Raw genomic sequence first — 72,089 nt, forward strand, 5'->3', positions numbered from 1 at the left:
ATCCTTTATTAATGTGAATCCTGTATTTATGAAAAAATGTCAAGAAAATTTTTTCCAAAAAAAAAAATGATTAGAGTATCTAAATTATTGGAGATAATTCGCACTGATATATGTGGACCTTTCAGTGTTCAAACCCATAGAGGCATGCTTTACTTCATCACCTTTATTGATGGTTTTTCTAGATATAGATACATTTACCTAATATCACATAAGTCTGAGGCATTTGAGAAATTTAAAAAATATCATCGAGAAGTTGAAAATCAATTTGGACACAAGATCAAAATGTTAGGATCTGATCGAGGTGGTGAATATACTTTTAATGAATTTTATGAGTATTGTCAAGAGCATGAAATTGATCGAGAAATATCAAAACCTAGAACACCACAACAAAATGGTGTATTTAAGAGATACAATAAAACTCACTTAAATATAGTTCGCTCCATGTCATCACATGCATCCTTACCTAGGGTGTTTTGAGGAGAAGCTATTTGCACAATTATGTATGTCCTAAATCGAGTTCCCCGCAAAGCAGCCACTTTTATCCCTATGAGTTATGGACTGGTACAAAACCATATCTGAGTCATCTTCGAAGATAGGGTTCTATAGCCCATGTAAAGATTGTGGATCCATCAAGAGATAAATTGGATTGTAGATCCAAAAGATGCACTGTTATTGAATATCCAAAAGGGTCCAAATGATACATATTTTATAATCCTAATAAGGGCTTCATTGAAAACAAGAATGCTAAATTTTTAGAAGGTCAAAATCTCAACATTGATGCTCTTGAAGATGATCATGATCCATATGATCTCATTTAAGATGATTCAACTAAACCAATCGATGTTCAGTTAGGTAATGAACTAACTATGTGTGATCCTTCCATTCAAACTCCTAGTGGTCATAAGAGATCATGTGCTCATCCTTCGTATTTGGATGATTATTAATTATACTTGACTAAGCAGCTATGTTACTCAATAGATCTGGATGAAATATCTGATAATCTAACTTATAGTGAGGTAATCAACACATGAATCATCAAATTGGGTAAAATCTATGGATAAAGAAATTGAGTTCATTGAGAAAAAACAAGTTTAAGAACTAACATATCCACCTAAAGGAAGAAAGCCCATTAAGTAAAAATGGGTTCTGAGAAAAAAAATACAAATAAGATGAAACCATTGATAAGTTTAAAGTTAGATTAGTTGTAAAAGGATTTTCGCAAAGAGAATGATTGAACTATGTTGATACATACTCACCTATTGCAAAATTTGCACCAATAAGAATAATTTTAGCCATTATGGCATATTATAATTTGGATCTTTATCAAATGGATGTTAAGACTACTTTTTAAATGGAGATCTTAAAAAACCCATTTTTATGGAATAACCAGAAGGCTATATGATTAAAGGTCAAGAATATAAAGTGTATATGTTGAAAAAATACCTATACAAACTTAAGTAGTCATCACGACAGTGGTACTTCACATTTCATAAAGCTATAACTGGGATTGGATATGTACCTAATATACTTGATCAATGTGTTTATGTTTGAAAAGATAGAAGCAAGTTGGTAATTCTCTCTCTTATGTAGATAATATATTGATGACTAGAAATGATAATGATATAATTTTCAAAACCAAGTCATGGTTGAATTCTCAATTTAAAATGAAAGACATGAGAGATGCATCCAATGTTCTTGGGATAAAAATCATACAAGATTAAAAAAAAATCTAGAATTTTGTGTCTCAGTCAAGAAAAGTATATTGATAATATACTAAAAAAAATAGAATGTATGACTACAAGCCAATAAATACTTTGTAACAAAAATGGTAAGTTAAGCAAAAATGACTGTCTAAGGGAAGGACATGAAAGATTGAATGCCCCTTATGCTCAAGTTATTGGAAGCTTGGTGTATCTAATGTTATGTAGTAGATTAAACATTAGTTTTTCTGCGGGTCTTGTCAGTTAATACCAAAGTAATCCTGGTTTGTCACATTGGCAAGCTGTCAAGAGAATATTCAGATATTTGAAAGGGACTAAAAATTTAAAATTGTGTTATTGGGTTGATAGACAAAACATAACTGGCTATCATGATGCCAATTTCGCCGGTAGTAGAGATGATAGTAAATCTACATCTGGTTATGTTTTCTTTTTGGTGGAGGTGTTGTTTCTTGGTCATGTAAAAAACATGATTGTATAACTTAGCATACATAGGAAGCAGAATACATTGCTCGTAATGTTACTATCACATTTGCCATATGGATAAACCGTTTTGAAGCTGAATATAGCTAATGGTCCAATACAAATATATTGTGATAATCAAACAATTATTAGGTTGATAAAAAGTGAAGCAAATTCTTCTAAAAGTAAGCATATAGTGGTGAAATATCATTATATTCATGACCTGATTGAAAGAATGAATCAAAGTTAGTTATCTGTCTACTTACCTCAATGCAAGTGTTTTAATGCAAGTGAAAGACCTCATATAGTGGGACGAGAAAACACTACATAACGATTCTGCTCTCATGGCCAAGTGAAAAATATTGGCATGTAACGGCTACGATGGCCATGAGGCCTCAACCGTTAGAATCCATACATTAAAGAGTTGGTGGATCCACTCTCTTTGAGGCATGGGTTGCGAAACAAACTTACTTTCAAAAGAGTATAAAACCCTTTGAAGCAGGCCGTTTAACTTACAAAAATCATGTTCTTCTTTTACTTTCTCTCTGCTGCTCTATTTCTCTATAATAAATTTCTCTACAATAATAAGCTCTTTCCCATGAAACAAAAGGATCAAAACTATGATAAGCTATTTTCCATGAAACAAAATGATCAAAACCTTTTGCACTTTTCCAGTTAGTCCATAAAGACTAAACACCAACATTCCAGGGTCAAACAACACAACACAAAGCAAGCCACCTCAAATAAAAATGTGTCTTTATCTCTAAAGTCTGCATAATTTGTTTTTGTTTTTTTTAAGTCTGCATAATTTGTTTTTGTTTTTTTTTTCTTTTGAGGGAAACAGTCAGCATAAATTGTTCCAACCCATTTACAAACAAGGTACGTTTTTTTTTTCATGCATGCACGGGCGCATCTTAGTATGTTTAGAAGTAAGAAAAAATTGCCTATAAGCAGTTTTGATATGAAAAAATTTCTCTTGTTTGTGCAACATGAGAAAACCGGATTAGTAAAACGTTAGAATGTTTTGATTAGAGTGAGAGCTGTCCTAAAAACTAATTTTTTTTATATGAAATTTTTTTCCATCTCCTGAGATGAAGTTTTTCATATCAAAATTAAGGTATATGAAGTTATTTCTTTAAAAAAAAATCTAATTTTTAGTACAAATGAGAAGGTTGTTACTTTTTCCCTTCAGACTTGCATTTTCCAAGCATTTTCTCATTTCCAAACGTGTCCCAAGTAATCCAGGATCAGAAAAGCATAAAAATATGTGTTTGCTTTAAGTAATGCTCCTAACTGGATGGATCCTTTTCCACGCATTGCTAGGCTGTTTAGTTCATGTGAAGCACAACTAATGGCCAACCTGGATGTGTTGGTATGGGCCTACTACACGTCTTTGAACACATCCGAGTGGGCTTGGACTTCAGACAAGTTTTATACCATCAATCAGATGGCATATGGATCGAATCTCTGGGATCTTGTCCAAAGATCCTTAATTGTTTTACAGTTTGGATCTTGGCCTGGATTTGACCACAGGTTAACGAGGATCCAACTGATTTACAATGGCACATTGAATGCAGTTACCAGAGCTGGGCTTGATCCAGCTCCCAGGCACAGAGTGGTGCAGTATCAACGGCAGTCCAAGCACATGGGTTTGGAAAAACTAGGGCTGGAAAACAAGCCAAGCCATGAGCGGCTTGGCTTGGCTCGGCTCGGCTCGGCTCAAGAAGAGCTTGTTCAAACTTGTAAAATAAGCTTCGCAAGTTGAACATGAACAATGGGTACTCAACTTAGCTTGAATATTATGAGCTCGTTAAGTAGTAAAAAATATATTTTACATCATATAGTATATGTAGAACATCATATAGCATGCTCGGCTGCTTCTTATGGCAAGCCGAGCTGAGTTTGAGCTCATGATGAGCCCGAGATAAACAAGCCAAAACTTGAGCTGGCTTGTTTACACAAAATTACATTTTGTAAAATTGAAAACAATAGATATTAGACTTCAAACCTACGAGCCAAGCTCAAACTTGACAAAATACTTCAACCGTTGTCAAAATCGCCCAATTCAGATTGAATCGGCCCAAGGACGATTCGAAAAAGGCCGATTTAAGGTCGACTCAATTTTAATTTTTAATAAATTGTTAACAAATTTTTTAATAACACGTCATCTGATGGTAAAAAGGACAGATTCAAGATCGATTAAATTCAATTGTTTCATTTTTTGAGAAACCGATTCACCTAGTGAACCTATTTTAACAACATTAACTTTATCAATCTGCACGATAATATATATATATATATAGTAGAGCATAGGCGTTTGAACATTAGGTTCTTGAGATACGTACTTGATGGGTTTTTCTGCTCTTTTAGTGTGTGTTTTTTTGTAGTTCTGACCCCATAAATGTGTTGAGCATTGTCAATTTACGAGGAATTCACACCTGAATCATGTGTTTTCAATAAAAAAATGATATTTGAAGCCTGGAAATTTTACAAAGATTTGATCATTGATTTTTTGATCCTTATAAAAAACCCACCCATGTGTGTCGAAATCAAACCCTATAAAATCAAGAAAATAGATCACATTTGTATGGTCTGAATTTAAAAATAAAATGAAAAAACCTGAAAACCCCATCAATCAAGTATCGCAAGCACTTGATATTCAAGCACCAACGCTCTACCATATATATATATATAGGCGAGCAATTGATAACAGTGCAATAAATCCCCTATTAAAGCTCAATCAAAGTTGGGGATTCAACTCATTTTCCTCCTCTCTCGCTCTCTTTCATTCTCCTAATTCTCACCTATCCACACCGTCGCATGTTCCTCTCATGAGATGTTGAGCACCACCACCACGCCATCCACAATACCTTCCCTGAGACGTCGAGCTCAATCACTTCCGTTGTCGTCCAACAATCTCACCCGGTCTCTCTCTCTCTCTCTCTCTCTCTCTCTCTCTGAAGGACGTGGCGGCCTCTGATATCTCGAGGTTCCGTCCGATTTCGGTTATGGGTGCGCTCTACCACATTATTGCTAAGGTTTTGGCCAATAGGCTCAGAGCCATAGCTGCTCAAATCTTCTCGAACTCCCAGTTCACTTTTATCCTCCACAGGTAGATTCATCACTCCTTCATCTTGGCTTCAAAAGTTCTTCACTCTTTGCATATCATCGGCCAACATTTCTCTCTCAAGCTCGACTTCCATAAAGCCTTTGACTCAGTCCATTGGCCTTTCTTATTCCATATGCTAGCTAACTTTGGTATCGGTCATCGTTTCTCTCGATAAGTGCGCAAGCTGGTTTCAAATGATCACTCTTTGATTAAGCTTAACGGAGCAAGAGGTAGGCAGTTCAAGCTTAGGCACGGTATTCGACAAGCCTGCCCTCTCTCCCCTATGTTATTTAATGTCATTGTCGAGGGTCTCGTGATGTTGTTCTAAAGGGCTGCAGATAAAGGCATAATTGATTCCATCGGCATTCAGGATTTCTCCCATCATATTCTCACCTATGTTGATGACATGATCCTTTTCGGCCACGCTTCCATACAACAGATGCTGAGATTCAAGCTCATCCTTGATATTTTTCTATTTCTTTCGGGTTTATCCCTTAATGACAGTAGATGTTGTCTGTCCATGTTCAATGCCCCCCCTTCATTGTGGGCCGTCGGACAACTGATTTTTAGCTACACAACTTCGAATTTACCTATTTTCTATCTGGGTCTCCCTTTGCAAATAAAGTGCATCTCCTCCGTCACTTGGACTGCTACTATCCAAAAAGTTCAGACCAAATTTCTTCATAGCAGGCTTCCTACCTTTCCATTGCCGGTCGACTTACCCTTATTAGGCACGTCTTGTCCTCTATCCCATAATTTTTTATGTCCATGATTCTGATGCCATTGGGTGTGGAGAAGAAGTTCTCCTGTTTGATGGTGGATTTCTTTTGGTCTTGCTTCCAACCTCAGACTAAGCGCCACCTGGTTGGATAGAACTCGTTTGTGTTACCAAGGCATATGGCTGGTCTTGGGATCGTCTCTCCCAGACTTAGGAGTAATGCTCTCATCGTGAAGCAATGTTGGATGGCGCACCATCCTGGCAATCTGTATGCTCCTATGCTCCATGCTAAGTACAGTTCCCTTGAGTCGATCCACTATAGCCATCGTCCCAGCAGGCTTCATATCTCGTACCTGCATCGCATGTGACTTAAGGCCATATCTTTTATCCTCACGCAGGATGGTGATTCTGGACCTGACGCACAACTTTTACAATGGGCAATTGCAACTAGCAGTGCTTTTTACACCAAAACTCTTTATCAGTCTCTTCTTCCTCCTGAGGCTGACTGGCTTCCTGAGCGTCTTTTATGGGCTAATGGCCCAACTCCCCGCTCTCGGTTCTTAGCCTGGTTAATTTTGTACGACAGGGTCCAGACAGACAACTTTCTAAAGAAGGTGGGTTTTCAGTATCCGAGTAGGTGCGTCCTTTGCCAAGCGGTGGAAGAATCCACCTACCACCTCTTTTGGGTCTGCCCAATCTTTGTGTATCTCTTTAAAAGTACGTGGAATCAACCTGAAGTCATCGTGAGATAGAAATCCTTTGCACTCGACCTTCTGTGGGGCCCACCGTAGGTTTGCAGTTGCAAGCGATGGTGGCTGATCTAGAGAACTTGATTTTTCACTTTCTGGTGGGTTGCGTGGATGACTTGCAACAATGTGATCTTTCGTCAAATTTTGGTTGCCTTAAATAAGCTCATCCATTGCATCTTGGTTGATGTGTATGCAATTTTGCGCCTCTCTTCCCATGTTATCCATCCCCTTTAGTCGCCCTCTCTCTTCCTCAAGACCCTGGTTGATCTATGTGTTTTTCTTTTTTCCCTATTTTTCCTTCATGTTGTTGGCCCTTTGTTTTGGGTCTGTTGTTTGCTTGCGGGCTCAACTCTTTGTTGATCCCCATGCCTTAGTAATGTTGATGTTTCTTTCGTCTCTCTCTCTCTCTCTCTCTCTCTCTCTCTCTCTCTCTCTCTCTCTCTTCTAGTGTGGATTGACACCCATGCCTTAGCCACGAGCAGGGCTTGGATTTCTACATTTTTTGTTTGGGTGGTTAGAGCAAGGAACCAAACCCTGCTCGTGGATGAGAGTTGAACTCTAAGGGGAGGCACATTTAGGTGTTTTTTTTTGGGCGGTTAGAGCAGAGGACCAAACCCAGATCGTGGATGAGAGTCGAACCCTCAAGGTTTTTAGGGATTCCTATTAGTGGGATTGTTGGGGTTTTTATTTTAAGGGTTTTTTCATGTATATCATGCTCGTGGTTGAGAGCCGAACCCAAAGATGGAGCTTTCCTTTGTTGAAATTTGTTGTTTTGCTTTATCATTGGCCATGTCCGAATTTATTGTTTTGCTTGGGTTTATAAAATATCATCTGAGAGTTGTATCCATTTTTCTGCATTGTAATTGATGCCATGGTTAAAATGCCTAGTTTTTATGAAACTTAGGAACGAAGTATTGTTTTTCATGGGGGTGTTTCGTATGTCTCATCATCAATGTGTGATGTTTTGTCTGTGTTAGTCCCTATTTCTTGAAGTGTATTCAATTCGTACCTGATGAGTTTTGTGCAATTCAGTGTCAGTGGTTTAACACACAAACTATAATTTATATTCGTGTACATTATACCAACTATTTTAATGCAATCAAGTGATGGATTGTTTCTTTTGTGTCTCTGTATCTATTCTTACTGAGGTTGTTTTAGGATTTTTATGGAAGTTGGTGCCTTGAAATTGGTCTACTAAATCTTTTAGTTGCTTTTATTTCATAATTTTTTTGTGACATGGGTTTGTGTATATATCAATCTTTATTTCAACTAGTTGCATAAATGGGGCTTGACCTGTTAATTTTCTTGGTGTATTGGGCTTGCCAAAAATGGTTTATTTGATTTTGCTCTCTGAAATTGGCTCTCCTCCTTCTTCACCCTCTCTCCCTGTTATTCTTTCATTGCATTATTTTGTTCTATTGGTCTTGTCCTATGGGGTGTATACAGGGTTGTGTATGTGCATGAAAGCCTTGATATTGTCTTCTTGTTTATGAATCCTAAGTCTAACTTTCAATTTTTTTTTCATTTTTTTCCTGAATACAGTAGTCATATATTTTTTATATGGATGTTTTATGAAGTGATTGACTGGATAGTTATATGAATGTGAATCTTGCAAATGCTAGCATTGTGGCAAATTCAACTTCATTTTTCATAATTGTGATTTTTGGAGTTAGGTGTAGTTTTTGTTCATGGTTTTCTTATTTATTCATATTCAGTGGATTAGTGTGGTTGTGCTTGGATTTTTTCATGGTGATGCAGATTTTAGGTTGAAAAAGGCTAAAGCTATGGACAAAAGCTGTTGTTCTATAAATCTTTGTGTGGCAAAGAAATTGGACGTGTTGGTGAACATTTAGAGACCAGATATGCATTCAACTGAAGATGTAGGAAAATGTGATAATGTGGATATTTGTTTGGTTGAAGATGTGGAGAAATGTGATAATATAGATATGTGTTTAGATGTGGATAATGATGAAGAACTTGTTACAGTTAAAGATAAAGAAGATGTTGGTCTTACATCTATGAATGCAAATGAAGTTGGTGTTATGGAAAACAAAATAAGTAAAGAATACATTCTAAGTTTGCCATTGGAGAAAATACCTAGTAAGGGCATGATATTTGAGACCGATGAAAATGCACATGAGTTCTACCATATAAATAATAGGATGGGCGGCTTTGATACTAAAAGAAGTACTTCTAGCGAAAAAAATGGAATAATTGTTTGGAAGCAATTTGCATGCACAGAGGAAGACTTTAAGAAACCAACAAGAGAGAAAGAAGGAAAGGGTTATTAAGAGATGTGGTTGTAAAGAAAAAATGACCATTGAATTATGTCCCAATAAAAAAGTGAGTAGTTCTTAATATTTGATTGTGACACAATCTTGTATTGTATTCTCCATCTAAAATAAATATTCAAAAGTCAGCGAAAAGAATCAATATGCTTCAAAAAAATATGATAAATTCATGGATCGATTATGGTATGAAACCATATAAAGTGATGGATCTCTTAGCCATTAAAGCAGAAGAAATTGAAAATATTTTTTTTTACTAAGGAACAACTTAGGGTACATATTCAAAAAGAGAGAAAAAAATATTATAAAAAGGATTGCCAAGTTGCATTGCAATATTTTAATGAAAAAGAAGGAAGAAAGTGCAAATTTTTACTATGTTGTCCAGTTTGATGATGATGGAGATATCAGCAATTGTTTTTGGGTTGATGCTAGATCGTGTAAAGACTATTATTATTTTGGCAATGTAGTTGTATTTAATACAATATGTAAAACAAACAATTATTTGATGTCATTTGCCCTGTTATTCAAAAACATTTGAATAATTTGATGCTAGATGGTATGAAATGATATCCTTGTATTCTTAGATGAAAAATAGTAAATGGATTATGGATCTTTGGGAAGACCATGCTTTGTGGGATTCAGTATATTGTAATGATACATTTATGGCAAAAATGACTACATCTCAATGTAGTGAGAGTATGAATAACTTGTTTAAGAAGTGGGTTGATACACATACTTCATTACACTTGTTTGCAGAAAGGTATGATGTTGCACTGGAAAGACGGCGCCACAAAGAAAAAAATATGATTTTCAAGTAGAAGAAGGAAATCCACCTATTCAGACATGTAATAGAATGAAGTCTCCACTGCAAACAGTCTTCACTCCAATAACATTTTAGAAGATGAATGACGAATATTTCAAATCGAATGATTGTTTTGTAAATCTTGAAAGTGCAGTTGATGTTAAAACATATAAAGTAACAGAGGAGATAAAAGATGAGATGAAATCTCATGTTATTGATGAAGAGTACAACGTTACATATACAGAAAGTACACAAGAATTAAGATGTCAATGCTGCTTATGGAAATCATCAGGCATTGTCTATTTTCACATGTTTAGAATTTTTAACACGGAACATATTCATGAACTACCTTCTAATTAAATCCTAAAAAGGTGAACTAAGGATGCAAAGCGTGGTGTCGTACATCAATTAGGTTGTTCATGAGTAACGAATGAATCATTTGCAATTATGAAAAAATATATACTTTTGAAAAAGTGGAACAAATGTATAAATGATGCAATAGAGTGTGATAATGGTTATAACTATTTATCAGATTTGTTGGACATAATAGTGGATAACTTGGCTTAAATCAAGGTTTTTTTTTTTGCTAGTGGTGAGAATGTTAGTGTTAACGATGAAAACACATATAGAAAATGTAAAAATATGAATATGTTGCGTTCCACTGACGATCTCGTTGATAATAACATTGTTTTGAGAGATCATGAACTAGTGCATTCTAAAGGATGTGGTAAAAGAATCCCATTAGAAATCCATCAAAGTAAGCATACTAAGAAATGTTCAACTTGTGGTGCACATGAACATAATGCATATACGTGCAACCTAATTAAGCATAAAATCAGGGTAATCAATTGTTAATTTATTTGTTATTATATGATATAATGTACACTTTTTTTTGTAAAAAGAATTATATGAATGTTGTTGCTGGTAAACCATGACTATGTCATATTTGTAAGGAGATGGGGCATGATAAAAGGAATTGTCTGACATTTAAAAACATGTTATAAATTATAGATTATAAATAATTCTAACGTTATTTAAGAACATAGGTTTTCTGTTATTGAATGACTTTTTTTATGTTGAGTTCATAAGATCAATGAGGTGGACATCCATAATGTACAATAGAAATGACATTGCATCATAACAAGGTGTATTTACATACGTCAAATTTGTATTTCTTGTGTTTTATTTCTAGTGATTGATGACTTTTTTTAGGCATTATCTTTTGTTTTTGTTTCTAGTGATTGATGAATTTCTCTAATCATTATCTGTACCAGTTTGAAGACATGTGGCTAAGCTCATCAAATGACTTCTTTTTTAATTATTGTGAGATACTTTTTCTTTCTCCCCTTTATTCTCTAAAAATGACATGTTAAGATATATTATAAACATTTCAAGTTATCCAACTTTCACCATATACTCTCAAGCATATGCTTACTAACATTTTTATTTGGAAAATATTCATCTGGTCTGGGTCGGACCTTGCCTTTGCTGCTTAACAATGACATGGATTCTCATATGTGTAAAAGTCTTTTGGTGGATGAATAAGGCACCCAGGAATACCATATTTTGCAGCAATAGATGCTTTCTTATTGGTGATATATGGTGAGAGAGAGAGAGATTGATTGCACTGCTTTAAAAATGTATAATGCTCATTGGGGTAGGACTGACACACAATCACTCGCACCCTACATGTTTTTTATTACAATTAAAATAGGCATAACTGATATAACATTTTCATTAATAACAAATATACAAATAAAATTTTTACTTGCTTAGGCCTTCTGTAAAATTTTCTACTTTTATTTTTCTCTCTATTCTTCCAAATATTTTCAATATGTCAATTGTAGCAACAGACAAGTCTATCTTTCTAATCTCCTCTTAACCACAAAGAAAAAACATTTATTTTTAAGCTTTGAGTATTTTTTCATTTTCATTGTGCAGGTGAGATCAACCCCATACGCTAGACTATGCAGTAGTAAGAACATTGATTATTGCCCTATTTATCTTGGAACCAATATCTCAGTTTAAGAACATGAGTTTTATGATTTCTCAATAGTTGATTTTTTGAATCACCAAAAAGTCTTGCATGGTGATTTAAATGTCGATATTCAGTAAATGAATGATGTAGATCACATATGTTGGGTTCCATTTGATCAAAACAGCCCTGTTAAGTCTGACATTTCATTAAACAAGTGGAAGCTTTCACACAAGTAGGCATCAACAACATTTAAAAAACAAAAAGAAGAGAAGGCCCCTTGAAACTCCCCTGAGGGTTCAGCTCCATGAACAGGGTTTCGTCCCCTGCTCTAACCACCCAAAAAGAAAGCCCTCCTGCACAATGATTTAAATGTCGATATTCAGTAAATGAATGACATATATCACATTTATGGAGTCCCATTTTATCAAAACAGTCGCCTTTGACAAAACTTAATAGATGCCATTCATTGACTATGGTACCTAATAAGATCTACCTACTATTCGATTTGAACCAATCTCGTCGTATGAAAGCAATACTCTAACCATTGGGTTAAGTAGGTCATTTATCATCACAAAGAGAAATAATATAGCACATCACATCAGGTATTTATTATATATGGAATATGGCTTCTAAGAAATATCAATCCTTGGCAGAAATAGATTGAGCTCGGCGTCGATCCACAAGAGAGAGAGAGAGAGAGAGAGAGAGAGAGAGAGAGAGAGAGAGAGAGGATGACGACATAAGTGATTGAGCTCGACATCTCAGGGGAGGCACTATAATGCCCCATGATTTTTAACCCAAAATTTGCATAGAAATTAAATTTTTTTCCTTAAATCATTAGCAAAAACCTTTTTTAACTTTGGTTTAACACTTCAGGCGGGTTACATGTCATATAATGCGATAATACTAAATTTAAAACAGATAACATTACTCATTTAAAATACTTTGATTCAACAAAAAAAGTGGCACACATCTAAAATGAACAATAATATTTTTTTAAAACAAGCAATATTGTTTATCCATAAATTCAGTTCTTGAGAAGAAAAAACAACTGGCTCGTTGATGCTATTGCAACATCCGCTTCACAGCTATATGTCATACTTCACCTGGAATCTCATAAAAAAAGTTAGTCTTGTAAAAGCATGTTAGGTCTATACCAGAACACAAAGAGATTATACAAAACTAATACATATGTCATATTAATGTTAACATAATTCATCTAATCGGATATCCATGATATAAATCAATCAGATAATCATAATGCATTCATTTGCAAAGTTACCAAATAGGCATAGCATGTCATTCACCAATACATTAATATATTCATTCAAATCATAACCTCATATTATAATCTATAATCGATAAGGATACAATTCGCACATCCGAGTTCAACATGTAATCATGCTACAACAAATGAAGTAAAAGCCAAAACCATAGTTTGCCAACTAACTATTTTAATAAGATTATGTGATCATCATGATCCACTATAACCATTACCTTTAACTTGTTTATCCTCAAAATATTGATCACATCTTGAAAACAAATCTCCTGTTGGATTCTTGGACATGCACATCCTTACAAAGATTTACCGCCCTAGCCGAGTTACCTGATCTTGGACATGTTTGTCCTCATAAAGATGTACCATCCTAATCGGATTATCTGATCTTGAACATGCACATCCTCACAAAAATTGTCCTTTGGGGAACAATTCTTCAATAGGCTACCTGTTCTTGAAATTTTATCAAGTGCATTTTGTTGTCATATATGCATCATATCAGATATCTCATTATGTGACATTTCAACACCATATAACAGCATATCATCACACACATTGACATCATAACATAGATACATGTAACATTATATTTTATTTTATTTAAAATAAATACTTTCATAAATTTAATCTCGAATGATGCATATTTAAATCTTGTAATTTCATGCATGCGTATTTCATAATATGAAACATTTAAACAACAAGCATACGTACTTATTACGTAATTCAAGTCATATATACATATTTCAAGTCATGCAGTTTCAGTAATATATATATATATATTTATTTATTTATAGATAGATTTGTATATATATTTATTTATGTTCTTTACATACTTCTCATGTACAAAAATATATATTTTAATATTATATAATTGTTAGGTAATTAGTGTAAATTCCTACATTAATATGCATGCATTATAATCATATAAATACCAGAGTTAATATAAAATTTTCTAACCTCGAAATTCATGAAGCTTATGATAAGCAAAAATTCTTGAAATTACTTCTTGGGGATTTTTCTCCAAAATGCATGGGGTGGATGGCGTTTGCTAATGGTTTGAACGAGGGCAAGGACTAGCACATGCCCTCAGGTTTCGTGTCACAAGTTTGGGAGCGTGTGTGTGAACATGGTATTGCACCACTAAACAGGGCTTACTAAACAATGTGGTGGCAATCAAAGAAGGGTGGTGACAAAAGGTGGAGCCTTCCACGGTCTTCCAAACCAAGAGAGGGAGAGAGACTCAATGAGAGTTTTGGGAGAAAAAGGCTTGAAGGGGGGGGGGGGGTATTTATAGCCTTTTTGACATGAAAAAGGAGACGAAAAAGATGAGATTTATGAGTGATTTAGGGGATTTTAGTGGCTTTTGAAAAAATGGGTTGAACTAAGTTTTTTGTATGAGACTCATTTGGGTCTCAGTGGATCCAGATCTGATCCACTTTTCTATTTTAAATCCAAACAGAGATCCAAACCCAACCCATATCCATTTGGGATGATTATCCAACTAGAACTATAAAGAAAATATGTATAGTGCGGATCCAAAGTCACCAAGATAGATTCATTTTAATTTGGATCTCCACCGATGTTCAAACTCAATTTAGTTTTAATTTGGATTGGGTCCCCCAAATGGATCTAGTCCCAAACCATGTGGGTTGACCCTCTTGGATCTCCTCCAAGATCTAGACCCAATTAGTTTTAAGATCCAATGAATCTCAGTGTACTTCAATTGAATATTTCATTCCCAAAATTTTGTATGTTGATTTTATTGGATTCTTACTAAGATCCAAACCTAAATACCTCTTTCGATCTTATAAATCCAAATCAATACTTGGATAATTTAGATTGACTCACTCTTAAATGTTTAAATAAATTATTTAATTTATTAATTAAATATAACTGATGAATAATAGTTAATTAATTAGCCCAAAAATGATAATTTATAGTAAATTAAACTGAATGCCAGAGTAATTGCCAAAAACTCACTTTTTATCTTTTTAAAAATTCTAAAAATTTTGCTAATATTATAGGCACGGTGGATGGTAGGCGGCAACATGGGTAAGCGAGATGGAGAATGAAATAAAGCAAGAGACACTATAAGAAAAATGCTAATTAGCAACGGAACTTTGCGACAAACTTTTTCTTTTGCAAAGTTGGACGAATTAGCGAGAGAAAACCATTTGTCGCTAACATTTGAAATATTTATGAAATTAACGATGAAAGTTTTATGTCGCAAAACCCGTCGCACTTAGCGATGGGTGTAGCGACAAAATATTTTTCGTCACTAGTTAGCGGCTGAGTTTGCGACGGAAATATTCTGTCGCTAAATGCCAATGTAAAATGCTCGCTAGGTAGTGACAGAGTAGCGACAAAATGTTTTCGCTGCCCATCCGTCGCTACATGCCGGTGTAAAACGCCCTAGGGCTTGAAATCGATCTTTTTTTTTTTTGCTCTCACCCGTGCTGCTCTCTCTCTCTCACTCGCGCCGCTCTCCGTCGACCACCCCCTCCCTCTCTCTGGCTACCGCCCCTCCCTCCATTCGGCTCAGGTAACCGCTGACTCTCCTCTCTCTGATTTTCCCCAAAACCACAAACCCTAGTCCGGCGCCCGTCTCCGCCAATCCTCCTGTCCGACCACCGCCACCCATTTTCCGGCAGCTCCACCGGTGCCTCCTCGCCTTCCCCTATTTAAGGCCGACTCTTTCCTCTCCCATCTCGAACAATCTATCCTCTTTCGTTTCTGCGGCTCTCTTGTCATCTCTCGCGTTGTTAGCGATCTCTACGGATTGAGATTCTCGAGCCTCATTCCGTTTTTCCTGCTTTGAGAATTGCCCTTCTGATCGAGGTACACTTAGTTTGATTCTTATTCTTGTTTAGATCTTGATTCTTCTATTTTTCATTTTTTATTTGCGTGTTTATTGCTTGGAAATGGGTCGGGATTGTGTTTCTTGGGTTTTGACACGTGCGATTGAAAAATATCTGGATTGATTTGTGTTCTATGATGCGTCAAAATGTGATTCTTGGATGAAATGTTTTTTTTAGGGAATACGAGATTTTTTATCTCTCAAGTAATTTGTTCATAGCACCAATCGATTTTTTAGGGAATATGAGATTTTTTTTCTTCTACCATTATTTATCTCAGATTTATAGATTATTGTTAATTCCATTGCGGAGGACATGATTTTGAGATCCTCTTTCTTTTATTCGATATTTTGACATTTCATTATGGATGTAAATGATATATTGGCATTTCTGTATAGATATGAACCGTTTTGGTTAAATATGCTTTAATGGAAAATATTCAGAGTATACATTTTGATAATCTTTTTTGTTTTAGGTTTCAACATTGCTTCAGTACTGTTTTCTTCCAGAATTCTTTTATGTTGTTCTTAATACTTGTATATTGGAGTTAGATGCAATTTTTTGGATGTTCTTAGACGTGGTCATTTTAGTTATTTTTCTGTTCACCGTCTTATGAGTGAAATACACCACATTTCTTTTTTACTGTCTCTGTTTGATGAAATCATTTTCTGTTTGATTATTAGAAATTTGTTGAATGTTGATTTGATTAAGCTACATTTTCTGTCTGAATGAATCTGAATATTAAATGAATTATATTATGATTTACTGAATTTCAATATTTGAATGAAATTGAATTTCATTGCAATGCTTTTACTGTTTGTTACTGATTTTATTTATGTTTTTTACTGTTTTCTACTGAATAGTAATTGAAGTTTCATTACATTTTTGTTACCGTGTTAACTAAGCTCCATTGCATATTTTTACTAAGTGTTTTACTGATTTTTTATGTTTGGATTGAATACTAGTGTTAGTGCTAGTTTATTACTTCGTTAGTTGTTTAGTTAAATAGATTAGTTAGTTGTTAATATAACAATTAGTTAATTGTTAAGTGAAATAATTAGCATTGTTGTAGAAAAAAAAACATGATTTCCTGTCTTTTTTATTTGCTCTCTTTCTCTTTGGCTTTTTATTTGCTTGTTTTTCTTGGATATTGATGCTTTTGGTTTTTTGATGTTCAATCCACGCCTTTGGTTTTTTAATGTTCAATCCACAACAGAAGGCTCTGTGTTTTTCACACTTGGGCATAAGCTGCCAATTATTAGATTTGGCAATTAGCTTCTTTAAAAAGTTGTAGTTATCACCAAATGCATAAACTGTCATCTTGTTATAATTTTAGAAGAAGTGGCAATTAACTTTTTATTTTTTATAATTTTAGAAGAAGAAGAAATTCCTCATCTTGTTAGTGCTAATGTTAATTTTTTATTTAATGAATGATCATGTTTTATTTCTTAGATACTTACATAGATCAAGTTGTTGCATTAATGTTAACATTTATATTTGAATGTAGTTATGAGGTAGTAGTTAGCGGGATATTGGAGTGTGTTTGCTGCATGTACATGTTTGACATTGATATGCTATGAATGATTTCAATGTATTATCACATTTGATGTGACTGTATCCTTGTTTGCATGAAGTTATTTTCGATTTGAATATGTATCTATGGAATTGCATATCATGTAACTACTCCAAATAATATTTTTATTTGTTAGAATATGGTTCATGGAGGTCACAGTGGTCGAGGACCAAGTGAAGGCCGTGGGACATCATTAGGTAAATGTTTTTGTGTTATATTTAAATATAGGCATGCATTATGTTTTTTCTTATACGTTGATATAAACATTGTTACTTGTTATTCGTCTTTATAGGATCACAACTCAATGATAGTCAGTGTCAGCATTCGTCTTCACAACATGCTTCAATAGGTATATCATTTAAATAATTGTATACTTGATTCATTTAAATATGCATTGTGTGAATTTCTAACTCATTCTAACTCATTGTTCTGTAGGTGATGTTTCGCCTACACATGACCCACCTACACCAGCTACTCATACACATCACAAGACAACACCAAATACAGGGTCTTCTCAGTGTGACACACGACGATTCATTCAAATAGTGTATATCGATAGTCAGCCGTAAGTATTTAATTGTCACTTGTCCAATATATATCTTTTAAATAATGTATATCCATAGTCGATTGTTAATATGTATCAATTCATGTGCAATGCGAAGTTCGAGCAACAAGAAGTACTACGAGACATTAGGAAGTCACTACTGAAACATCTTTTAGGACCGGTCGCACAATGGAAATAGTACCTGAGGGAGGTGCTGGACAGTTTAATATCCTTATTCATGGTATGCAATCATTTATCATAACTATTGTGATTCATATTTAATTTTTTGTTATACTCATGTGTGCTAACTTTCTGAAACTATTTGTAGGCTTCCCATTGCTTCGTGACTGCAAACAAGGAGAAAGACGCGAGGGTAGTATGACAGAAGGTGACTGGCAATAGATTTATCGACATGCTGCACAATATGAAGACTGCAACAAAAAAACAGCTGGTGGGATAGATGATCCACTACAATGGAAGGACCATGAGCCTTCTACTATCAGGAGAGATTACTGGGAGGGCATGTACGACAAGTGGGCGAGCGATGAATTTCGAAATCGATCAACAAAGGCTGCACAAAACCGAGCGAAGATGCCCGATGCCTAAATACACACAGGTGGATCTAGGACTTTTGAGAGCCACCAGAAGAAAATGGTAAGTCATCAATATATATATATATATATTGTCAAATTTGTAAGTATTTTTACATACTTATTAATCGATTTTTTATCATTTAACATTACAGGAAGCAGAAAAAAGAGACATTGTGCCTTACAAGGATGTGTTTGTTAAAACACATAAACGTAAGAGCACGGGAGAATTTGTATAAGAGAAGGCGAGAGCGACATCAGTATATATTTATTGTATTAATAAACATTGTAATATACAAGTTACTAGGAATTACGTTATCATAAACATTGTAATTCTTAATTATTAATTCATATTCTAATTATTACTTTGTAGGAGTCATACGAGCAACAAATGGTATAGCGATATGGTGATGACTCCACTCAGCATCCGCCTTTCGATCCTGCAACATGCGTGACTGCAACCGATGAACCCAAAAAGGGTCGTGTGTTCGGGTTTGTGAGTAACATGAACACCACACCAGTCATTGCCTCTTGCAGCCATGACTCTCAGACTTCTCCCGCCAGCATCAACTCCCAATGTCTGATTGACCCTGCTATGTCTTGGGATGGTGTCTGTCAGTGTCTTAAGGACAAAATGTAATACTTTTTAAATAGATTCATTTCCTACATTATTCGTAATGAGTTATGCAACTTTTTTCAGGACAGGAGAACTTTGTCTGTATTCAACATGAGCTCCGGTGCCCGTCAGGTATAAAGATTTATGTCATTTATTTTATGTTGTTAGATTTCAACCTTAGAACACATACAAACAATCTTTTTGACTGCCTTAGAACACATATGAGCATGATAGAATCACATATAAAGTTTTTTGACTGCCTTAGAACACATATGAGCATGATAGAATCACACATAAAGTTTTTTTACTGCCTTAGAACACATATGAGCATGATAGATTCACATATAAAGTTTTTTGACTGCCTCTGCCTTAGAACACATATAAGCATGATTGAATTAATATGCAAGTTTTTTACTGTTTTATAACACATATGGGCATTTTGTTTATAAATATTAACAGTTTGGTTCTCTTGTAGGATGCTGGAGATGATCAACGTAGAGGAGCTGACAGAGGTATGGAGGGAGGGGAGATAGAGAAAATGAAGAGGATGATGCCCCGAATCTTGACGACGATTAGTTTCATGTATTTAATTTGTTTGACGTACTTGTAATTAATTATAACTTGGCAAAGACTGTATTTGATTGTTTAACTTAGAACCTGTGTTAATTTTGTTTCACCTGTATATATATTTTGTTTTTTATAAGCAGGTTATATGAATTGTATTAAAATTTTTTTTTCTCGAGTTTCATAATTCAAAACTTTTATTTTATTTTTTTTTAAATTAGCGACGGATTGGTGACAAATTATTTTCGTCGCCAAGCTATCACCAATTTCAATCAGACGATGGTTTGCGACGGACTTTAATCCGTCGCTAACTTGCCGACGACAAGTTAGCGACGGATTAGCGATAAAAATAAATCGTCGCTAATTAGCGACAAATAAATTCTGTCACAATTTAGCGACTACGATTATGCAACGGACGCTATCCGTCGCTAAACACATTGACGATGAAATTTGTGACAGATAGCGTCCGTCACTAATGCGCATTTTTCTTGTAGTGAGAGGAGAAAAATGAGTTGAATCCCTAACTTTGATTGAGCCTTAGCAGGGGGATTTCTAGCCATTGGATCTTATTAAGATCCAATGGCTAGAAAACTTGCTATCTATTGCGTTGTTATTAATTGTTCACATACACATTTCTCTCTTCTCATATGAAAACTGAAATATGAGAACTAGAAATATGGGCATTTTCAATACTTTTTTTGTAAATCCAACCATGTGGATGTGTTTGGCATGGTAAATTTGCTAGGATATTGTATTTTCTATAAAAAAAGTATTTTTTTGAATGTTTGATATTTATGAAGATTATGAGCCATTGATTTTAAAGCCTTAAAAATATCATTTATGCATCAAATCGGATGACTCAAGAGCGGGTTCTTATAAAATCAATCATGTACATTATTGTTTGATTCAAGAGAAAAGAACAAAAAAATCCATGAAAATTAAGGTTCACACATTAGTTATCATATTTCCAGTTCTCATACTCTCTCTCTCTCTCTCTCTCTCTCTCTCTATATATATATATATATATATATATATATATATATATATATATATATATATATATATATATATATATATATATATATATATATATATATATATATATAGCCAAACACCCATTGTTTGGGTTCAACTTGCTGAGCCTATTTCATAAGTTTGGATGAGTCCGTTGTGTTCGTGTTCTTTGCACAAGAAAGACGTGTCTCAGGTTCATAAGTCTGATCCCAAGTCTACAAGCAAACTCCAAACCCGAACCTGAGACCGAGTAGAACAAGCCCGGATCGTAGACCAGAGGCGTGTTGGAGATTCAATATTGACCCGACCCATGTAGACCAAAGCAGACGGACCAGGTCCGAGTCGTCCGTGTTGTACCAAGGTCCACAAATCAAGCCACTTGGCCAACGTGATCCAGCCAACCATAAAACGAAGAAAACGCCAGCTTTTCGTCATCGCTTTAATATGAGAAGAAAATTCCCAAAGCGCCAAACGCCCCTCTTTCTCTCCATTTCTCTCCTCGCACTTTCTCCCTCTATAAGTATCCCTCGACCCCATTCGGTTCCGCGATATTTCCTCTCGCGGGTGTCTTCTCGAGAACGCCTCTCTCTCTCTCTCTCTCTCGCGCTCGCTCGCTCTCTCGATCGTCGTCGTCGTCGTTGATCTAGGTTTCCCGATCGGGATGGCGCCGAAGGAGCAGAAGGGTTTCTTCTCGTCGATCGCGTCTAGCCTTTCCAATTTCGGCAACGCGATGCACAAATCCGTCAACGGGTACATACTCAGAGTCCTCTCTCTCTCTCTCTGGAATTGATCGGTGTTTGAATTGCAAGACCTGTGTGCGTCTTTACCTCGTGGCGGGTTTTTGCTTGATCTAGAGGTGCTAGAAAAGTTTGAGATCGGTGATCGCATTGTTTAGAACGTCGGATTTCGTGGGTTCGGTGGTTCTGGTAGTGTCTTGGTGGAAATTATGTACCATTTCGGCACCTTGGATGATCTATGCTCCTATTTGAGACGGTTAGACCTTAAATGCTAATTATTTGCGCTAGAGTCTGTTCGAATTAGTTTGTAGGTTTTGGATTTTTTGGAGCTTTAAAGCTATGCGGAGCTTGAGCTTTAGTTAGAGAACTCGAGTTCAGTTGATCTGTAGCGAGTACCCCATATTTTGATCGTTAGTTTGTGTTCGGATCTGTTAGTCGCCCTCCGAACCCTTCTTCGAGAAGCGGAGCTTGAGCTTTAGTTAGAGAACTCGAGTTCAGTTGATCTGTAGCGAGTACCCCATATTTTGATCGTTAGTTTGTGTTCGGATCTGTTAGTCGCCCTCCGAACCCTTCTTCGAGAAGTGGAGTGGATGTACAGTGACATATGACACGGAGTCTACTGGATAAAACTTCGGTTGGTGCGCTAGCCTTCCACTGTGAATGCCATGATGGGATTGTTTTTGTCTCTAGATTTGCCCCATCTTTTCCGAATCGTTACATTTAAAGAATCTCGGAGTTACTTGGCTGTAACGTTCCCTGAATTGTGCACCAAGCAGGCGGTAATTTGTTTACTGCAGTCTGGCATTGTGACCCCGGTTGAGTTTTCACTTCCAACATTTTGCTTGAATTACAGCTTACATCTGCCGAACTTCCTTCTCAATATCTATTTTTCTTCCTTGCACTATTGTGGTGGCAAACCATACACGTGAGGATGTCTTTTATAAGCTAAGGGCATGGTTCAGACTTCAGATCACTTTAGCAGCATCACGAAATTCATGTTAGGGAATGTATGGTGATTTTATGTTGTGTAACCTGTGGGGAATTTTAGCTTTTCTATATCGTTCTTTCATTCACTGACCTGATCAATTGTTTCTTCTAATAGTATCAGTAGCACAGTTATCGTCTTATTCTTGAACATGGAAATGTGTGTTCCTTTTTTTTTTTGAACAATAACTTATAAATACACAAATTTGTTTTCCTCATTAGGTTGGTTGGGTACGAAGGTCTAGAAGTTATAAATCCTGAAGGCGGTACAGAAGATGCAGAGGAGGAAGCTCAGAGAGGGAGATGGAAACAAGAGGTGCTTTATTCTTTCTATTATGATTTTTATCCCCATCCAGTGACGACAGACTGTTTATGACCATGTTTCTCTATAAAGGTTCTTTGTGACTGTTACCATATTGCCATCTAGAAACCTAGTGCTTCCCTATGTGTTTAGTAGCATTTGCTTTATTATTGCCTTTTTTATGTGTGCTTATGACTTTCTTCTGTTTTACATGTTGTAACCGGTTGCTTCACAACAATGTTGAACAAGCAACGGAAATGTCGAAACTTTCAGCCTCTGCTTCACAAAAATGTCGTAGCTCTCAACTTTTTTCCCAATAAGAACAAAAACAAGTCAACAATTTGATCTGATTTATTTGCTTTATCTAGCTACATGTTGCGCTTTGAGTATGATTTATGCTCATTTTCTTTCCTTTTTTTTCTTTTATTTATTTGGATTGCTTTGTTGGGCCTGGTTTTTGTGATTGTAAATCACTATCAGCATACTTTCTCAAGGTTAGTGGAACCAGTGTTTTAAAACTCGCCGAGTCAACTCGGTGACTCGGCTCGGCCCTCCAGCGAGTCAACCTGGCAAGCTTAACTCGGGCTGCGAAAACTTGGCTGCTGACTCGGCTTGACCCGGGCGAGTTCTGGGATGTTTGAAATTTGATTTTTTGGGTATTTCACACACACATATTCACTTTTGTACTGAATAATATATCTTTCCCATGGACTGTCAGGAAAGATCTTTTTGAACAAATAACTGTTATAGTATATAAATCAAACAACAAAGCATTCTAGTCTATAAACCCAATTAACAAAGAATTCTATGCATCTAAAAGCAGGGATTTCTTTCAAGACACATGGAGATTGGAGAGTTAGGACCTAAGGATTCCTTATCTGAATATCACATATTACTTTACATACATGATGATACAACTTCATAAAAAAACTCTGCCTCTATAACTAACATTGCCCCATCACCACCCTTTCGTGGACCACTAGAGGTCAAAGGCAACTTCTAGTTTTCCACTTTATGTTCTTGTAAATGATAGTTTATCTTATACAGTGATACTTTTCCCCAGTCTGTAGCATTTGGTGCAGCTTCTGGGCCATTTTACCAACATCATCTGTCTCTGTTTCTGCCCTTTGTCTAATTGGAATCTTTTTTATTTAAGAGCTGGGCATCATGAATCTAAGGCCTGCAACAATTTCACTTTTCCTAACCTCTAATCTTAGGCATTGAAAATTTTATTCTATCTTCTTTCGAGCTGCTAATAGCTGTTTGAATTCTTTCAAGGTGATGCATGGTGCAGAAAATCTGTCCAACTCCATTATGTGTTCTTTGTTTGTCCAAAATAATGAATCTCTTAACTCAACCTGCCATTCTCTGTATATTGCATGATCCAAGTGATTGCAATCCATAATCACACAGGATACCAGTGCCATTGGGATCATGTAGTTCCCAAGGGCTATGAAGGTGTTGGCGTGATGAATCACTCTTGTACTGAATAATACATCTTTCCCATGGACTGGCAATTTATATATTGTTTTTCTTTTAAAATCAAAAGTTAACAAAACCCGGTCCGAGTCACCGAGTTGACCCGCCGAGTCACGAGTCAATAAAGAACGAGTCGAGTTCCGAGTCACGGGTTTTAAAACCTTGAGTGGAACATGAAAAAGTAGTAGTGATTTTGATTGCCAGCTGTGATTGTTTTTGCCTCTTTTTTCCTTGAAACTTGTGAAAGTAGATCACAATGTCAACCTTGTTATCTACTTTCTCAGCTTCTACTCTATCAGCTTCTATTTTCTCAAGTTTCTAATTCCTCACCTGTGACCAAAACAAACATGCCTTAATCATTTGTTTTTAAACCCCTGAGGCTTCTTCTTGGGTTCAATCTTAATGTGGGCATGGTTACTTGGCTGAGTTATTAACTATGTCACACAGACACTTCATTTTTCCCTTCGTACCCGTGTCAACATGCATGTCCCCGTGCCAACACGCATCTATGCCTAGACACACCATTTTACCCTCGGTACATACAAGTTTGTATTCAATTTATAAAATATAATTATATTTTTATTTTATAACTTTATATTTTCAGTATATAATATATATTTTAAATATAATATATATATAGCCGTGTCCCCATACCCACATTTTTTGGAATTGCCATGTCATTCCCTCCATACCCCCACCCGTACCCAGGTGACGTAGGTTATTAACTTATTAACAACCACATTCCACATAGATCCAGTGCTTCTTTTCAAACCATCAATATAGCGTTCATTATGAGGCGTTGTTAGCCATGATTGTTGTAGGACCAGAACTAGGTTTTCCAGTAATGGAGTACATGTTACAATAATTGGACATTTGAAAGAGATGCTATGAATTGTTTGTTTGGTTCATTAGTTATGTAACTTGTGCTTCTATCATGGTAAGTTAAAGAAAAGCACATCTCTTTTGTGGGTTTTTTTCCCTTTTTCTGACGGGGTGTGGTTGGGTTGTTCACCATGCTTACTGTGAAAAAAGGATTGAACTGAGTCAAATTATCATATTTTTTCAATAGTCAAGGCAAAACCTTGTGAGATGTAAGCCTCACAAATAGCTAACTGCTTAATTAGATGATGGTAAATTAATGAATTACCTCTCTGATTATCTGTTGGTATTAAGTCTGTAAGTTTTTTTTGGTCTGTCTGTGGTGGAACTGATGCATCTGCAAACTGTCCTAGACATCAGTACAATGGAATATGAAATATGAGACCTTAAGTCCATACTCTGTTTGCAGCTACTCCATTTGACATTATTGCTGAGTTAGACTATTGAATCCAGATTGCCATGTTTCCATGCGTGTGGCTCCACTCTTCTTCCCTTACATGAACCTATAAATGAAACTTAGGATGGTATTTAAAGCATGAAGAAACAAGGATCTAACCTGAGCACCTGACTGAGGAGCTAACAATCTTTTTGGTTACAGCCAAAATTGACTTCATACTGTTTCATCTAGCTTTTTTTAATTGAGCAGTTTTTAGTGTTTGACTGCATGTTTTTGTATTTTGATATTGCACAGAATATGTTTCTTTTGCTTTCATATCTGTTCTAATAAGGACACACACAGTCCTAATTATTGTTCTAGACATTGTTGTTGCTGGTTTTATTTTCTTAAGCAATTTTTTTTTTTTTGTAATTTAGCATCAATTATTTCACCTTTTAGAGGATTTCTGCGAGGCTCTTTCTGTTTCATATAAGCCTTATAGCAGTTAAGTGAAAAGTTGTTTTGTAGGATCGGGATAGCTATTGGAAGATGATGCACAAGTATATTGGTTCAGATGTTACATCAATGGTAACACTTCCTGTTATCATCTTTGAGCCAATGACCATGATTCAAAAAATGGCAGAGGTGAATACTGTTCTGGTTTTGAACTGGATGTTATCTATATTTCACAGATGTGTAATTTTTTGTTATTAATTTCATTTTTGATTTTTTTTAACTGTAAGTGGTTTATGCAGTTAATGGAGTATTCCAGCTTGTTAGATCAGGCAGATGAATGTGAGGACCCTTACATGCGGCTGGTCTATGCTTGTAAGGATGTTTCTCTAAGTTTTCCTTTGCTTTTTGTTCCTTTTTTTGAACGTCACTTACTGTTGTGGACATACTCATGATTGTTTCAGCATCATGGGCAATTTCTGTGTACTTTGCGTACCAACGAACATGGAAACCTTTCAATCCCATCCTTGGAGAGACTTATGAAATGGTTAATCATGGTGGAATTACATTCATATCCGAGCAGGTCTGGAATTAGTATTCTCTTTGTTTTCCTCTTTCCTAGCTTCCTTGTGTTCTGTTCCTTTGTTCCATATAACAAGTTCATAGTAGTTTTTCAAGTTATGTTTGGCAACTTAACACTCATTTGTTATGTCATTTTGGTTATATAATGTCTCTATGCTTCAAATATTCTGAAATATCTGCATATGTTGTTGAACAGGTAAGTCATCATCCTCCCATGAGTGCTGCCCATGCTGAAAATGAACATTTTATATATGAAATAACATCCAAGTTAAAGACAAAATTTCTGGGGAACTCACTAGATGTTTACCCTGTTGGAAGGTAATATCTATATACTTAATTATTCTCTATAAAATTAATCTGCCTATCCATAGGTGCATTTTTAAGTGTTACTGATTTTCTATTCCGTTGCAATTTGTGGTTGTCATAACTTTTTTGATAAAAAAAGAATGTCTACAATCAAGGTAGAGGGTCAGGACTACATGTTTGCCTCAGGAGTGTAAGAAGAAATGAAAAAGTACAAGGGGAGGTTAATGTAGTTAATGGGGGAAAGCATCCTGTTACACTCATCAGGAGCCTACCTGTGATAACTCTAAGCCAGCCATCCAATGCTTGCTGAAGTATGGAGTTTTGTTGGGCAGTGACCAGCTGCTGGGGTCCCCAAATCTCCTGGAATTAAGTTTCTTCCTAATCCACATCTTGCCTCACTGTTTTGCACCCACTGATTAGTACTTTGCATGCTCTATGCTGCTTCTGAATGTGCAGGTGGGTGTTGAATGGTCCAGAAGCTTTTTAGTTCCTTGGCTGTAACAGCTAATCGGCTTCTTTGTACTTGTCCATACATAGGATTTCACAATCCAAGTCTCTTATACATGGCCCTCATGTGGTAATTATCTGTTGAGGCCATATAAGTTAGCAATTCTTTTTCTAGGTTTTATGCAATTACCTAGAATGATCTCCCTATTGTTTGATGGTCCTTCAATGCAAGGCTTTCCCTAGCTAAGCAAGGCCGAGGAGTTAAGTCACCCGGACTCGGCTAGGGAGGCGACGCATCCGCGTCGACACGCCCTGACACGGGTGCAACTTCGGACACGGGCCAATACTCGGTCAACAGGTGTCAGACTCAATCAACACACCTGGGCCGAGTTCGTCCACTTTATAGACTCGGTCAACTTTGACCGAGTTTATAAATGTCCGTTTTGAAATATGTTTTGGATCCAGATTGGGTCCGGATTCGGACCCGAACAAGATCCAAACTTCATCTGCATCGTCAGGGCCGAACCCTAAAAGGGGTTTACGACAGGGGGAGTGGCTTACCCTGTCGATTTTGCCTCCCCTCCTAGCCCCTGCAGCTTCCTCCTACACTCGCGCCGGCGATCCAAACTCCGGCGACGGTAGCCGCAGGCGACGCCAACCACCGTCTCCCCCTTTCCTCTGTCAACAGGTATGCCCCTCATTCCCACTCTCTCCTCTTCGTCCGACAAGGGGCTCCCCATTCCTCCTTATTTTCCGGTAGGTGGCGGAGCCCCCTGCCTCGTTCTTTTTTTTTCGGCAGGGGGGGAGCCTCTGCCGGAAAATAAAGTATGGCAGGGGCCTCCGCCCCCTGTCGGAAAAAAAGAATGAGGCAGGGTGCTTCGCCCCTGCCTCGTTCTTATTTTCCGGCAACACCCCCTCCTTGCACTCTCTGCTCGCAGAAGAGGGGCTTAGCCCCTCCCTGTGCCTCCGATTCACAGAAGAGGGGCTCGGCCCCTCCTCGTTTCCCTTCTGTCCGGCGGGCAAGGCTAGGCTCGGCCTGTCAGTCGGGCAAGGTGAGTCACAAGCTTCTTTATGTGTTATATTTTGGTAAGTTTGTGTTAAGAATTACTTTTTAATTTTTGCTTTAAAATTTACAATCTTTATGTGTTAATTTATTGTTATATATATATATATATATATAGCTGAGTCCCCGTGTCCGCATTTTTTGAAATTGCGCCGCACCCGTGTCGCACCCGCACCCGCACCCATGTGACATAGCCGAGGAGTTGTCAAAGGGTAATATATAGAAACATGTAATACCATTTCATTTTGTATCAAACCACAGAATGACCTGCCGAATGGGTCCTTGTGTTCTGTATGTTGTCTACTAGGAAAGTTTTATGATAATGAAAGCAAACAAGCAAAAGTTCTAGCGCCAGGAGATGGTTCTTAACTCCAAATGGCTTGATGGGAGAATGGTGTACCAACAGTTCCACTGATGAGGGATAACAGGAGTGAAGTGAGGTTGGCTCCTTATATTAAGTCCATATTATATGAACTTCCTCAATTAGTTGCATGGTTTTGGTTTTCTGGGTTCTTGTGAGATTCATCACTTTAGATACCTTCTTCTTTTAGGCTCTATTGCTAAAGATCCACCATTCAATTTCTCACTTTCAAAGCACCCTTCAGCTATGCAATTGACTTGCACATGAGTGCTTCTTGAAACAACCAGCAGCTGCTCTTTTCCGTTCTTTTTTCTTGATTTTTATGATTGCCTAGATTTAGCGAAACCTGATATACAACTCATGCACATTTACACACATACATGTATCTCTCTCTAAATTGTTATTCCATATTGGCAAGTTTCTATAATCCAACTGTGGTCATGTTACATGTCCATCACAATTTAGAGAAGAACCGACTTCATAAGAAAAAAAGAGAAACATAGATGACCATGCCTGCTATGGGGTTGGCTGTGTCGATGAGGTGTCACTGTATGCTTTAGTTTCTCTGGGCCAGATGATTATTCATAAAGTAACATAACTTAGTTTTTAGGAGTTAAGGAATCTGGTGCAGTTCTTGTAAATACATTCAATTAGGTACTAGACATGCATCTAATTGTTACTGTGTGACTTGTTTTCTCCTGATGCCATTTGGTGCTTCTTTGTTGTAGCAATGAAACTATGATACTGTTTTTGTGATGCAACCTATGTAGTCAAAAGTGCTAGGTGGTGCCTAGTCACTAGACCCCTAAAAAGACTAGTCAAGGACTAGTCGGGACTAGTCCGTCTAGTCAATACCTCAATTAAAATATAAAAAAGTACATAAAAATATATTTAATTCTTTTACTAATAAGATGTTTTCATTACACAAATACAAAATTACACATGCTTTCACAAAATATATTAATATACATAACCAGAATATACATACACAAACATATGTATATACATTTCAATTATTCATTACATATTCAATATAATCAACAAAATATGCTTTCAACTTTTCATAGAAGCACAATAACACGTACACATATAAATAACATATTACATAATTCATAATACTAAACATGCTTTCAGGATTTTATAGAAAAATTCATCAGAAACAAACACACATATATAAAAAAACATAATCAATTAAAATTAACTGTGCATGCTTTCAATGTTTCACGGAAAAAAATCCCAAAAGCAAAGTAACACACACACACACACACACACACATATATATATATAATAGCTAAGCATGTTTTCATGATTTCACATAACAAATCACACACACACACACACACATATATAATTATATATATATACAAAAAAATAACAATATATAAGAATAATAAATGACTAAACTGCCCTTGTGCTTAGACGGAGGCAGCTTAAGCATCTTAGTCGGCAAAATTGGTACCTTTTAAGGTACCCACCTATGAATTGTGAAGACTAGGCATTTTACTTATGCCTGACGGACTAGGCGGACTAGTCGGTGCTTAGTTGGGGCTTTTGAATGTAATGAAACAACAAGTGCACAAATATGATGCCACAAAATGGCTACAAAGGTTCACACTCACAAGTACAAAAGCTTCTAATGGGCCAAATACACAATCTCTCGAAAGAGAGCAGGAGCACATAAAAATAATAAAGATCTTTATTTACATATGCTTGGCAACAAGCATAAATAATACAAGAGAGGGAGTGCCTTTATATAGGCCGTTAGGGCAGCTAGTTGGACCAACTCCCAATCAGCTGTTACATAAAAACAAAAAAGAAAAAAAAAACTGAAATAGAAAAACTCATGAGTCTCTAGTGGATTGACACCTATTACAACATGAAATGACTAAAATACTGGGTATTTCAGTTTACATACACAATGAACTATATATATACAAAATAAAATGACATATACACAATACATTTTAACACCCCCCTCAAACTTACGGTGTGATCACCAAAAGTTTGTCAAGAATAAAATAAAATCGAGGTGACGGAAGTGCCTTGGTGAAAAAGTCTGCTACTTGATACTCAAAAGTAACATAAGGTAGGGTGATGATCTGCTTGAGAAATTCTTCACGCACATAGTGACAATCCATTTCTATATGTTTGGTTCTTTTATTAAATGTAATAGTTGCCAGCTATGTATATTGCAGTCTTGTTATCACAACATAGTTTGGACAGTGTCTGAAGATGCACGCTCATGTCTTCAAGTAATCTTCGCAACAAAACAATCTCTGATGTTGTAGTAGCCATTGCACGGTACTCGGCCTCAGTGGATGATAATGATACTTTTTATTATTTTTGCACTTCCACAACATAAGAGAATCACCCACAAAAATACAAAAACTAGTAGTTGAGTGTCGATCATTTAGACCTCCTCAATCTGAGTCAGAATAAGCAATCAACTCAAGAGAGAAATATGAGGATAACAAAAGACCTCTAGAGGTAGAGGTTTATAAATATCTAATAATTCTCATCATAACACTTGCGTGAACTATGGTGGGAGAATGTTGGAATTGGCTAGTAGTATGAACTGCATGTGCAATATTAAACCTATTAATTGTTAAATAAGCCAAGGCACCAATCATTTAGCGATATAGAGTAAGATCATCTAGAGGTGGCCCGTCATTAATCTTCGTCTTGACATTAATAACTTCAGGTGTGTCCACCTTCTTTTCATCAGTAGTGCTTGACCTGTCAATAATATCATTAGCAAACTTGGTTTGAGAAAACAAGTATCCTCTAGGAGAGTAAGCAACCTCAATTCTAAGAAAAAACCTGAGAAATCCAAGATCAGTCATTTCAAAATATTTTTTGAGGATACATTTAATATCCTTTACTCCCTATTTGTTTTTTTCATCAATACAAAGGATAAGTATAACGATCCTTGTATCAAATTTCTTAATAAAACCAAGCTTTAGCATAATAGAACTAAAGCGATCGTACCAGGCTTTGGGTGCCTGTTTTAAATTATAAAGAACTTTTCTCAATCGAAGTACCTTACCAGAGGGGACTTCATATCCAAGAAGTGAATCCATATAAACCTCTTCTTTTAAATCTTCATTTAAAAATACATTTTTAACATCCATTTGGTATATAGGCCAACCTTTAATAGCAACAACAACAATAAGGGTCTTAACTGAAATCATCCTAGCTACTGGTGCAAATGTCTCATCCTAGTCTATTCCGTATTCTTGTGCATACCCTTTAGCAACTAATCGGACTTTGTTTCTTTCTAGGGTCCGATCACTCTTAGTTTTAACTTTATATACTTATCTACAACCTATAATTTTCTTACCTTTAGGCAAATCAGATACCTCCAAAGTTATGAATTTTTTGAGTCCTCCTAATTCTTCATTTGTAGCTTTTACCCATTTGGGATATTCTTTTGTTTGTTTACATGTAGTAGGTTCAAAATAAGTAAAAAACCTAGCTAGTCAAGCGCTATATTAAGGTGAGAAGGATTCATAAGAAACAAATCTATTAGGGGGTCTAGAAGTCCTATCTCATCTTCTGACGACTTCAGTTTGTTGATTTTCTAAGGTAGAGTATCTTTCTAAGGCATTTGGTTGACTATCATTGTCACGTCTTTTATATTGAATTATACTAGGTCTTCCAATTTAAATGTTTTCACCATCCTGACTTTGTTTAGGCTCTTTATTTCTATCATTCTCGTATGAACAATTACCCTTACATTGATGCAATAATTCAAGTGAAAAGGAATACTCAGTCTTTCTCAGGAACATCTTGAAAAAAACTTTTATTTTCTTGAAAGCAAACATTCCTGAATATATATAGTTTGTTATTTTTGAAATCAAAACATCTAAACCCTTTTTGAGAACTTTAAAAAGTTTTTCATGAGAGATGTTTTGAAGCTTAGATGACGGAAGTCAGTTGATGAGCTTTACAGATGTCAAACACGCTTCAACTCAAAAATGTTTTGGAACATCTTTTGCAATTAAAAGAGTTCTAATAGTTTCAATTATGTACCTATGTTTTCTCTCAGTTAATTTGTTTTATTGAGAAGTATAGGCACATGATCTTTGATGAATAATTTCATTGTTTTCAAAATAAGTTTTGAAATCATTTGACATAAATTCTCCTCTAGTGTTGGAGCAGAAGATAGAAATTTTGGTCTCAAATTGATTTTTGATAAAATTATGGTATTTTTTAAAGTTCTCAAAAACCTCATTTTTGTGCCTAAGGAAATATATCCATGAGTATCTTTTATAGTCATCAACAAATATTATATAATAAGGGAAACCACTTTTAGATAAAATAGGAGAAGATCCCTATATATTCGAGTGCACTAATTCAAATGGTTTAGAAGAGAAAAATGTTCTTTTTGGAAAGGAAAGAGCCTTCATTTTGCCAACAATACAATCCTTACATTAGAATTTTTTATTACAAAATTTGTTTAAACGAGATACATGAGATAATTTTGATAAACTAGGATGTCCCAATCTTTGGTGCCATAAAGCTAAATTTACCTTTTGAACATTATAACAAAAATTGCTTTTTGGAAGAAGACAATCCATGTAGTAGAGGCCTCTCAATCTGCATTTTGGACTGAAGATCGTGCATAATATATTTTTTGTATAAGGAGAGACTACACCCATGGTTGATGATTTATGAAACATACAAGATTTAAATTTAGTTTTTGGACAAGTCTAACTTTTGGAATAGAGAATTTTGAAGAGACGCTCTCACAGATGCCACTTTTTTTTCTTTCTTTCTTTGAACTTGGGACAAAATTGCCTAATATAACCCGGTTCTCTACAATTATGACAAGTCAACATAGTTTTTTTTTGTTGTCATCATGTCTAGGCTTCCTATTGTAAGGCTTTGAAAAATGAGTTTTTTATAAACATTCGTATTGGCTTTTGGTTTTGAGATGGCTAACACATTATCCTTTGTCTCCTTAGATTCAAACATAGATTTAAGTCTTGTCTCCTCCATGCATACTTGAGCCAAAACTTCATGTAAGGGAAGCAAATTTTCCCTATGGATAATATTAACCCGAACTTGTTCAAATTCGGGTCTAAGTCCTCTAAAAAATCGGAACAATTGTTTTTCATGCTTGTATTTCTTCCATTCTTCGACATCATTTGGAGACTCCCTTCTAGGCTTAAGTTTAGCCAATTGATCCCTTCTAGGTTTCATTTCTTTCTTCGTGAGACGCTCCCACGAATGCCACCTTTTTCTTCTTCTCTTCCTTTGAACTTGGGACAAAATTGCCTAATATGACCGTTCTCCACAATTATGACAAGTCAACATAGTTCTTTTTTTGTTGTCATCATGTCTAGGCTTCCCATTATAAGGCTTTGAAAAATGAGGTGGTTTATAAACATTCGTATTGACTCCCGGTCTTGAGATGGCCAACACATTATCCTTTGTATCCTTAAATTCGGACATAGATTTTAAGTCTTGTCTCTTCCATGCATACTTGAGCCAAAATTTCACGTAAGGAAAGAGGATTTTCCCTAGCGATAATATTGACTCAAACTTGTTCAAATTCGGGTCTAAGTCCTCTAAAAAATTGGAACAATTGTTTATTGCTTGTATTTTTCCATTCTTGAGCATCATTTGGAGACTCCTTTCTAGGCTCAAGTTTAGCCAATTGATCCCAAAGCCTCTTGAGGGTACTATAGTATTTCCTTATGGTCTTATCACCCTGTTTGCAATTTGAGATCCCATTTGTGCACTGCATCTTTTTGGGTATATGTTTGTTTAACGTATTCTTAAGCCTAATCGACTATTTCAAATTCAAGAATATCGAAGCAAGGCTCCTCATGCATACTACCCATAAAGAGGGAAAGAACTTGGCATGACCTACTTTGCATAATTAATAGTTTTTTTTAATCAATAATAGCCTTTTCTTTTTCAATCCCCTTAAAGCTTTCTTCCTTTGATCCACCATCGGCTCCAATAACCAATTTTATGAGAATTGGTTGTGGTTCCAATGTGGATCCATCAACATGTAGTTTTTTCCATCAGATTTGATGAGAACCACCACATCATCTTTTTGGGTATATGTTTGTTTAACGTATTCTTAAGCCTCATCGACTATTTCAAATTGAAGAATATCGGAGCAAGGCTCCTCATGCATACTACCCATAAAGAGGGAAAGAACTTGGCATGACCTACATTGCATAATTAATAGTTTTTTTTAATCAATAATAGCCTTTTCTTTTTCAATCCCCTTAAAGCTTTCTTCCTTTGATCCACCATCGGCTCCAATAACCAATTTTATGAGAATTGGTTATGGTTCCAATATGGATCCATCAACATGTAGTTTTCCCCATCAAATTTGATGAGAACCACCGTTACAATTTCTTTGTCGGCCATAGTGGAGGAAAGAATGGAGATAAGAATGAGAAGAAAGAAGAAAAGAAAGCAAGAAAAAGTGTTGAAGTTTGATGGTGCACTTCCCGAGGTAAAGAAACAACAAGTGCACAAATACGATGCCACAAAGTGACTACAAATGTGCGCACTTACAAGTACAAAAGCCTCTAATGAGCCAATACAAAGGACCACTAAGGGCCAAATACATGATCTCTCAAATGAGAGCAAGAACACATAAAAATAATAAAGATCTTTATTCAAATATGCTTGGCAACAAGCATAAATAGCAAAAAAGGGACTGGCCCAACTAGCTGTTGGGCAAGCTCCCAATCAGCTGTTACATCAAAACCAAAAAGAAAACAAAAAACAAAAAACTGAAATAGAGAAACTGGTCAGTCCTTAGTGGACTGACACCTATTACAACATGAAATGACTGAAATACCCTTGATGGGTATTTCAGTTTACATAAAGAGTGAACTATATATATATATATATATATACACGCACACACACACACACACACACACACACACACACACACACACAATACAAATGGCATATACACAATACATTTTAACATTGACTACATAGGATGCAACAAAAAGTTGCAAATACTTTCAATTTCTATTTCATCTATGCAGTATTGAGTAATTGAAGTGTGCCCTATGCCCTAAATACTGCAAATAAATGCTTTACAAATAGACTCAATTTCAGATTGTCTTTTCTCTTTGCTTTATTTCCCCTTTATGTGATGAGTTGTATACCAAATGTTGCTGTGTGTTCCCAAGAAAAGAAAAAAATTTGGACATAATGTTCATAAATGCCTTTTAATGCGTTGTGTAATACATGCAGGACACGTGTAACTCTGAAAAAAGCTGGTGTCGTTCTGGATCTGGTGCCCCCTCCAACCAAGGTTAACAATCTCATATTTGGGCGGACTTGGGTTGATTCACCAGGGGAAATGATTATGACAAATTTAACCACTGGGGACAAAGCTGTCCTCTACTTTCAACCATGTGGTTGGTTTGGGTATGACTGAATTCTTGTACTTCGTGGAAGTCTATGTTAAGTAATAAAAGCCAACATGGAAAAGCTTTTGCAGAAAAAACTTCTTTTAGTGGTTGGGAGTCCCTTGGTGATTTTTCAATATCTATGTTTGACTATTACCTTTGTAGAAGCATGTTGGATTAACATAGTAAGAAGGCCTTAATTGTTCATTGTTAGTTTTTGTCACTTTTTTGTCTCTTTTGTTAATCGGTGTTTGCATTGTTGGAGGCTTACCAGAACTGAATTTGGTCGCAGTGCTGGTCGTTATGAAGTGGATGGCTATGTCTATAATGCTCAGGAAGAACCTAAAATTTTGATGACTGGGAAATGGAATGAATCCATGAATTATCAGCTTTGTGACTTAGAAGGGGAACCTCTTCCTGGCACAGAACTGAAAGAGGTAAATTCCGTCTTTATTTTTGGTCTGGTTTTCTCATGCTTAACGTTTTTCTATGTTACATGGTAGGATATGGGTTGTTTCTCTCTGTTAAGGCCTCTTCATGCACCTCACTGTTCATGTGCATACAACTGACACTTTGAACTTGTGCACTTTGTTATGAGCTGTGAAATCAGATTTTTTGGATAAAGCTTTACAAAATAACGTGATTAATTAACTAATTGCGCTAATGCTTTTGCTTAAGGTCGCTAGATCATTGCAACTCACCTCTATATTCGAACCTGGGAGGACTTCTGACCTCTTGCTCATGATATGTTATAGGTATGGAGGGTTGCAGCAGCTCCAGAGAATGATAAATTTCAGTATACGTATTTTGCACATAGAATTAATAGCTTTGACACTGCACCTAAGAATTTGCTTGCGTCAGACTCTCGATTACGCACTGATCGCCATGCTCTTGAAATGGGTGATTTATCAAAGTCTGGTTCCGAAAAGAGCAGGTATACTACTTTGTGTGTTGTTGATGTCATTAATTTACTACTAATAGATAGATCCAGAATCTTGAGTTGGCATTGCAGCAGGTGATCACTGTTATTTTTCTCTAATTTCCACAATGCTAGATACCCTGAATTCAATGTTATATGACTTAATATTTGCATCTCAATGAATGTATCTTTTATTTGATGTTTGGGATGCCATTCACATAAAAAATTCTGGGCCAACTGCAATAAAGCTCGAGGATTTAATCTTGGTGCTTTTCTTTTTCCTGGTTTACATGTTAGGGCTTCCAATTCCATAATCATATTCATTTGCTGTCTTCTGCTGTCTTATATTACTGTTTCAGATGCAATGTGGTTGAGCATATTTTACTACACATTCATATAAATCCAATGCTTTCAAAGATCTAGGATGACTTCTTTTTTGCAACACATATGCAGTTTCTTCAAATGTATAGGTAGCCATTATATCATGGGCAGCTACACAACATACTCTGTCTATGTAACTGATGGGAATGTGAAGGGTCTTTCCCTTCAAGTTGCAATCTGTTAAACTTTCATTGTATGTATTGCAATTTTACAATTGCTCATGTTCCTATAATGTTTCAAAATATGGTGATAGTTTATCTGTCACTGGGTGCAAACCCGGAGTTATCTACTTGTTCTCGATTAGGATCATATGTTAAGACAGTTTTTTGTGCATGATTTATAATTTATGCTATTATTACTCTTTTAGTCTGGAAGAGAGGCAGAGAGCTGAAAAGAGGTACAGAGAGGCCAATGGTGACAAATTTGTACCCAGATGGTTCAATCTAACAGGGGAAGTTACTCAGACACCTTGGGAAGAACTAGAACTTTATCAATACAATGGAAAATACTCGGAACATCGTGATGCAATCAAGAGCTCAGGTAGTAGTGTTGAAGTTGATCTGAAGTCTATTGAGTTTAACCCATGGCAGTATGGTAATTTGCCTGTTTGATCAATGTATTTGTTTGTATATCTTGTTTCTTTTTTATTTTTTTCTCCGTTACTTTGGGTGCTTATTTTTTTCCTTTTTTTTTGGGTTTTTATTGGTAGTTGGGCCATGCTTATATTGCTAGAGAGGAAAATATATGGATGAAATTTCATTCCTATTTATATATTAATCAGTTGTAGTAACTAGGAACTCTCTCTCCCCCCCTCTCTCTCTCTTTCTCCATACTCACACAGACACGCACCCCTCCACCCCCCCAAAAAAAGGACGCAATAAATTTCCTCTTCTTGATTCCTACCCTTAATCCAAAAATCAAAAAGTTGAATATGGTGGTCTAAAATGTAAGAGCAAAATTACACAGAGATGGGATTCTATTCTCTAAAATGTAAGAGCAAAATTACAAAGATGGGATTCTATTCTCTAAACTGTAAGTAGCATATTATGAGAAAAATCTGAAGCCTTTAACAAATTAGATTTGAAATTTTGTTGGTTTACTAGAACTTTCTGAGAGGAACATATAGGCTTCAATGCGATCATTGTGTCTGCATATTCTATCTATTACATGTTGGCTTGAAGGAATGGAATTTGATATTATGTGCAAGTGTGCTAGATATGTAAAACAATTTGAATCTTAAATGCCAAATAGCTACAATTCACATCTAAATGTAGGTGAAAGATGGACCTACGCAATAAATTTAAGATGCCAGACGGTCATTTATAAATGTAGGACGTATATACAGTATGAAAGAACAGTTGACCATCACAAGAAGAAATGGTACCCTGCATGATTCATTTCCATTACAGTCTTAGTAATAAAGTTTAATTCTATTGAAATTACTTGAAGCCCTAGGTATGTTAGGGATCCCCTTGCATGGCTAAATACTTCTGGCCTCTCGATGGGTGTTCTTGATGCAACCCAAGGTTTAATGAGTTCTAATATGCAGCGTCAAACAGTCCCGCTCTCTCAGTCAAAGTATATTTGTGTTACCATGAGATGTATCTATCATGTCAAGCTTGCCAAAGAATTGCTTTTCTATGGGATGATGATGATAATGTTGAGTTTTGGGTTGTAAGTTGTAACATGACTGTTTTGATAGGCGCATAGTGGCAGGGGGCAGTAGTTCATAAAGCAGGATGACTACTGGATAAACAAATCCTATCTGACACAGCCAAAGGATAAACAAAGAAGACCGAGTTTGAGTTTGAGTGTTAATGATCTGTTGAAAATACCTTCCAAAAGTTTCTGGTCTTTCTCCCACGATCTGTTGATTTTCCCCTTAAGCAGTGTTCATGTACTTGATCAATATACAATTTGGACAATAGCAATCCTCGCTATGATCGATTATTTAGGGTTAATTCTGTATCTCCTTTTCCCCCCTCAACCCATTTTCATGTTGAGAGTTCTTTTCAAGCAGCCGAGTTGTAGATGGTATATCAAAGCTGATTTCTTTTAATCTAACTGATTCCGTACAAGGTAGGGAACCTATAGATTGATGATCCATAATAGACAAGGCCGTTTATGAACAAAATATGTCTGTTTTTATCTTAGAAGTGTATCTTAATAGTTATGTTAATCAATTGATTGTGGCATTATGTGATCATCGCAAAATTTTTCCTCTCTTGCGGTTTCTCTCTCTTTCTTCTCTTTTCCTTTTTCAGCCTCTATTTTCCTCCTTTTTGAAGGGAAGAAAATAAAAGAAAGAAAAGAAAGTGAGAAGAGAAAAAAAAGAAAAAGAGAGAGAAGAGGAACTCTTTTGCGCGGTCTCACTTGACCTTTATTTGAAAATATTTAGAAATTTAACTCGCCTCCGTTTTGAAAATATTTTGCGGGAAAATGGAGAGACGGGATTCGCTCGTCGGTACGAGGTTCGACCGTTCCTGGCGCCTTTACCAGTGGTAATCGAACCAAGGATCTAATCTATGCCCTTTTGCTTTGCCTAAATGTAATCTAAGAATTTATCCTAAAGATCTAAATGCATAAAGAATCATGCTTGTGCAATGCAAGGATGTATGCTCTTTTTGAAAAGATGTTTTGAAAAATTTTCAAGTTTTCTGAGATGAGAGTGAAGAAAATGGTTTTGAATGGTAAAATCTAACTTAGAACTTGAGATAGATCAGAGGAGTTCTAAGTTTTTGAAGTAAAACATGATTGGAAGAATAAATGAGAAAGAATGACTTGAAGCTTCAAAGTCAAAAATGGATTTTGAATTTGAATTTGAATTTAGGAAAGGAAATGAATATTTGAGATGAAATTGAATTTGGATTTTTAAGTTTGGAATGGATCTGAGATAATTAAATGGTATTTAAGAATAGAAATGGATTTAGGGAGTTGTGGATGAGATCTGAAAATGGAATTGGATTTGAAATCTAGAATTGAGAATGGAATTGGATCTAAAGATGGAGTTAAAATATGAAATCTGAGATCCGATATAAAATTGGGTTTTGGGTCCTAAGAGGGATTTGGATCTGAAGTCTGAGATCCAATGTAGAGTTGGGTTCTGGATCCTAACATGGATGTGGATCTGAAGTCTGAGATCCAATGTAGAGTTGGGTTCTGGATCCTAACATGGATGTGGATCTGAAGTCTGAGATCCAATGTAGAGTTGGGTTCTGGATCCTAACATGGATGTGGATCTGTGTTCTGAGATCCAATGTAGAGCTGGATTCTGGATCCTAACATGGATTTGGATTGTGCTCTGAGATCCAAAGTGAAATGGGAGTCTGGATCCTAAAGGAGAATTGGATCTGAAGTCTGAGATCCAAAAGTGGAATTGGACTCTGGATCCTAAAGAGGAATTGGATCTGAAGTCTAAGATCCAATACGAGTGTTGAATCCAGGATCCTAAAATGGATTTGGAGTTAAATTCAGAAGGTGAATCAAGAACTTCCAAGTTTAATTTGAACTTTGGAAAATGAATTTAAATCTTGAATATACAAATGAATTTCAAAGTTAAATTGGGTTTTAAATTTAAGATAGAATTTGGAATTTGAAATACAAGATGATTCTGAAGTCTCAAAGTCAAATGGGACTTTGAAATTGAATTCTCGAATCCTTTTGAGAAGTAGAATTGAATTTGAATTTATGAATAGGATTTTGATCTGAGAAATGAAGGAAAGAATTACTTGGATTTATGAAAAAGAAATTTTAAAAATATGATGCAATTCTATCCTAAATGATGAATGGATTTAAATTTTTGAAATTGGATTTTTTTTGAAAAGCTATTACATTCTTTAGATGAATTAAAATAAGATTGAAGATATAATACATCCTTGACTATGGTCATTGAATGTATTATATAATAATCTATATTTAAATTCAGGTGAAGAATGAAACACATTTGGTGCTTTTATAGGATTTAAAATGAAATTAACTCTCAATATACCCTGACTATGGCCATTGGTATATATTTTGAGTTAATTTTAAGTTAAATTTTGATAAAAGGAGAAAATATTTAAGGAAAATATGATGAATTTTGAAAACGGATCTAATGTGGATCCAGTGTTATTTTGTAAAAGATAAAAATCCCAAGTCTTGTTTACATCCTGACTATGGCCATTGATGTAAATCATCAACTTAGGATTAATTACCTTTTACGAAATGGTGCACATGCCATTCGTGTTCCCATTTGTGAGATTTTGGAAAATAAAGGTAAGAAGCATGAAAACAAGTAATTCATGGTATTTACAATGCTCATTCATTCTATCTAAAACATGAAATGTAAATTCTCATTTAAGATCTAACTATTACAATACATGAAATGGAATTTACAACTCCAAATAATGATCTTTTCCACATATTCCCTGCAAAAACACTTGAGTTAGTATGGAAAATGAAAGGAAACTGTACATGCTACATAGATGTCAATAGCAAAAATGTTCATATGTCAAGATATTTGAGATCTAAAATGTAGAAAAAGATACAATTGATATGTATTTATGTACATATACTCATGTATACGTACTCTTATATACATATGTGTATGAGGATATGAATGTATATGTATATATATATATATATATATATATATATATCTCTATATATATATATATATATATAAGTGGAATAATGTGGCTGGTTTGCAATATGATGAATCGGTGCTACTATGCAAGGCCATATGATATGAAATATAAATATGAATGAAAATAGGTGACAGGGGATGGATCGACTGGGACACAATGAGGTGAATACAACTGATGGTTGTAATGCAACTGACTAACATGTAGTGGTGGGGTGCTAAATGGTGGATGAGATAATGAAACATGTTATACAACAACGAATGGGTATTGGTCTGCTAAGATAACAGGGAAAACGTGTGGCAGCAGTGATGTATTGCTGTGAACGTCTGCAGTGAATGCAGTAAGTGTGGGCTAAAGATGAGCCATGGGTGAACAGTGATAGATAAATGGATAGGAAGTGATAAAACACCAAGGATAAGTGAACATATTATGAATGTAACAATGTGCAGATGCAGGGGCATCTGCTGGGAAAATATTAACAAGGATGCACTGTATTGGTGGACAGTAGATGTAGTGATAATGCATTTTTGGAAGGTGAAGGCTGTGTAGGGCAAGTGCAGGAATATAGCCACAGCTATACGGATAGCATAGCTATCAGAAGGTAAATATAGTTATATCCACACAGTAGGGTACGCAGGTGGACTGTAGTGTGGCTGGAAAGGAAATGCTTGTGAAGGGACAAGTTATATTCAGGCTACTGTAAGCAGCCCTTTAGCAGTAAAAACATTTTGTGACGGGTAAAGGTAAGATGTAGTCGGTGAGGTTGAGCACAGTGCTAAGCACAGAGGGCAAAAGTTGTGCTGGGCAGTGGTAGTTGTGCAGGAATGTATGGGTGGAGTGAGTTGGTGGTATTGGTGGTGGTATTTGCAGAAGATAATAGACTCAATCAGGGAGATCTATATGATAGATGCACAAGGGATAGTCTATGCAGATGCTGCATACTGATTATCAATGTAATGAAAATGGCAACATGGAATGGATAGTCCCTGATATGAAAATCAGCAGCGACAGGTGCCAAATACCTTTTTAATAGTAAGATACTTATACAACCTGGCAAAATAAAGAATAACATTGCATCAATGTATGTGAGATAATTTTATCAGGTTGTTCTCACCGACCAATACATATCCTTTCCAATCCCACCGGTGTCGTGATATTTTCTTTCGTTTGTCTTTTGAAAAGGAGGGGGACAAAGATTTGAAGTTTACTAAAATTAACACAGCAAAATCATTCATTCTAGTGCCCAGTGGCCTATTCAGAGGAAATGATTCTTTCAACTCCGGTTTACCTTGAAATTTTGGATATCCGTGAATGCGAAATCCCAGACCTGAGCATCAGAAGACGATGAACAAACTGCAGTTGTCCCAGCGCAAATCCTTAAGCAAATTCAAATGTACTGGGGATCTTTCAGAGTTTGAACGCCAGTCCTTAATGATGTGCCCTCGAATCAATAGCTCTTACGCGACACTCTCAGGTCAAGATTTTAGATCTTGCGGGGGATTGTATTGGAGTAACCAGTGGAAGAAGCCGAGGTGATAGAGGGATATTAAAAAAAATCAACACCCAGAGCATTGCAATTTGATGACGCCAACAACTGCAACAGAGGAAAGTTAACCCAAAGCTAAAAAGGAAAATAGCATGCTTTTAGAAAGAGAGAAGAAAAGGATAACATGAGTGAAATATCATGGGATCATACAACTGAATTAGGCAGGCTAAAATATTAACAAGGAAACAAGTAAAAAGATACTTCATGAAATGAAGGGGCAGCGAGGGCATGGATATAGCGACGAGATGATTGCAACAGGTAAATAGGTGTTTGTAGTGTATCTTTCTTACCTGATTCGATCTGGTCATCTATGAACTCTGATCTGCCAAGGGTAGTTTTAAACACATATCCTGGATATTCCCAAAATCTACAATCTCACTTGCATTGAATATGACTATCCCATCTGGGATAAGCCCAGTTTTTTTTTTCTTACTATGAGCAAAAATGAGGATCGACTCTCATAATTTTGGCTTCAAACACAGAACAAACTTTACATAATGTCGGTCCCTTTTTGTATGGGAAATAAAATACAAAATGGAATCCGAAATGAGCAACAGACTCATCCAAGGCTTCTGAAACATATCAGACATTCTTCATCTCACGAGATTCTGCCCTGGGGAACCTGTTTACGCATGCCAGGCATCACAGAGCAGATGCTAAACAGAACAAGAGGGAAACAGCTGTGGAAATGTAACATAGTACCCCTATGATTTTCAAATTTGGCATGGGGACTATTGTAACGATTCTCGGTTGCTAGAGTGACTATAATGGCTGGACAGAAAGACAGTATAGGGAGATTGGAATGAGAGATACCGGATGATCTAATACTATGAAACAAAATAAGTAAAAGCTACAGAAAATCAAAAGCTCGACCAAGGGGATTTGCACATATCGCAGGGTGTAAAAGAGAAGGTATGGTCAAGACTGCTCAGGTAATAGATGCTGACATTGAACTATTAACGAAATTGATAAAAAAAAAGAAATGGCCATGTAAAACTAAAGTGCGTAAATGAAAAAAAAGAAGAGGAAAGGTAAAATCAAATGAAGATTGACGCAGACCCGCTTGCCCAGCAGACCCATGGTTAGATGCCGGATCTCAAAACCCTTCTGATCTGAGTTTCAGATTACTAACTGCTGCCATGGGCTGCTGGTATGGGACGATGCTCAGACGATGGAACAAGGTCTTAAACATCACGAAACACAAAGAAAAAATGAAAATCAAAAGGGAATCATAAAAAAAAAGGGAGATCAGAGTGTAGGAATATAAACATTCCATCAATTTCACACTGTGTAAGCCGATTTTATCATGAGTAATAAGCCAACGTTACAGAGGTGTTTTTAAAAAAAAAAGGAAAAAGGGAAAATCAAGGTGAACTGGGGAAATTAACAAAATCTATGAGAACAAAGCGTATTCACAGCCATTTAATAGAGAGTTCAAAGGGAAAGAGAGGAATAGATACTTACCGAAACGGGCTGCAGAGGGGAGGTATGAGACGATGGCTGCGAGGAAGGATGCTGGATGCCGATGGAGAGGTAGGAGACGGGCCCCTCCTCTCTCCTGCGTGCTCCCTTCTTAAAGAAGGAGAGGAGCATTCGAGAGAGAGAGGCTGTTGAAGATGAGAGGTTGAGGGAGAAGGAGTTTGTTTGAAGATGAGAGGCTGTGGTAGGAGAAGGCGAGTGCGCGGGAAGAAGCTGTTGGAGATTTTCCAAATTTCCAAAAGAAGGCCCCCTTTGAAAGAATTTTTGTAAAAAGAGTGGTTCAAGAGAGGTTTTTGGCAAAAATTCAATTTTTCAAGTTTTAAAAACCTTTTGCTTTCCCCAATTTTTTTGATTTTTGCATCATTTTCCGTTTTTTGTAGTTTTGTAGTAGAAAACTAAGATTTTTAAAACAAAACTAAGTTTTAAAACACTAATTTTTTGTATTTTTCTGAGAAATATTTACAAAAGTATTTTTCTGAGAATTTCTGACCATTTCGGGGAAATTTCTTCAGAAGAATGGGTTTTGACCCAGGTTTTGAGAAAATGTTCGAGTTTTGACACTCGAATCGAGAAATACAATGTGATGGATCCAAACGGATGTTGAATGGACTGTTCGAGCTATTGAAAGGCTATTTTGGGTATTTTTTATAATTTTAATTTAAAATTTGAACAAGGAGGCTTAGATTTGGATTTGGACAATGGATCCAGATCCAAAATCAATTTAAACATATGAAATGAATTTAGATTTAGTAAAGTTTGATAAATGAACTGGAATTTAGATTTGAAATGACTCATTTGCTCAAAGATGGATTTAGGGGCAAGAAAGGAATATTTAAAAGAATTTGAAAAATTTGGGGTGTTCACACATTATTGACATTATATTGGTGTATATGATTGGTAATCATTGAGAGATGGATACCTGAAAAGTTTTAACCGCATCAAGTCATGGGCTCATTTGAATGGTGTGATCTGTTTACCTTCCAACTCTTTGGCAGTAAATTCTAGTTCTCAAATGTTGGGCAACTGAAAAGGTCCTGTAGATGAAAGTTTGATATGTCACTGTTGAAAACTAGGAGAAGATTTAACGAATAGATATGTACCTAAATGATTTGAGTGTGAGAACCAAGTGCATTGAGATCTTGAGCCTCCTTGGAGGTAGATATCAGTGAGAACGATAGGGTTTAGTACTGGAGAAAAAGATGTCTAGAATGGAAAATATGTTAATGTCACATCTGCAGCTGGGATTTGTTAAATCTCTTTTTTTGACAGCATTTATGCATCACAAATATGAAGCTTCAAGTGAAGCATCCTTGTGGCTTCGTTATATATATATATATATATATATATATATATATATATATATATATATATATATATATATATATATATATATATATATAGAGAGAGAGAGAGAGAGAGAGAGAGAGAGAGAGAGAGAGAGAGCTCCTCCTCCTCGAGCTAGAGAACAGTCAACTGAGGAGGTTCTGAGGATCTTAGTTTAAAGCAGCTAAGATCCTTCTTTTGCTCAACCCTTTGATATGTCATGGGGTCTTGGGATCTGAGATCAGAAACATTTTTTTTGAGGGAGAAATCAGAAACAATTAAATGCACACGTGGGCTATGTTTTGAGCTGCTGTTGGGAACAACGGGGTATCTTGGAATCCCCATCGTCTCCTTTGATTGGGGTCGTGGTTTTGGGAAGGGAGATGGAGATCGGAGTGGAGTTGGGACTTGCAATGGCATCAAGGGTGTGTTTGGATGTGAGGTAATTTAAGAGATGAAATTCTTATTACTTGCTCCATCATATTCACTTCTTTGGATCCGTTCTTGTGCTTAGTAATTATATTTCTAAATCTTCTAAAATCTTTAATTAGAGTTCCCACCTGAGGAGGTGAGAACTCTAATTCTCAGAACCCTCAGGACATTGATGCTTCTTCGGTGATGCTTCATCCTCCCCCTCTAGCACCTCCTCCTCCTCTTATTCTCCCCTTCGCCCTCCACCACCACCACCACCTCCTCCCCCTGTAACAACCACTGCCTGATGGAACACACACCTCTCAAGTTTGAGCACAGCAACCGGCCTTATGCTGGCGATCTAGTGTCATTCTTTGTTTGGATCTGGCATCAGCATAGTTTGTTCGTCCCATCCTCCCTTGGCCAGAGAGAGAGAGAGAGAGAGAGAGAGAGAGAGAGAGAGAGAGAGAGAGAGAGAGTTATATTTTTAATTTTTAATAAACATGAAAAAATAAAAAAACAATATTCGAAGCTCTTGGGTCGGGCCGGTATGCTCATTTAGTGCTGCAAAATGGATCAAATACAGGTTACATTCCAAATCTTATGATCCAAATTCAAATTAGGTACAATGATCTAAGATTGGATTCAGATCCAAAATGTATATAATGATATTGAATCTGCCAAAATAAGACTTAAATCAATGCTTTCACATGTACAATGTTCAAATGAATCAGATTCAATCAAATTAAAACATGGATCTGATAAAATGTTGATTTGAATACAAAAGTGATCCAAAAGTGTATGAACCATTGGTTACCACCATTTGAACCATTAGTTACCGCCATTTTGTTACTAAAATTTTAAAATTCATTTCTATACCCATTTTATAAATAAGAAGCCTCGCAATAAGTGAAATTTTTTAATAGAATTCATTTTGCACGTTAGAGTTATCCAAACAATGCATATCTAGAATTTTAAAATTCTCTTTCTTGACTTTTCGTTGAAATGATAATACACTTTTCTATGAGAATTCTCTCAAATTATTCAAATGCACCCTAAGGCCCTGTTTGGAATCTAGCAGTCCGAGTCTGTTGAGAGGGGACGTAATGAAATCCACAAATACTGTGGATTTGGTACTTCCCACTTGCCTGTTTTTGGGAGCACCTTTAAAATTTCTGTCCAGAATTAGCAAATACATTTTCAAATTGTTTTCGAAACTATGTGGAATTCATAGGTGCATTTCCAGCTACTAGCTTCCAAACAAATATACTAATGCATATTTTATTGAGTTTAAAGCTGCAAATGAATTGGATATCTAATCCAGATCATATTATTGGATATGAATTTTTACAATAGGATCCAATTGTGACTTCAGATTTGGTAATAAATTTTTTTTTGGATTCAGCTTGCCATTTTAAGTTGGATCTAATTCAAATCTAGATCAAAATGCGATACAATTTCATTTTCTACATGTGAAAAGCTTACATTTTATATGTTTTACCACGGTCCTGTATTACCATAATTTTTTGGATCCAGATTTAATTTTACAAATCAGTTTTGATTTAGATCTTTGTTTGGATTTAATTTTGTATTCTATGCTAATATCTAAAAGATAGTATAGACACGTTTTGGATAAGAAAAGAGGATGACAAGTGCTTCCTCTAAAAAAAAGCACCTATTCCATCACAGTTTCTCTCTCCCCCTTCTTTGAAACATTCTCCACAAACTTTCACTCTCCTCATCCCTATGGCCCCATCTCTCTTGCAAGAAGAGGAAGAGGAAGAGGAAGAGAGGAAGATGGGTGACTGTAAGAGCAATTGCAGGCAAACCCACTATCTTGGCTGGGGAGAAGCTTGGTGCTATTGGGCTCGACCTCCTGAGAAGCTTCACCAATGTGGATTGCTTCAACTTCACATAGAACGAGCTTTGCAACTTGGTGGAAACCACAGTGCTCTGTTTTGGATGTCCCATGTAGTATGGAGTTAAGATGGCAGATAGGGCTTTAGTGTGGTAGATGGAGAAGGCATTGAAAAAGAAGAAAGCAGCTGGGGAAGGAGTACCACCTCTCCATGGTGGCAGTCGAATCGTGGAATTGGCATGGGCAATTGTCATGCCAGTTCCACGTTTTCCAGCTTTTCCCGAAAAGCTGTGGATTTCGTGAATCCACTCCGCTGCTGAGATTCCAAACAGGGCCTAAAAGTTGGTGGATTTGGTTTTTGCCAAATCCACAGATTTGGTCGCCCTCCCAAACGGAGCCTTAAGCTCTATAAGACCTAATCCTTGAAAAACAAGGATAAATCTTATACCCCCGTTTGGTATGGCATCATTTTCGAATTTCCAGCAATTAGGTGAGAGGTAGGTGACGTCATAAACTAATTCCCAACGGTAAGGGCATATTGATCATCAAGAAAAGAAGTCATACATAATTGCTTGCAAGGTTCAACATTATTAATTGTTCCATACGACATCAATACGAATCTTGATTAATGCCTTTCTCAATAACTGCTTCGTTCTTATATCAATTACCTCATAATTCCGTGAAATAAGGTCTGGTTGTTACCACTGGTTGTTGTTATAAACTTTTCAGGTTTGGGGCTGCTATCTAACTGAATCTGAGTTTTGGTCAGACTCAAATTAAATCCGTATCTGATTGTTAATTGGACTTGGTAGGACTTAGATATGACAAAAATCTGACCCAGTTACCAACGGGGTCGGCTCCACTGAGCTGCTAGTGCACATCATCTTGTGTTGGGAGGTTGCAGGTTCAAAACCCAATGGTATAGTTGCATAACTGGCAGGGGTCTGCCTAACCCCCATGTATTACAAAAAAACAGTTTTGCAGTAAACAAGCTGAGACCGAACAGCCTTTGTTCGGCTTGTTCACGATAAGTCATTGGACGGTTGTGATTGCTTACATAGAAAAAATGAGTTTTGGATCATCAAAATCTTGCAACTTTATGATGAATACACCATACAGTAATATTATTGAAATACACTTTTAATTTCCAATTCTTCCAGGTGTAACTGGGTTGGGTATGCCCGATCCAACCCGACCTTCCGAACTGATTATACTAAATCCGACCCAATTATGTACCTGAACCCTTTTTATTCTTGAAACTACCCGAACCTGAACTCGATTAGTAGCCGGACCGATTAGGTACCGGAATCCATTTTATACGCGAACCTACCTGATACATTTTTAATATGGTATACCATTGATGTCTTTTCATTTCAACTTGTAATAATTGGTTGGTGTCGATATATTATTTTTATATTTAGAATTTGGCATTATTTAAAATATTTAATAAACTCCTCATTTGTTAGCATAATCTTAATGAATACCTGATTCTATTAATTTACATATTTTTTGATTGGTGGTAATTAGGTCTACAATATTATTCATATCATACCCTAGCTGAAACCTGAACCTATTAAAACCCGAATCAAATAATACCTGAACCTGTTAAACCATATGGGTCTATATTTTTCAGTCATACCCAAACTTCAACCCAGACCCAAGTTAAAATGGGTCTGGTCTGGGTCTAATACTTAGACCTGATTAAGAAATGGGGCTATTAAAGACTCGACCTAATCATACCCAAAAATTTTCAGTCATACTCAGACTCTGACCCGAACACACATTAGATCCGGATCAGGTTTGGATTTCTGTTAAGACCCGACCCGAGCCTGACTTGAACCGGACCAGGTTACACTGCTAAAAATGAACATTGTAAATAAAGAAAATGGCAGGGCAAAAATGCCTTTTGAGTCCTCCAGTCCGATCCATATCAACAGGATGATGTTCCCTATCATTAACGACTGGATCCAGGCCATCCCCTGGGATGCAAAGTGTCAGTAATGGAATGGATGCGCAGTAAGCCTAAATCTGTGCTTATACTCTAACTAGCCCCATGTAATAGAGCTGAATCTGGATCTAATTTTAAATGATAATACTGGATCCAAAAAATACGCCTGAAACACCAGTTTTGAAATTGAAACAAATGCAAAAAATTGATCAGATTTGATTTACATCTATTGTAGATCTAGCAGATAAAGCCATTATGAAAAATCTGAAAATCCAATTATGGGAGCCCAAATCTGATCCTAGATATAATCTTAAGATCCATACTCAAGAGTATCTTGTAAGAATTGGATTGAAGTTTCAATGAAGTCCGATCCATTTGCTCCCCTAATCATCCACATCGCGGGTCACATCATCCGTCTATTTATGGCTGTTTATCTTGAGCTAGATTTCGAGAATTCCCCAACTATCCGTACAAATTAGGGCTGACAATTTGCTCTGGGTCAAGGCTGACTTTACACGCCCACAACCACAAGGGCTCGAAGTAGCGTCCTTGCTGCAAAGGTCGAAGCTGAGTGTACTCCTCGGTGGAGAGGATCTCAAGGGTTTTACCCAATGTTGTCAGTATCGGAACTGGACCTGTATCGTTTGGCCAACTATTCAGGTGAATAGGCCGATACCGATTCTCAATTGAATTGTTCTGAATCGGCCAAAAAATAATTAAAAAATATTACATGACAATCAGAAGGTGACACATGTCAAATCCATTAAAATAATATTAAAAAATAATTTAAGCTATTTGTTTGTATTTATTGAAAAACAGCCCATTCAGGTCAGTATCGTATCAATTTTTTGGTGATAACGATACGTATCGGCCGATTTAGGCTGATACGCATCGATACTGACAACACTGGTTTTACCAACCGGAGGCCAGCCAATATGTGGTGGGGAGATAGGTTTTTTTTTTCCCTTGAATTATCCAAACAAAATGCTGACTTCACACGTCCAGATCCATCCAGCCGGATGCTGGGTGGGGCAACTGGATAAGGTTATCAAGTTGGTTAAGGCTTTTGACTTCTAAGCTTACTTCAACCAAACATTTCGGTTGGCAAATCCTGACCCAGAATTGGATCTGACCTGTGTATTGCAACTAAGGTCTATGTATGGTCGCTTTATTAAACCAAATCCTTCAGTTTTGGGAAAGCTTCATTTCCCTTTATTTATTGCTTAAGTAATCCAAATAATCGGATATTGGGTAATCGAACTTGGATTCGGATGGGAAAAGCTAATACCAAGTGCGAAAAAATACATATGATCCGATTCAGATATCCGTTGGATTTGATCATGAAATCCTTTACTGAATTCAATTCTGATTTCTAATCGGATTCAGCTTTCTCAACCAAAACATGTAACTTGTTTCATAATATCTTGTATGCACATATTCTTGCCAAATCCGTTTCATCGGATTTAGAATTGGGTCAGATACCGATTTTTTTGTTTCATAATGTCTCTCTAATTCTTGTTTATTGTGCAGATAGTGATACTTTCATTTTTTATTTATCTTGCTTACTGGCAGAAATTATAAACATTTACATGCCACGTGATGAAGAGGTTGGGCAACATTATACTAATTTAAATTTTAAATTCTTTTTAGGGAAATTATTGCCAGCGCGACTTGGTCTATGATCCTAAGGTGGTTTCTACCAATAAAAATAAAATAATTTATATTTTTTTCTTGAAATTGCTCGATGACCACTCATTTGGTCTTCATTGCAGCTACGAAAGCGAGGAGCTATAAAAATGGCATCCAATAATTTAAAGAAAATGTATAAAGTGCCATTTTTAAAGAGTTAACCATATTTAGGTTGGCATATAAAGTGTATTTCTGACCCTTAATTCATTAGATACTTTTTATGAATGTCAACTAAAATATATCCTGGTTGTTTAATCGTTTGATAACCAGTCATTTTTTTGATAAATAATCACTATGAATATCACCTTGGGGTTGCCTGCATGGCCAGCAGGGTGGCTATGAGGGTGCTGCCAAGAAAGCACCAGATCAAATCCTGCTGGCGCACAGGTGTGTCCATAGCTTTCAAAGGTAGGCCACCTAAGGCAAGGTGGTCGTGGAGCCCCCACTCTGAGTTTTCCTAAAAAAAAAAAAAATCACTTGAGTCAAACTCAATAGAATTTAATCAATCATTTTTTATTATTAGGGTGAGCTGATCCAAGAACTCTCTTTGTTCATCATGAATCAACTCACTGTTCATGACATGAACAATTTGCTGAAAAGATAAGTCATTTATCTTAAATAATTGAAAAGTGTAAGTTATGTACCTAAATGTCAACTATCCATTCTTTGGACTAAGGACATTTACAGCCTGGTCCAAGTCCATTTAATGATATAATGATATGGCCAAGAATAAAGTCTTAAAAAACAAGTGGGCACAATTTATAATTTGGATGACTTGTGATTCTCTTCCTCCTCCTTTGAGCCTTTGGGCCTTTGGGTACACGTCCACGCTTGTTCATAGCACTGTGCCACCTTGGCCATGGTTGTAAACAGTTGACAAAATATTTTTGTCAGAAAAATAAGACACGAGGGTATAGAATTTTAATTTTTAATCAATAAAAACTATTTATGATATTTAATGGTAAAATTTGTTTTTTTTTATGAAAATTATAAAAGTATATATTAAAATATTACTAGAATAATGCTGTACACACTAGTGTCGGAGTCGGTGTGTTCGAGAGTGTCAGCTTGTGTCACAAAAAACACATTCAAAATGAGCATGTAGATTGTATCCGGACGGTGTGATTTAAGAAAAGCCCAAATAGTTTACAAAATCTCAATTGACACTTCAGTAAACATATTTTTAATCCATATTCTAGTAACTAAATAAATATAAATATAAATATATGTGTGTGCACAGCCCACAAAGACATGTCGAGGGTGGGTGGCATGAATTCGATTCACAAGTTTGACAGTTTTTTTTTTTTGAAAAATCGGATACAAGGATACATATTTTTTTTATTTTTTAGTTTATAAAGCTTAAATTTTATTATTTAAATATTATTATTTTGTAGTAAAATAATATTTAAAACTATTAAACATATTTAAATAATATTTAAATTTTGACTGTAACAGTCTTAACGTCCACGTGTCTAAATGTGTCTAGTTTTGTAGTGGGGAACACATAGGGGTGGCAATTGGGTCGGGTGGTCGGGTTGGTGGGTCGGGTTAACGGGTTGGCGGGTCAGAATACCTCAACACGAACATGACCCGTTTATTAAACGGGTCAGATGTGGCAAACACGAACACAACCCATTTATTAAACGGGTAATAACCCGACACGACACGGTAACCCGACACGAACATGACCTATTTATCAAAAAATGAGGTGCCTTCAGCGGGAGAGACAAAACGTTGGGCTTGCTTTGCTTGGGTGCCAAACCAAGAGGAGGAACAAGATGGATGAGAGAAGAGGGTGGTGGTGTGCGCCTGTGCGGTGATGGCAACGAGCTGGAGAGGAGAGGTCTCGGGCTCTCGGCTGCGGCTGGGTAGGAAGGAGTTAGGTGGGTGACTAAAGTGTAAAGTTAGGGTTAGATAAGTTAATATATATATATATATATATATATATATATATATATATATATATATATATATATATATATATATATATATATAAACGAGTTGCAGGTTGACGGGTTTGTGTAAACGGGTTGACCCGCCCACCTAACCCATTTATTAAATGGGTCAAACGGGTTGGCGGGTTGGCATACCCCTAACACGAACATGACCCGTTTAATAAACGGGTTAGGCGGGTCAACCCGTTTACTACACGAACCCGTTTAAGCCAAACCCTAACCCAGCTAATTAGAAGCGGGTTGGGTCAGATTTTGCCACCCCTAGGAATACATGACCAAAATGACATGTCTCTATGACATAAGTGTGTACGGTGGAGGTTGGGGTGGGATGTGCATATATGTAAGGTTTTGTAGGTAGATAGCTGGGCTAGGGATAGGCTAGGTTATATATGAAAGGTAGAGATATGAACGGCTATCACGTTTCACAAACATTTTTTTTCTCTTTTTCTTCTAATAAAAAGGAACAAGGGCCTCATGCTCACAGGGAGAGGGTCACATGACATTTAGAATAAAAATGATACAATTTTATTTTATCTTAAAAAAAAAGTCAGCTAGACGATCGTGATTAACTTAAAAACTTGCTTCAAGCTTTCTCTTTGTTTTTTTTTTCGAGACTTTCTCACTACCCTACTCTTACCTAGAAGAAGGTAAACCTAAATTAGGTACTCAAATCTTAAACAAAAAGTGTGTTGCGTGTGGCATTTGTTTTTTTTAATTTTAATTTTTATTTTGGTTTCTAATAGGTGAAATCCATGCTTAATTGGAAGCAACCAATGAATGTTAGCGATATTAGGAGTTTCTTTTGATTAGTGAATTATTATCGATGCTTCATTCATGAATTTTTTAGAATCAGCTTGTTGAGAATGAAACTTTTATGTAAGGGAATCAAGTTTGAGTGGATTGCCAAGTGCAATGACAACTTTCAAATTTTGTAGGAGAAGCTCACAACTATATCGGTTTTGGTCTTGCCATTTGGCCGAGGTAGTTTTGTAGTATATACAGAAGACTCTGGTATATGAATGGGTTATCTGTTAATGTAGAAGAACAAAGTTATGACATATGTATCTCATCAGTTGAATATTCATTAGCAAAATTATCTGATCATGATTTGGAGCTGTCAGCTCTAGTGTTTGCGCTGAAGCTTTAGCGGGTACTACTTATATGAGAAACAATTCAAATTTTTTACATATTATAAGCGTCTCACGTACTTATTCTTGCAGAAAGAGTTAAACATGAGGCAATGACGTTGGTTAAAGTTCATTTACCTTATGATCAAGAAAAAAAAAATGTCGTAGTTGATGCTCTTAACCATAAGTCTGGTGGTGTTTTGGCTAGTCTTGTGAAAAAAGGCCAGAAGTTCATTGAAGACTTTGTTGATTAAAAACCCTTTGCAGTTGGTCATGGAGTTGTTTAGTTATCCGATTTGACCATTCAACCTAAAATCATCACAAGGATTATTGCAGAGTAGAGAAAAGATCTCCAATATGAAAAGTTGCAGACACGTACACAACAAGCAAACACATTTTTTTGTCACAGCAAGGATGAAAGCATTTAGATGAAAGAACAACTTTGGGTGCCTAATGACCATGAGTTGAAGAAATAAATTCTAGATGAAGCCTATATGACCAAATACATCATCTACCCTAGAGGTATAAAGATGTTTAAAGACCTGCAACAGAAGCACTCATGGAATGACTTAAAGCGAGAAGTGACAACGTATGTCTCAAAGTGCTTGATTTAGCATCAGAGACCTGATAAAACCATGCAACAGATCAAGATTTCATAATAGAAATGGGAAATACTCACCATGAACTTTATGGTAGGTCTACTAAGGATTCATAGGCGACACGATGAAATTTGGGTTATAGTTGACAAACTCATCAAGTCTTTTCATTTTTTACCTATTCGGATCAGTCAATCTCTTAAAAGTCTAGCCAACTTGTACGTCAAAGAGATAGTTTCATTGCATGGCATACCAGTTTCGATCATATCGAATCGTGATCCAAAGTTCATATCATGATTTTGGGGTAAGTTACATGAAGCTTTGGGTACTAAGTTAAAGTTTAGTACCACTTTTCATCCATAGACCGATGGTTAATAAAAAAAGACAATACAAACTTTAGAAGACATGTTGCAAGCATGCATGCTTGACTGAAAAGGTGACTAGGATGTACACCTGCTTCTAGCAGAGTTTGTGTATAACAACAATTATCACGTGAGTATCAGGATGGCTCTATACGAAGCTCTGTATGGATGACCCTGTTGATCACCAGTTTATTGGAACGATGTTGACAAGCGATCGATTGAATCACTGATAGTTCTGCAACATTACACTCAACAAGTGCAGATTATTCATTATAGGCTATAGATGACTCAGAGTTATGTTAATCAATAATGTCAAAAACTCACATTTGTGAAAGTGCACTAGGACCGAGGCAACGAGCACTAGAGGGGGGTGAATAGTGCTTTTAAAATTTTCTGCAGAATATAGAATGATTTTGTAAATCTCAAAGCAAACACACAAAGAACACAAGATTTTATCCTGGTTCGGTCTAACCCGACCTACATCCAGTCCCCAAGCAAAACCCGCTTGAGATTATCCACTATCAACTTTGTAAACTACAAGATCACACAGACCATAACTGGTCCCACTTTCACCAAATGAAAGCAAACAACTCCTTTAAACCAAGGAGTCCTTCTTTTTACAGAAAAGAAATAACAACTTACAATACAACCTATGAGCCTTCCTTTTGAATGCAAATGAGATGCAATTGGCTTTTGAGGTTGTTGAAACACTCTACTCACAAATTCACTGTCTCTCAAAGTGATTTGAGTGAAAAACTGAAGTGAAAATATCACATGAGTGAGAAAACAAATACTTGAATGAATAGGAGTGAAAAGTAAGAAGTAATTCAATATAATTCTATTGAATTTGATGTTTTTTGAGTGTAGAATGCACTCATATTTATAGCTGAAAGTTTTCATACGTTGAGAGTATGAAAGGGTGTCAAAACTATCCATTTCGAATGATCAAAACGTTTGAAAAATGAAAAGACACGCCTTTTTGAAGTTTCAGGAAAATGACAAAATTAGTCGACTGAAACATCAGTTAGTCGACTAATAATTAGTTATTAGTAGACTGACCGTTATCGTCGGTCGACTGATCTGTTAATCGAGCCGTTTGAAAATCTGAACTTTTGAAACTTAGTCGACTTGAGAAAAGTTAGTCGACTGATAATATCATCAGTAGACTGAAAAATCTTTTAGTCGACTGCTGCTAAAATCTTCTGAAAAACAAACATTCTGTTTGGTCGACTGATAAAAAGCATTAGTCGACTGCTGTTAAATTTTCAGAAAACACATGTTCTGTTCAGTCGACTGATAAAACCATTAGTCAATTGCTGCTAATTTTCCAGAAAACAGACATTCTGTCCAGTCGACTGATAAAACCTTCGGTCGACTAATTTGACAAAAATGACTTTTTATAAAATATGGCGCGAAAGGATTAGTCGACTGGTAAGACTATTGGTCGACTAATAAACATGAAAATTTAAGAAAAGAGTTTTTCAAATTTTTTTTTTCATGAGGGTTCTTTTTAGAAAAGTTTTTCTAAAGACTTTTAGGGTGAAATGCAACCTAAATATGCACTCTAAGTAAGGCTCTTACAAGAATCTAAGACTTATGAACTAAGCATTTGCACACTAGTCTTCAAAGATTCTTCACTGAATTCTTCAATTTCTTCATAGCCTTAGCTGAAATGCAGTTGATTCCACTTGCTCATCATCAAAACCTTGTACTTGAAGTATCATGTATGGCTTCATTGTCGTAACAATCTCCCCCTTTTTGATGATGACAAACTTAATCAAAGATGAAGCATTTAGATGCATAGATGGAGATTTTACTCCCCCTATCAATATGCTGCAAAACATTAAAAGTTAGCACATTTAAAACACATATATCACATATTGATTGGTTTGCATTTCCATTCATCATTTCTTCATGCATTTAGAAATACATTCATTCAAAGCTTTCTTTTTCTCTTAATTTTGCATTTCTCATGCAAGATCTTCTGTAATGTAATTGCTATCATCTTTTTCTCCCCCTTTGTCAGAATAAAAAAAGAGTAAGGGCAGAAATAGCATAAGCAAAATAGAGATACAAGTTTAAAATATTACAACCCATAAAGTATTGAAGTTTAGACAACAAAGATCAGAAAAGAGAGTTTAGCAAATCCTTAATGGCAGTTACATCATTCTGAATTGAAGCAAGTTGTTGAGTCACATCTTCACGAAAAGTGTGTTGATGCATCTTCAAAGCTTCCAGTCTCTGCATAACTTCATCATGGTCTTGATTTGTCGAAAATTTCCTTCTTTTTGCATGAGATGAAGGTGTCGCAGAAGGTGAAGGTTCAGAAATAGATGGTTCATTAGGATCAGATGGTTCAGTTTGATCAACATTTAAAGGAGGCAGATATTTAATTTTCATTCATTTAAAAATTGTTTGATCAAAGAACTCTTTTTGCTCAATGTATTTTTCATTTGTTAAAGAAACTTTGAAATGTCTAAAAATACGGGTTAGAAGACAACCATAAGGAAGAAATGGTTTTTGTTTCCACAAGTTTGTAAAATACACATTGGCCCAGTTGACAGAAATATTTCCAAATAAAACATAAAGAGCCGTAGATAGATCTGTGGAATAATAATCAAAAGAACTAGTTTTGGGTAGAACATTGTGGGCAAGGATTCGTCCAGCAATGCGTGCACGAGTTTGAAGATTAGTGTTTTTGAAAGGAGGGTAGTGAGGTGCTCCTGGAAGAAGAATTTGTTCAAAAACTCTTTCATCATTCAAATCAATAGTGTTGAAAAGAGTGTCTGAAGGTGGAATTTCAAGAATTTCTCCAAGTAATTTCGAATCAAACTCGATTTCAACATCACGAACAAGAGAGGACAAAACTCCAGTTTCATGATCAATTTGTAAATTCATGTGAAACAAGTGAATAAGAAACGGATAGTGAAGGGTATCTGCACAAGCATCAAAAAGATGTGAAATTCCAGGAAATAATTCTCTTATATTGTAACGAGAAAATAAGTGAAATAGAACATTTCGGCCTGGTAAAATAGGTAGTGCAGAAATTGATCCAAAAGTATCATAGAGAAGAGGATTGCGAAGTAATCTTAGTGAAAAACCATATCTTGAAGTAGGTGTAGGAGGAGGAGAACCTAAACCTTTTGCAGATGCAGACTTCGTACGAGGCATGGTAAAAAAAATAGAGTTACCAAAAACAACGACGACTTCCAAATGATTTCCGGCAGAAGTAGAACGCTGTCCGGCGATGTGAAACAGAACCATAGGAGGATACAATGGCTGACGGTGAGTGAGAAGTCAACCACAAGGGGATTCCGGCAATGCACTGTCACACAAGAGGGTTCCGGCGTGTTTTGAAGATGCGCCAGTTACTGCAGGAGGATTCCGGCAACCAAATGAAAGTGCACTATCACACAGGAGGATTCCGGCGTTTCAAGATCACGACCAGAAGATTCTGGCGTCTCCTTGTCACGGTAAGAAAATCCCAGCGAAAATGGGATCGAACGACACTCCGAGGGTTTTTCGGAAGAAAGAGAGAGGCAAAAGAGAAAGAGGGTTTTCTTTTTTAAGGGTTTCGTTTTTAAGAAAAATGAAAAGATACGAAAACGAAGTGAAACGATGCTTATTTTAGAAGAACAGGTGTTTTAAAAATCCAAGGGGTATCGGGTCCCTTCATTTAAATTTTTTTTAAAAAATTTTAGTCGACTAAATCTTTATCGGTCGACTAAGAATGTGCGACTCATTCTAAAAATATCATCAGTCGACTAGAAATATATCGGTCGACTAATATGGTGCGATACATTCTAAAATACTAAAACATCAGTCGACTAGAATTTTATCGGTCGACTAATAAAATGCGATTTTGAGATTTTGTTCAAAAATCAACATTTTTATAAATCCAAAAACGAGCAAATACCTAGTTCTCTCCTAATTCTCATAAAATCTTCATTTTTAAGAGGTTTAGTGAAGATATCGGCATGTTGTTCTTTAGTGGAAATAAAATTTAACGAAATATCTCCTTTTAACACATGATCTCTTAAAAAATGATGTCTAACTTCAATATGCTTAGTTCTTGAGTGCTGAATAGGATTTTTCGAAAGATTTATAGCACTAGTGTTATCACAATAAATAGTTGTTGTGGAGTAATTCAAACCAAAATCTTTTAAGGTCTGTTTCATCCAAAGTACTTATGAACATGCTAAACTAGCCACTATATATTCTGCTTCAGTTGTTGAGAGTGATACTGAATTTTGCTTTTTACAAAACCAAGAGACTAAGGAATTTCCTAAGAAATGACAAGTTCCACTAGTACTCTTGCGATCAGATTTACTTCCTGCAAAATCTGCATCACTATATGAAACTAAATCAAAGGAAGATGATTTTGGGTAAAACAAACCGAAATCTGAAGTATCTTTCAAATAACGAAGAATTTGTTTTACTGCAGTTAAATGAGATTCCTTTGGATTAGTTTGAAATCTTGCACACATACAAACACTAAACATAATATCAGGTCGACTAGCAGTTAAGTATAATAGAGATCCGATCATACCTCTGTAGAGCTTAGTATCTACACTTTTACCATTTTCATCTTTATCAATAGAAGTAGTTGTACTCATAGGATTCCTTCTTGATTTCGATGAGTCCATCCCAAATCTCTTGAGAAGTTCTTTTGTATACTTAGCCTGATTGATGAAGATTCCTTCTTCAGTTTGCTTTATTTGAAGTCCAAGGAAGTAGTTTAATTCGCCCATCAAGCTCATTTCAAACTCTTCCTGCATAGCCTTAGCAAATTCTTTACAAAGAGAATCATTAGTAGAACCAAATATTATGTCATCAACATAAATTTGTACAATAAGAATATTTGAATTAAGATTTTTAATAAATAAAGTGGAGTCTACCCGACCAATGGAAAAACCAGATTGTTCTAGAAAATTTCGTAGTCTTTCATACCACGCTCTTGGTGCTTGTTTGAGTCCATACAAAGCTCTTTTCAATTTGTAGACTTTTTCTAGATATTTCTCATTTTCAAAGCCTGGAGGTTGCTCTACATAAACTTCTTCATTGATGTGTCCATTTAAGAATGCACTCTTAACATCAATTTGATATAACTTGAAGTTCATGTAACTAGCAAATGCAAGCATTATTCGAATTGACTCTAATCGAGCCACTGGTGCACAAGTTTCATCAAAATCTATGCCTTCTTCTTGATTATAGCCTTGTGCCACTAGCCTTGCTTTGTTACGAATGACTTCACCATTTTCATCCAGCTTATTTCGGAAGACCCATCTTATTCCAATTACCGGATGATCCTTTGGTCTATCAACTAGATCCCAAACATCATTCCTAGTAAATTGGTTAAGTTCTTCAGACATGGCCAAAAGCCAAAATTCATCAACACAAGCCTCATTGATATTCTTTGGTTCTAATTTAGATATGAAAGCAACATTTGCAACATATTTTTCTAATTGCCTTCTAGTTTGGACACCACTCTTTATTTCACCAATAACTTGTTCATGTGGATGATTAGGAGCTTCTTTCCAAACTGGTTGAAGAGGAATATTTCCTTGAGAAGTACTCTCTATCAAGGGTTCTTCATGAAGTATTACTTCTTCTTCTTCGCTTAGAGGTATAACCTGCTCACAATTCTCATCAAATGCAACATGTAAAGATTCTTCAATACAAGATGTTCTTTTATTAAAAATACGATATGCTTTACTTCTAGAAGAATATCCAAGAAATATTGATTCATCTGATTTTGAATCAAACTTATCAAGATTATCTTTGGTATTTAACAAAAAACATTTACTACCAAAATTTTTGAAATATGAGATCTTTGGTATTCAATCATAATACAATTCAAAACATGTTTTATGTAAAATTGGTCGAATAAGAACACAGTTTAGAACATAACATGCTGTATTAATTGCTTCAGCCCAAAAGTATTTTGATAAATTTTTATCTTGAAGCATGGTTCTAGCACATTCTTGCAAAGTTCTATTCTTTCTTTCAACAACTCCATTTTGTGGAGCCGCTCTAGGAAAAGCAAAGTTGTGAGATATACCATGTAAATCACAAAACTTTAGAAAAGATTCATTTTCAAATTCACCACCATGATCACTACGAATTTTAATAATGGATGTAGATTTTTTATTTGTAATTCTTCTACAAAGTTTAGAAAATTCTGAAAAAGCATTATTTTTGCTTTTTAGAAAAATCACCTATGTAAACCGAGAATAATCATCTACTATAACAAAAGCATACTTGCTACCATTCAAACTTTGAATTCTAGATGGTCCAAATAGATCTAAATGTAAAAGTTCAAGAGGACGTTTTGTTGAAACTATATCTTTTGCTTTAAAAGAACTCTTGATTTGTTTACCCCTTTGACAAGCATCACATAAGTGATCCTTTTTATATGGTATTCTAGGTAGGCCTCTTACAAGATCATTCTTGGATAACTTTGAAATAATTTTAAAGTTAACATGTCCAAGTCTCTTGTGCCATAACCATTGAATTTCATTTGAAACAATAAGACATTTTTCATTAAAAGAGGGTAATTCATCTAGATATAGTTCATACACATTGTTTCTTCTTTTTCCTTTAAAAATGATCTTTTTAGATTGAAAATCAGAAATTAAGCATAAATCATTTTTAAAAGAAACATGAAAACCTTTATCACATAATTGACTGATAGATATTAAATTATGCATTAAACCATCTACTAAAAGAACATTTTCTATCAAGGGAAATTTTGGATTACTAATATTACCAATACCTATCACTTTTCCCTTGTTATTGTCACCAAAGGTGACGGTTCCTCCATCCTTATTTTGGAGGGTGGAAAATAACTCCGGCCTTCCAGTCATATGTTTGGAACAGCCGCTGTCCAATATCCATTTGCTCCTTATGTTGTGTACCTACAACAAAATCAGAAAACAAAGCATTTGACCCCTTTCTATTTTTGGGTCCATGAGAGTTAGTCTTAGGAACCCATATCCATTTGAATTTTGGTTTCCTTTGATAATAAATATTCTTTCTATAAAAGAATTTAGAATAAACATGTCTAGAATAATCATATCTAGATGCATTTCTATTAGAACTAGAAAGTTTAGTTTTATGAACAAAAGGTTGAGAATAATGTCTTTGATTTTTCACCACATAGTTTGGTCTATTTTGAGTATCAAAGAAACTATATCCCAATCCGGTTTTATTAACCGAGCATCTTTGAGAACCAAGAAGTTTTTCTAGATTCTCTTGACCATTTGTGAATTTGGTCACTATAGAAAGAAGATCATTTGACTTTTCTTTAAGACTAGATATTTCTTTTTGTAAGAGATTGGTTCTAACTCCAATTTCTTTTATCTCAAGTGCTTGGCAAGAATTTTCCTTCTTGAGATCTTCTATTTCTTGAAGTAACACTTTATTTTGAGAGTCAAGAGTTAAATTTTCAGTTTTTAACTCTTTATTTTTAGAACTAAGACTCTTAAATTTAGCATATAAATCATTAAATGCTTCAAATAACTCATCATAGTCAAATTGACTTACCGAATCTTCTTGTGCTACAAAACACATGTTGGCGACTTCTTCATTTGATTCTTCATCGGAAGAGGAGTCACTATCATCTCAACATGCTTGAAATGCCTTTTTCTTCTTGAATTGGTCCTTGGGCTTGAATTTGAGAAGAGGACAATCTTTCTTGATATGTCCTGCCTTTTTGCAGTTAAAGCACTTTACTTCATTGGGAATGGAAGAATCTGCTTTCTTTGCCTTTCTTTGAAATCTTCTCTTTTTGATGAATCTTCTGAATTGCCTTGTGATGAGGGCAATATCTTCATCTTCATCTTCTTCTGGATTTTCTGAGTCAGAAGTAGCCTTAAAAGCAAGAGATTTCTTCTTAGGCTCTTCTTCTTGTCTGTCTTGAAGTTGGACCTCATATGTCATTAGGTTACCAACTAAGTCTTCAAGAGTGAGAGTATTGAGATCATTTGCTTCTTCAATAACAGTGGTTTTTCTCTCCCATTCAGAAGTTAAACACCTTAGAATCTTTCTCACTAAATCCACTTGTGAATATTCTTTTCCAAAGGATTTCAAAGTGTTAGTTATATCGGTCATTCTAGTTACCATGTCCGATATAGATTCATTTTGCTTCATTTTGAACAATTCAAATTTATGAACTAAAGAAGCAATTTTAGATTCCTTTACCTTTGACGTACCTTCGTGAGTTACTAGAAGAGTATGCCAAATTTCATTTTCTGTAGAGCATTGAGAGATGCGATTGAATTCTACCTTGTCAACGCCACAATATAATGCATTCATGGCTTTGGCATTTAGTGAAGCAGTCTTCTTTTTATCATTGGTTCATCGGCTGAAATCAGTTGATGGAGTTTGGTACTTTTCTGAAACAACTCTCCAGATATCGAGATCCATGGATTGCAAGAATATTGTCATTCTTACTTTCAAGTATCCACAGTTTGTTCCGTCGAAGAGAGGAGGACGAACAGAGGAGCTTCCTTCTTTGTGCTGAGATGTTGTAGTTGCCATGCTAGATGATGGTCAAATCAAAGTAATAGAAAACCTGTGCTCTGATACCAAATGAAAGTGCACTAGGACCGAGGCAACGAGCACTAGAGAGGGGGTGAATAGTGCTTTTAAAAATTTCTACGGAATATAGAATGATTTTGCAAATCTCAAAGCAAACACACAAAAAACACAAGATTTTATCCTGGTTCGGTCTAACCCGACCTATATCCAGTCCCCAAGCAAAACCCGCTTGAGATTATCCACTATCAACCTTGTAAACTACAAGATCACACAGACCATAACTGGTCCCACTTTCACCAAATGAAAGCAAACAACTCTTTTAAACCAATGAGTCCTTTTTACAGAAAAGAAATAACAACTTACAATACAACCTATGAGCCTTCCTTTTGAATGCAAATGAGATGCAATTGGCTTTTGAGGTTGTTGAAACACTCTACTCACGAATTCACTATCTCTCAAAGTGATTTGAGTGAAAAACTGAAGTGAAAATATCACGTGAGTGAGAAAACAAATACTTGAATGAATAGGAGTGAAAAGCAAGAAGTAATTCAATATAATTCTATTGAATTTGATGTTTTTTGAGTGTAGAATGCACTCATATTTATAGCTGAAAGTTTTCATACGTTGAGAGTATGAAAGGGTGTCAAAACTATCCATTTTGAACGATCAAAACGTTTGAAAAATGAAAAGACACGCCTTTTTGAAGTTTCAGGAAAACGACAAAATTAGTCGACTGAAACATCAGTTAGTCAACTAATAGTTAGTTATTAGTAGACTGACCGTTATCGTCGGTCGACTGATCTGTTAATCGAGCCGTTTGAAAATCTGAACTTTTGAAACTTAGTCGACTTGAGAAAAGTTAGTCGATTGATAATATCATCAGTAGACTGAAAAATCTTTTAGTCGACTGCTGCTAAAATCTTCTTAAAAACAAACATTTTGTTCGGTCGACTGATAAAAAGCATTAGTCGACTGCTGCTAAATTTTCAGAAAACACATGTTCTGTTCAGTCGACTGATAAAACCATTAGTCGACTGCTGCTAATTTTCCAGAAAACAGACATTCTGTCCAGTCGACTGATAAAACCTTCAGTCGACTAATTTAACAAAAATGACTTTTTATAAAATATGGCACGAAAGGATTAGTCGACTGGTAAGACTATTGGTCGACTAATAAACATGAAAATTTAAGAAAAGAGTTTTCAAAAAAAAATTTCATGAGGGTTCTTTTTAGAAAAGTTTTTTTAAAGACTTTTAAGGTGAAATGCAACCTAAATATGCACTCTAAGTAAGGCTCTTACAAGAATCTAAGACTTTTAATGAATTAAACATTTGCACACTAGTCTTCAAAGATTCTTCATTGAATTCTTCAATTTCTTCATAGCCTTAGCTGAAATGCAGTTGATTCCACTTGCTCATCATCAAAACCTTGTACTTGAAGTATCATGTATGGCTTCATTGTCGTAACAATTTGTAGTTGCAGATATGGTCTTTGTAAGAGCGTCTCCTACCAAGAGTGTGTTCAGGTTCGATAAAAAAGTAAATTGAATCCTAAATTCAATTGACCATTCAAAATCCTACAACGGATCAACGAAACAACATATTATGTGGCACTGTCGCTACACTATGCTCAGATTCATAACATGTATGTATTGCGAAAGCATATGCATGATCCTTTACACGTCATTCGATATGCGAACATAGAAGTTCAGGAGAACTATATCAAATAAGTTGATAGCGATTGTTGATCGACATGTTCAAGTTTTGGGATCAAAGACGATTCTTCTGGTCAAAGTTATTCTTGATTGCCAAAATTACATCACCTACTCATAAACAAAAAGTGTGTTGCGCACCAATGGGGGCTCCGAGGGTTGGTTGGAGTTGCCATTGCATGTCTCGGTGTTGGGACATTGTAGGCTCAAACCCCAGTGGTACGTTGAATAACTAGTTGGGGTCCGCTTAACCATAGCTAGCCTTAAAAAAATGTGCTTTTCTTGGCATTTATTGATTTTAAGATTGATACAAAGTTCCGTACCCACAAGGGGTAAGGGCAACTTGTGAATGTCACCAAGTTCATGGGAGGTCATAAGTTCGAAACCTACCGGTGAAATCTCTTACCAAAAGGTCAAAGCAAGGTGTACTCCTCATTGGGTAGGGGGACCTCAAGGGTTTTACCAACTAGAGGCTAGCCAATGCACGGTCGATAATGAAGACATTTTTTCTTTGGATTATAAAAAAATACAAAGTAACAATTGGGTTTCATGCATTTACATTTTGTTGAAAGTTTGACATTTTAATAGGAAAGAAAAAAACAAAATACTTAAAAGTAATTACTCGTGTCATCTAGTTGGAGAGGCTTGTGAACATCACCTAGAATGTCACCACTTGCACACCCACAAGCATATTGTATAAGTGGTAGGATTCTGCTTAACCCTAGCTTCTCTCTCTATATGTATATAGTCTTCTGCTCATATAGGTCGCTTTTAGGCCATTGGATCATAATCTATCCAAAGGCCAAGATGCCAATGCCAAAATTGCATTAAAAGTTAAACTTCAAACAATTAAATTTAAACTTTCAAACTATCTCCCTCTCCTTTTCTTCCTTTCCAGCTTACCGCCCCCAGATGGCTCCTCCCCTCCTCCCTTCTAGAAATGTTGGAAGATGGGTTGCGCCTATGCCATTGAAAATGCAATGACAACATTTCTTTTCAATCTCAATTCCTCTTCTACTTTCGGGCATGCACAAATTCAACTCGGCAGAAAAAAGGATCTTGCTCCGAATTTATTTTGCCTTTCTTGGCAACAATGTCACCATTGCTCTGCCCTTTAAAGGCATTGGCATCATCATTGGGATGCCTCCTGAAAATCCCAGAATGGGTTTAGAAGCCCTAGGTTACTTGCTCAAAAATGTGTTCACTATTCTTCAATCTTGGAGCTTCCTGAATGCCATTCAACCTCTTGAACTCCGATTTGGTAATCCACCCAAGCGAATTCAGTCCCTAGAAACGGGCAACTTTCCTTGCGTCTTCCATGTTTTGGGGTGTTTGCCTCTTTCTTACCTGGGTCACTTTGCTTTGTTTTCTTATGGGTGCATTTAGAGAGGAAGATGGAGAAACTAGAAAAAGCAACAAACGGGGAGAACACACAACATATGCTAAAGGGGCGGGTGTCTCTTCCAAGGTCAAAGAGAGAAAATAGATAGAAATAGCATCTGATTATAATGTTGCAGGTGATATTCTTCAAGTAGAAGCTGACAAGTTCTTGCCTGCAAACTTCCCCTTGTTATGTTTATTTTTCTCACCTTGATGTCAGTTTTCTTATAGAATATGATGGTCGTTTTAACTATGGCGAAATTGCGATTATGATGACAAACCGAAACTAAATGGGGCAATGCATCATCACACTATTCAAGAGGCAAATTTGATGGTTTCAACGTCAGGCTGATGAATGATGATGGATCTCTTAACGAAGGAGCTGACTAACAATAAAGAGCGTGGTTTACCATATCTTGCATCGTAAGTGTTTGTTGATTTGCATCACATCAGTACATGGTTATTTTCTTTAATGGGGATGGTGATATGGCTTGCTGGAATGCGCGCATTGGGGCAATGGGTTCAAGTGATATTTTCACCATTTTTAATTTGTTGTAGAGCATGATTCAACAAATTTTGTTCAAGCCAAAAGATTATATTTTGTTCAAAAGGCTGCTTGTGTGCATTTGTTTCATTCTTCATAAAATCATTTGATGCATATACAGAAATCTTTGGTTATACTCCTATTTGATGGCCATGAATTTTTCAATTTCATCTGCCTGTTGGGTGTTGACATAACTATAATGACAAAAACATCAATTTGTAATGCACGATTAGTCCTTCGACAGTGATTTTCCAACTATAGAGAGACATCCTAAGTTCGTAACAGTTTGTTTTAAGAATTCAATGAAGAATGAATTTCACATGGTTATTATATATCTTATAAACACATAATTAAATGTCATGATCCAAGCACGCAAAAAGCTGCCAATATTTTGAGCAATATTCAAATTTATCATCTCTTAAATAGATGGACCCTTGTTCAAATTCTAGCTACCAAACCATATTTCCTACCCTTGTCAACCCTTCGGATGCAAGCAATCATCTACTGGAAGTAGATGGAGCCATCAAGGTTTTTGTTGAACTCTTCTTTTCCATAGACATTTGAGCCTTTTCTTTATGATTTTTTAACCAACTAAGGTTAGGGCAGGGCGTCATTGAGGAAGAAGCAACATGAAAAACAATGATTAGTATTCGATTCAAATAAATTGTATCAAAAAAAATGTGGACGATGTACTTACCAGCCAAAAACTCACTAACGATGTGCTGCTAGAGTGTTGAAAGAGGGACGGATGTAGGTGACCCTGCTTTAAGAGGAACAATAGGGATTGGGAAAATCAACATCTATAATCAGACCGGAGATTGAGACTACCTTAAAAAAAATTGTGATAAAATAAATATGCACTCACCTTGGTTTTACAAAAGCTTTTTTCTAATTTCGTTTAAAATATGTGAGACACTTTTCAACCGTCATTCTCTACGAAAAAGGTAAAGCAAAAGTAGGTTTTGAACTCCGTAACTTGAACCATTCCAACGGGAAGATACATATTCAGGATTCCAACTCCCCACAATGCGGGATATGCAATAAAATCACACATGTATAAGTATTTACCTTTTTTTTGGGGAAATATATGTATGAGAATCTTATTATTCTTAATCCTTCCTTATGTTTTTAAAACAAGAAATGAAAAATAAAAACTAAAAAAATAAAAACAAAAGAACAAACTATCAAATCGATATGAAAATCACTTTTTTTGAACTCTAGCTCCGCTTTGTCTATTAGGCTCATCTTTATTCTAGCAACACCTCTGTGTAGGTATGATGGTTGTTGCAATGACTTTAGCAACACCTCTAGGTAGGTATGACAGTTTAGAGATTGAGCCGAGAGAGAGTCAAGAATGAAGGTACGACTAGGATATGCATTCTCTCTAGGGTCAACACTCAGGCATGAGATTTTCATATGATTAAGTTCTAGACGGCTAACACCTATTTATAAGAATTTAGGATGGGATGTAAATCAAGGGTTTTCTGGATTCAAATCCAAACCAAATAGATCCGTGCTTATCCCAAGGGAGGGATAAGTCTCATCCATAAAGAGTCTTGCATGAAAACTTACATAGGAGTTTGCGTATGATTGGGATACACCTCTTTGAGGCTTATCCCTTTGTTTGATAAGACAAACGACAAACCAGATTGTTGTCCCAACGATGGATGACAAAAACGGTTTTCCATCCCAATAATGGATGAAAAAATTGTTGGCCATCCCAACATTGCCATCTCCAAATGTCACAACAATGAACAACAACCTTAGTTTGCCATCCCCATCATGAACACAATTTTTTTATTGCTGTCCTGTTATGAACCGTCCCAGAATGGACCCAATTCAGATTTAGACCCGACCCAAGAGCCCCAAACGGCCAACCCTAGGGGATGTTCAACCTTATCTAGGTTCTAGAAGAAAATCACATATGTTATCTTTCAAACCCCTTTTACAAAGTTTAAAAATTTGTTTGGATCACTTAGATTTGCTCCTGTCTTTGAATCTTGTTTAAACCCCAAAACCGAACTGAACCTATAACGTCTTGACCCAGCCCAGAAATAAATTAATTTCGGTAGTATAAAATCCATAAAAGTTTATTTTATCATGCTTGATGCCTCTGACTAGAAGAGAAAATCCAGAGCCAACTTTAAACCCTAGCATAGATGCCCATTATCAGTAGTTCTCTAGGCAAGTGGCAGATTGATCCCTGCCCCCACCAAGGTTAGATTATTGGTTGGTGCCTATTGATTTAGTCAGCGCCATTGGGAGGGTCTGACCAACCCAGGCGTTTAGCAGAACTCAGTAGCTATACCATCGATTTTGTTTGGCATACTGGAGCCCTACGCCTACATGGCTGTGTATATTCATGGTGTTTATGGTTGGTCACAAGTGTTTGGTACAAGCATCTATAGTCTGTAGCAACTCTAGAGGGCCCTAAGATGATGAAAGCCCTATGTTCTAGGCTCACATCAATCACATTAATGAGAGGATCAATAAGGTGACAACCAACCTTCACTAACTCCTGGAGTCGTTAAGTGACTTGTTATGGTGGTTGAGTTTGCTCTGTGTCGTAATCAATACACCCTCTCTAGAGCTCTATAGAAGAGTGAATGAACACACTTGAAAGGCCCTTGAGTTGCTGCAAGCGTTGATCAATGCTGAATTAGAGATACTGCAAAAGGTTAGATGAGAACTTCAATGGATGTAGATGTGCACTGGGTTTTTCTAGAAAACCGTGAAGCCAAAAATCCTAGAGAATGCTAGGTCGAATATGACTACATTGTATGATGAACTAGAGAGCAGGCTCTAACACTGCCTCCAACCAGTGTCGCCCAAGGAGGTTGACCGTCCAGTTGAGCCACCCTGGTCACCTCCCTCTTTCCCTCCTCCATGTTCTTTCTCTCGATCAATCCCGAAGGGAGCCAATTAGACCCTTGGCGCTCTGATAACTCCCTCAACGATGTCTACGATCGGAGGGTGACCATTGCCTGGTTTAGATACGACCTTCATTTCCATGATGAGGCATTGTGCCCCACATACTCAGAGTCCCGATCGCTCCTCACCGTCTACGTCTTCGACCTACGTGACTACAGGGAATTAGCATCCAGCTTTGATAGTACTGACCCCATCGCTCGACCCCGCAGGAGATCCCTCTCCCTCTCAATGGAGAATGACAGAAGAATAGGAGGATGGGACGACACTTGATAGCCTTCCCACTTGTGATCGTCCATCAAACCTCCATTAAGTCATGGGGCACTAACCGATCCGTCTCCAGGATCGCCTGTATCCCCGGCGGTGGCACCCACCGTGCTGGCCAGGGAGCCCTCATAAACATGTGCTGCAGTGGCCGAATATTTTCCCCGACAAAGATCTGGAACCGCTGACATTGTAAGATCAATGCCAACTAGTGTCAGTTCACCATAGCCTCCGCCCTCACCACCTTTGCAGTGCCCCCATTATCCTTGCATGTGGCCATCACG

The 72,089-nt window shown here is 36.2% G+C and overlaps 1 protein-coding gene across 2 annotated transcripts; it reads left to right on the top strand.

The window, feature by feature from the left end:
• Positions 1–21,450: 21,450 nt before the first annotated feature.
• On the top strand, positions 21,451–38,311 carry LOC149821341 (oxysterol-binding protein-related protein 3C-like). 2 transcript variants are annotated; one of them, XM_089982221.1, is made up of 10 exons: positions 21,451–21,606; positions 22,800–22,893; positions 26,141–26,257; positions 26,356–26,440; positions 26,530–26,648; positions 26,844–26,965; positions 36,064–36,240; positions 36,514–36,658; positions 36,977–37,155; positions 37,889–38,311. In XM_089982221.1, the coding sequence occupies exons 1-10, from the start codon at positions 21,518–21,520 to the stop codon at positions 38,130–38,132; spliced, it is 1,371 nt and encodes a 456-aa protein (XP_089838347.1). In that variant the 5' UTR covers positions 21,451–21,517; the 3' UTR covers positions 38,133–38,311. The 2 variants fall into 2 exon arrangements, with proteins under 2 accessions (XP_089838347.1, XP_089838348.1); XM_089982222.1 differs by having other exon boundaries at positions 21,452–21,606; positions 26,368–26,440.
• The last annotated feature ends 33,778 nt before the right edge of the window (positions 38,312–72,089 follow it).

This window comes from Nuphar pumila, chromosome 12 (assembly GCF_984573655.1).
Source record: "Nuphar pumila chromosome 12, dmNupPumi1.hap1.1, whole genome shotgun sequence".
In the NCBI taxonomy this organism is placed as follows: Eukaryota; Viridiplantae; Streptophyta; class Magnoliopsida; order Nymphaeales; family Nymphaeaceae; genus Nuphar; species Nuphar pumila.

Coding starts and splice junctions, on each gene's coding strand:
- LOC149821341 (XM_089982221.1), top strand. CDS start 21,518: ATGGCGCCGAAGGAGCAGAAGGGTTTCTTCTCGTCGATCGCGTCTAGC. Junction 26,441..26,529: donor CATGCGGCTGGTCTATGCTT/GTAAGGATGTTT, acceptor TGATTGTTTCAG/CATCATGGGCAATTTCTGTG. Junction 36,659..36,976: donor CTGGCACAGAACTGAAAGAG/GTAAATTCCGTC, acceptor GATATGTTATAG/GTATGGAGGGTTGCAGCAGC.